Source organism: Solanum lycopersicum, chromosome 2 (assembly GCF_036512215.1).
Source record: "Solanum lycopersicum chromosome 2, SLM_r2.1".
Lineage (NCBI taxonomy): Eukaryota > Viridiplantae > Streptophyta > Magnoliopsida > Solanales > Solanaceae > Solanum > Solanum lycopersicum.
Window position 1 is genome coordinate 61,675,780 of NC_090801.1, and position 60,984 is coordinate 61,736,763.

Consider the following 60,984-nt stretch of genomic DNA (forward strand, 5'->3'; position numbering starts at 1 on the left):
GCTTATGGGTGAAAAACATGATGATACGACAGTAATCTTTACTCCTATTGGGATATTCTTTTTCTGTACACAGAAAAATTATTCCAAGATTCGATCTTTGAGTTGTTGTGCTACTGTGATGAGTAAACAGCCTGTTTCTGTTCAATTGAAGGCCAAAAACGATGAGGGTTTTGCGTTCATCGACTCCACGATACGTCAAGCCAGGGTAATTCGTAACAGCAAGGGGTTTACTGGTGTTTTTGATGATGATTGTAATTGGCCGTTTGTTGTGGGTTATATAGAAGGTGAGTACCCTAAGTCTAAGTTTTTTTGGAATTGTATGAATGATTTAGAACCCAAAAAGTATAAAGTAATTACTGTGGATTCTGGTATTAATAAGATGATTCATGCTGCTGATAAACCAATTTCTGGACGAGAATTAGAATTTTTGCAATCACTATTTACTACTTTCTGTCCTGAAGACGAGAAACAACTGTTTTTCCGGGGAAATCAACCTGGTTTGTTGGTGAAGGAAAAGAACGATCTTGAGTCTAAATTTGGACGTGTAGGCTTGAGTGAAAAGCGGAGGAGCAATTTGGGTTCTGAATTTGACAAAACTAGACTCTTCTGCGGTGATAAATCAGTGAGCGGGGTGGATGACCTCACTAAAAATGATTTAGATTTTCTTGAGATGCTGGGGAGTATTGAACGGTTCTCTTTGCCTAGGGAAGAACGGGATAAGTATAAGGTAGCAAACATGTCTCGTGATCACAAGGCAGGAAATAAAAATGGTGATCAGGTATTTAAGTCGGGGTCAAGTATTTTGGATGGTAGAAAGGACAAGTTAAAGGAAATAAGCAAACATGTTGATGATGTGTTCAAGTTTGGGTCATCTAAATTGGATGCTAAAGACTTCAAATCAAAGACCTTTGGAGAAAGAAAGAAAGACGTCGATCAGCTGTTTCAGTTTGGAGAGCAGTGTAAGATTGGAGAGAAGCGAGGCAGGAACAATCAGCCTCAATTGGTAATGGAGGAGAACAAAGGCACAAAAGATGTCGAGCAACTTACAGAAAAAATAACAGCCTTCTATTCCAGCTGGAGGAAATACAAAGAAGAGAAATGGGGAAAAGCCGATGTTTTGGTGATTACTTCTCCATCAGTGGCACCAGTTGAAGATTGGTCTCGTAGCTTCTTAGTGTGGTTGCTGGATGGTGAGTTTCTGGATACCACAGCTGTTTTTACGGACACAGGAATTGAATTTCTTTGCACCAAGGAAAGTTTCTTCAGGCTTCGTACAATTGGAATTTGTATGACAAAGATTGCAAAGCTAACTGTTTCTGTCCAACTGAAGAAACGAGGAGAACAATGTGTAGATTGGTTAAAAAAGACTTTGAGGCAGGTAAATACTGCGGCGAAGTCTAAACCTAACTGGTGCCCACTTGTTGTTGGCTGCATTTTCGGGGAGTCTGGGGAGATAGAGGTTCTTTCACGTTCCAGAATGTTTGAAGTTGCATATGTAAACAATGCTTTAACCGACCTGCTTGAACAGGGGAATTTTGTAAAAGCAGAAAGGTTTGCAGCTCAACAGTCAACTTTACCTAAGCAATTTCAGATGCTGTCTTTGGGAACACGTGGCAGTGCAAATACTGCAAATGCTGTATCATTTTCTGAGTTAGCCAAAATTAGGTCGATGGATGATAATTCTTATTTGTCAGAAGAATTACTCCGTGATGCAAAAACTCCTACTGACGGTAGAGTAGATAATGGAGGACCAGTTGAGCAAACCAAACCTGAAGAAAACAAGGAGGACAATTCATCAAGAAAACTTGCAGATAAGATGATGTTGCTTGATATAAAGGAGGGTGATGTGGAAACCTCTATCACAGAGGACAGTGCAGAAGAAAATCCATTGTGTATGTTATTTAATGATGAAAATAGTCCCTTGCTGCAAGTGAAGGAGCGTGGAGAGCAATCTGGACCAACTGCAGAAGGAGGAATTGATTACAGTGTCCAGCCAACTGGTGTTATAGATGCTGCATCAGAAAGTTCTTTACCCGATGATAACAATGGCATCTCGAGGAAGGACTCTGTTGGTTCTGATGATGATTGGACATTAGTTGAGATGGAGTGTCAAGGGAAAGAAACAGAAGTAGCCGAGAGAGTCAGCTGGGGAAGGTATCGATATCACACATTGTAATTTTCTTTAATCCTTTTCTCTTGGTTTGTTATAACAACTCTTTGTTCATGTTTTTATATAGGTGGTTCATGGGTAAAACTGGAAAATCATTTGGTTTTAAAGACGAGGTGACCGATGAAGCACCATCAAAGAGGACCAAGGCTGATCCATGAATACGTATCCGTTTGATTAGCTGCTAGCCAGCAGTAGGTGGTGCACAATAATGCTCTTTATTTTCTAGGTTAATAATTTCTGTTGCTTGTCTTAGAACTTGATAGCTCATCTTTAAATATGGTTCCGTCGTGTTGACTATATGTGCCTGCCTTCTTTAATCTCATGATGTTTATATTTTGCTCACAACAACTTCTGATACATTATTGTCCATCTAACATGTGTTTAAAAGACAATAACTGCCACTGCAAAAAACCTTCCTTTTGATTTTTATGTTACATCTGTGTGTCATATAACAGAGTGAGCTCATCTAAAAGCAGCATTAAGCTGAGAAGTTGCTTTAGTGCAGATAAAAAGTAAAGGTCTTCTTTGAGCAGAGGATCTATAGAGGGATAAGGGATTTAACAAGGTAGAGCCGTACGCTTATAATCCACCTTCTGGGATTATATTGGATATGTCGTTATATTAGAAATACGATAGTGCATTCTCAGAAGTCCAATCTTTTTTTTTTCATTGTCACAAATGTTAAGTAACTCTATTCATCAAGATTTAGACATTCAATAAAACATGGATCACCTTGGTATTGCATCTAGTGATACTCATCTTGATTTTTAGGTTCTTTACTCTTCTACCACTAAACACTATATCAGTTCGTGTTTGAAAAGTGTTTTTTTGTTGGTAATTTGTGTGATCCAGCGTTTTCAAAGTCATTTTAAGAGTTGAATTACATAAAATAAGATTTTTTTTTGGTAACCAATGTAATTACCATTAACAAACAAAAATCAAATACACCTAAAGAGCACTCAATCCCCTAATTACCCCTTCTAAGAGAGCTATTAAGTGAGTTAAGCCTCATATAGAACTCTAATTACACAAATCTCCAACAACCAACTATACGTATTCACCTTTCTATACCGTTTAACTACCTCAAATCTATCTACAAATTTCTTCTTAATTTGTGTTTAACTACCTCAAGTCTATCTACAAATTCCTTCTTAATTTGTGTCACAGACGTATTTATATTTATCGTGATGCCTTTAAACAATTTCCAATTCCTTGCTCTCTAGACCTGGTGTATCATTGTATTCCTTCTTAATTTGTGTTTAACTATCTCAAGTCTATCTACAAATTCCTTCTTAATTTGTGTCACAGATGTATCTGTATTTCCTTTAAACAAGACCTGATGCATCATATTTCGCACAATGCAGCAGTAAATTTCTTGTGAAACTGTTTCCACTTCTTTCTTCTGAGTCCATTTAGAATATGTTTGACAGTTCCAGTAGGAGTAGTGTTCCAGACCAATTTTGCATTTCAGTTTAGACTCTCACTATCATTCACAAGTAGAGAACAAAGTGAATATGGGTCTACTCTCCTGATTTCTTACACAAACAAAATGTGTCATCTTCCTCTAGAGTATTTAATCTCTTGAGTCTCTCTTTGGTTAGTAATCTATCTTGCACAGCCAACCACAATATGAATCTATGCTTAGGTTGAGCAAATCTAGTCCAGATTAAGTCAGTCACTCTACGTCTAGCATGTTTCCCCAATAGTGTATTATAACTCTGTATGAGTGAGTACTTTCCCTCGGAAGTGAGCAAATAAGCACCAGATGAATACCAAATCTGCATCTCTGCTTTCAAGACATTAACCTTCTTCCAGTACCAACTTGAGTCCAATGGTGGAGTATATATCCATATGTTATCATTGTTTTCATATATACTTCATGTACCCACTTGATCCATAACACATCTTCCTTCACAGCAAGTTGTCATAGAAGTCTACTAACAGAGGCCATATTCCACAACTTATTACCTTTGACGTTCAAGCCACCAAACTTCCTAGGAATACAGACTTGTTCCCAGGAAACTAGTGGCATTTTTCTTGATTCCTCAGTACTAGAGGCAATATGAATACGAAACTCCAAAAGCTATTTACTGAGAAAAGGAAAACATTAATTATTTGAAGGCGAATAAGCACATTACTGATCTTAGATGTTATTTTGTCTATCAATTGTTGACACTCCATCTTACTCCAACCCTTAGAAGACAAAGGTAAGCCTAGATATCTTTTAGGAAGAGTACCTAAGACAAACCCAGTCTTCTGCACTAGTTAATCTTTGGTCTGGTCGTCTACTCCTGCCAGGAATAAATTGGACTTATCCATGCTAGCTTGCAAGTCTGTGACATCACTAAAATGTGTTAGTGCCTCATTACTCTAGAAACAGAATTAATGTTGCCTTTACAAAAGATCATAAGGTCAGCCGCAAATATCAACTGTGTGAATTTGAGCTTCTTGCACATAGGATGATATTGAAAATCGGACAATTCTCCCATATGAATTATTATATTAGTGGTGTCTTGTCCTCGTGTCTTTATTAAAAAATTCAAAACAAGTTTATTGGGGGAATTTTTTCCTTTCTGTTGCTATTTCAGTATATTTTTTATTATCAGGAAAAGGGATCAAATATGTTATTCAGAAAATGCTTATTTATGTCATCGATTAAAAGTTTGGCACATTTATGACATTGTCGTTCAAGAAAAGACTCATTCATGCCATTATTTTTTAACATCGATTTTGCAAAACTATTTGTGATACGTGGCCAATTATAATTCAACCACATCATTCATTTTTTAATTAAAAAAAGTTAAATCAATTTTTGTTCAGAATTTTGATTTTTTTATTTAAAAATTTGATGATTTGGCCATGTCATCATTTTTTTAATAATAAAAGATAATTCAATTTTTGTTCAGAATTATGATTTTTTTAATTTAAAAAATTGGTGATGTAGCCGAATTATCATTGGTCACGTGTCAAAAATGATTTTGTAATACCACTGTTAAAAAATAATGGCATGAATAAATCTTTTCTTGAACGGTAATGGCATAGATGAGCCAAACTTTTAACGAATGACATAAATGAGCCTTTTCTGAAAGTTCAATAGCATATTGAGCATTTTCTCTTGTTGTTATTATTATTATCAAACACCTTCATTCTCTCATTTTATGAACGGAAAAGTGTCAAAATTGCCCCTGAACTATGCGAAGTAGATCATTTATACCCTCCTAGGAGACCACAAATACTCTCAAGAGTTGACACCAATTTTTTAGTGACATGGCATGTTACATGAGACTAATCCCTCCATCTAAGCGTTGTCAACTAAAATTCATTACAAAAGAACTTGACGTTTAGTGACGACTTTTATGAATGATTTTTAGTGATGACTAACCCTCCAACAACCATTCGCTAGTAAAATCTAGTTTTTCAACAAAAAAATATAATAATTAATTTTCGATTACAACATAATTTTTTAAAATAAATAACTTGCAATATCAATATTAAAAACACCTGATATTATAACGAAAAATCATGAAAATTACTTCTCGATTCACATCTCCTACGATATAATGCATCATATATTGTACACTTTATACATTTACATTTAACATAAAATAAAAATATACAGTGTCTTCAAACTTCTACTTAATCGATATTATTTTCATTTTTAAAAAAATAATAAAGAAAAAAACACAAAATTAGAATTTAATGTTAAAACTTTTAGTGACGATTTTTTTTGCTTTTGTGGCGACTATTTTCATATTAAAGGTCTAGTTCTTTTGTAGTGAATTCTGGTTGCCAATGCTTAGGTGAAAGGATTAGTTCCACGTGACTTGCCAAGTCAATCAAAATATGGAGTGTTAACTCTTGAGGGTGTATGCGGACTCTGAGAATAATAACAAAGACATTTTTTTGTCCCAAAATATAATAAAGATATAAGTGACCTATTTCACGTAGTTCACGAACAAATTCGATCATTTTCCTTTTTATGAATAACTAGCCTGTCAAAAACAATTTTTTTTTCTTCTACCATTTCTTTTTGGAATAACATAGTATAGCTAGAAACATTTTCTCAGTTTAAAAAATCCTAATTGTAAAACGTTGATATGGTACTTATTTTTTTTTTTTTTTTTTTTTTTTTTTGATATGGTACTTATTCATTTTCATAATCTAATCTTCGGAATCACATTTTCAAAAATTATTCAAAGACATTTTACCTATCCGTTAAAAAACACTTTGCAAACTATATCAAAATAAATAACTTCCAATAAATTGATCGAAGAAGTTCTTAATCTCCTTAAAACTTTATACATCTACAATATCTAAAATCTCACAATTCTCAAAATTCTATAAATCATCCACACAATATGTGCTTTTTCCACCGATACTTTACACTATCAAGTGCTTACGCTATCTAAATTGGTACATTATTGATTACACGAAAAATGGTCTGATATACTCCTTAACTTTGTCATTTGGAGTAGATATGTCTCTCGTTATGAAAGCGGCTCATATATACCCTTACCATTATATAAACGGTTCACATATACTTCTACCGTTACAAAATGAGCTCACATATACCCTTCATTTAACGGAAGTGAAAAAAATTTAAGAACATTAACGAAACTTAAATAAACTTGACCATCAAAATAATAAATCTAAATCAATCACTGAAACAAAAAAATATTTAAAAATAATATATGTTCGAGGAGGATTAAATATACCCATATAAAATTATATTTTTTAAAAAAGTAATTAAAAAAATTAATTATTTTTTTCACTTCCTTTAGAGGAAAATGATATATGTGAGTCATTTGTAGAATAATAAGAGACTAGGGGTATATATGAGTCACTTTAATAACGATAAATATATCAGCTTTAAATAACAAAATTAAGGGGTATATCAGACTCTTTTTCCCTCGATTATATATCACTATCAATTGCTTACGCCATCCAATATTAAACTATGTGACGTTGGTAATTATGACAAACAACAAGTTGGAAGCAAAATAGTTTATAGTCTTTTTCTCAAACAAAAACTATACTCTATGGACATGATCCATAATTATTTCATTGACTCTTTCTCATCGAATTAATTTTTCATAACATGCGTAGATGTTGATCTTAGCTATCTATGACAAAAGGACATTATATTCCCATCAAATAATTCAAGTCTATGGCATCCAGACATGTTGGAAATAACTTGTGGAGCATAAAAATGAAGAAAACTTAACTCACAAAACAAAAAGGGAAATAAAATGAAAATAGTTGTGTCAAGATTAGTACTCCAATTCATATAATTAATGACCTAAAAATAGTGACATTTGAAAAACATATAAAAATTAGTGAAATTGAACATGACGCTAGCACTTAAAAACTATTTTTATATTATCAAAACAAATATTTTTGTTACACATTTTATACGGTATAAAACATTAGTTTCACATATATTTCATACCACCAATCAAAGATTGCATCACTTTAAATAGAATCATTTTTTTTCTTATATAATCAACCAAACATCATATTATCATAATAATATCAACTAAAGGACATGTTGAATTATTTAAAGTACTTTTCTCGAATGGAGTTTACTATGTTAACAATGTTAAGGAGCATATAAATTTTGACAATATATACAACATAGAAGTAATCGTTGTTAGCCGTTTTCATTAGAGGATAATCCTTATTTTGAACATTAGTTTAGAGGAATATAATTTCACTAAACATATATCTTTGGAGCCAGCAATTTGTGAGTTCAGGGACTGGAATATATTAAAATAGTTGCGAAGTATAATTTCAAATGAAACATATCAATAAATCGAACAAATTGTGGTCAGAATTAAAACTTTAAATAAATTTTAAATTCTGAATTTGTTTCTAGACACTTTAATTACGATGAAAGAAAGCTTAAAATACAAGTATGATAACGCTTTAAAATTAATATTAATTTAGGACATGAAAATGTCCTGAAATCTGCATAGTTTTGGACCCAATTAATTCACTTACTGTTAGAATAAGTCGATACACTATTTGTAAACTATGCCCCTCAACTTTAACTTAGTCGGTAAATGGAAATTTGAGATTGATTTGGGGGAACCGTTAGTTGGGGGTACAATTGATAAGTATAGATAAGAATAACTTCATTTTAACGTAAGGATATAGTCAACTCCCTACATCAAAAATGATTATTAGCGGCAATTAATTCTTAATTGTCGCTAAATATGTATTTTTAGGAACAATTAGCACTATTTGAATATGTCCTTAAAGTCTTTAGCAACAATAATTTTAATGACATTTAACTAATGCTGATAAAAATTTCAGCATTCTTTATTAATATCAATATTTATTATCGCTAAAAGCTATTTTTTAATAGTGGATACTAAAATAAAATCTTCTCCTAAAATTCTATGTATATTAAGGACTATATAACAAAACAAACTTTGTGTTACTTTTAAAATATCCCATACAAATAAGTTTGAATCTTTCACAGGGGGGCAAATTACTATTTTTAGGTACTAAATGATGATCAATTCTTTCAAATTGTTAATAAACCTTTCGAATTAATAAATAGATCTACCTTTCAAATTATTCACCAAAAAGACAAATTCCAATTATCTATGTATCACACATCTTGAATATTGCAACTTGTCCAAAACTCCATATATTATAAATTAAAAGCTTCACCACTTATTCTTTCTCTCTCCATAAAAACATAACAAAAACTAAACAATAATAATGAGTCCTCAATTATTTCTACTCCTCAAAATCACAACCCTAATCTACTTGTCAATCCTTGTACAACCAACCCTAACCTTTGCAAATTGTACATGTGAACCTCAAGACAACAAATATAATCATCAAACTAAACACAAAGCCTTATCCTACAAACTTATAGCCATATCTTCAATCCTTTGTTCAAGTGCACTTGGAGTCATCCTCCCAATCCTCTTAAAAAACTTCAAATCATTGCAAAAAAATGACTATTCACCCCTTCAATTCATGATAAAGGCGTTCGCGGCGGGAGTGATCTTAGCCACAGGGTTTATACACATTCTACCAGATGCATTTGAGAGCTTGACTAGTCCTTGTCTTAGTGAAGATTTGTGGGGGAGTTTTCCATTTGCTGGGTTTGTTGCAATGATGTCTGCTATATTTACTTTGATGATGGAGTCATTTGCAAGTGGCTATCATAGAAGAGCTGAATTGAGAAAAGCTCAGCCAGTCAATATTGGAGATGAACAAGGACAAGATGAGCATATTGATCATGGTCCACAAATTTTGCTAGAAAGATCTGATTCTTCAAGTCTTATGAGACATAGATTAATATCGCAGGTAAATATCTTTTGAGTGATCTGATAACTATATTGCTTGGATTTGTTAATAATATTATCGCACTCGTTATTCGTGGCATTAAAGGTTTTTGCTATCACAAATTAACTAGGGTTGTTTTATACGATAAGAACGTAATACTCTGTGAAAAAATACACAGTAAAAAATAGATTCTTACTGAAATTGTACAATGCTTCGTGATTTTTCTATATAAAAAAACATTTTTCTTTTCTCTTTGATTTATCAAATTATCTAGTGAAATATCTACCGAACATTTTTCATTGTCAAATTTTAATTAAAAGTAGTATTGTTTTTTGTAGTGGATGACATCTGAGGAACTGTACTTTCTTATGTTGATTTATTATGCTGTTCAAACTCTTTGAATATATTGTTAAGTTTTTATTAAATCCTTAAAAATATATTATTTTAAAAATCGAACGCACATTTATTCAGATTAATAATAATTTTATTTTAATACCAAAAAGGAAAAAAAGTACGATATAATTTTATATTGTACTTTTTTTTTTTGGTAACTACACAATGAGATGAAAGAAAAAAATTAAAGTTTTTCCTTAATTTTCTTCGTCTAATTTTGCTTCTTTTTTTTTTATTATTGGTTTCTTTTCTAAAACAAAAATAGTTTGAGAGATTTCGAAAGAACAAAAATCATAGAATATGATTTGGGCATATTCTTGTGTCGGTATGTTTGTCTTCTTACATTATAAAAATGCCTAATCTTTTTGTGTTGTCAATTATTCTGTATTTCTTTTTTGTCATGTCATAGAGTTAATAATTCAACTTCATTTGTTCTGATTCAACAGATGTAAGGCTTATTACATAAACAACCTTACAAATTTATCCTAATTATAACTAGTTTTATGTTGCAAAAACCTTCAATTGAAAACTTATTAATAAAAAAACATATTTTACCACAAATATTCTCTAACCAAAGAAAACAATGCAAGATATTTGACATACTATATAATATTCTGAAATTAATAATTCTTCAAATTTTGCAGGTTTTGGAATTGGGAATTTTGGTTCATTCTGTGATTATTGGGATTTCCCTTGGAACTACAGAAAATCCCAAAACAATTAAACCTCTAATAATAGCTTTGAGTTTTCATCAATTTTTTGAAGGCATGGGACTTGGTGGATGTATTTCCCAGGTAAAATTAGTGAAATATTTTAATCCGTTCTAAATTAAGCACTTTTTGAGAGTTCTGACGAACGACTGTACTGTATCTGATATATGATATATGTGTGCATGTGCAGGCAAAGTATAAGGTTAGAACAATTATAATTATGGTATTGTTCTTTACTGTAACTACTCCAAGTGGAATAGCTATTGGAATGATGATATCAAAAGGTTACAATGAGCAAAGCTCAACAGCACTTATTGTACAGGGAGTTCTTAATTCAGCATCAGCTGGGATTCTTATTTACATGGCACTCGTGGATCTACTTGCAACTGATTTTATGAACCCTAAATTATACACTAGTTTCAAACTCCAAATTGTTGCCAATGTATCACTCATCTTGGGAGCTTGTTGTATGTCATTATTGGCAAAATGGGGTGGCACATAATTTCACTAGATAAATTATGTATATAGTTTTTATTGGGAGAAAATATATACTACCCGTTCTCATTGATTATGATATGAATTCATCAGCTTGTTGAATCTCGAAGGATATGCCGAACTTAGTATATAAGTATGTACACCTCAAGTTTGATTTATGTTTTCCGTATATAATTGTTTTTTTCCCCCAACTTCTTCTAGTCTCACAAGAATTTAACCATATATTATGATATCAACTTATGCCATCCCTTTGTAATATGATTCCATAATTTTAGATAATAAAATGTGTAAAATATTGTGCCTTTTGCACTTTAGCATCTGTCAACTTGCGACTTGCAATGATACACTTGATTAAAAATCAAGTTGCTCTCCTGTTAAACATGTCAAAAGTATAATATGTTCAGATGGTTAATTCTTAAATAATTACACGAATATACCTATAAAATCATATACTGCAGTAGTTATAATTATACTAGTCAGTGAATCTCACAAATAAGACTATATTATCACGGAAGGCTATAGCCTATAGCTATAGGACCGATAGAATTCCTGAATATATAAAAATCATGATACGAAATTTGAATTTGCACCAATAAATACATGTACTAAAGAGGTTATGCTTCTCGCTGAGCATCATTAATTTCAGAGGAAAGAAAAAAGTGCATAAAATTTTGGAAAGAGATTTTATAGCATAAAGTTAATGAGGATGATATTTAGTGATCTTAAGTTACAATACAACTATTATCTATTCACGTAAAGACCAAAAGAGAATAAGGACAACTTATTTGGTCCTTCAATTAGTTTGTGTAATTGAAGCAACTTTATTTTATAGTCAACAAAATAGTAATAGAAAAGGTATCTAGTGATAGTGTTTACTATCGTTGTGTCAAATCTTCTACAAGGAAAGAATAAATTCAATGGACAGAGTCAGAATTCAAAGTTCATGAGTTCTGAATTAGTTACCGAACCTCATTTTAATTACTTAGTTCACAATAAGTATATCTATACATGCGTAATGAATTTCCTAATATAGATACAGTCCCTCTTCTTCAGGAAGCAAATCAGTATTGCTTTAGCTGGGCATTAAGAATACAGAGAGCGGTAAAAATTGATTGTGTAACTCAAATATTGCTCTTCTTGAATCACATTTCATCCATCCACAAATCTATCAAACAAGCAATTCACATAGCATAGCTACATGACTAGTCAAATCAATAATTTAAAAGAGGCAAGAAGCTTTAACGAAAGGAGATGCTTAAGATATAACGTGCTCATTCAGTAATGTTAAAACAGAGCTTAGCCTCATCCCAAGGGCCATTAATCTCAAACTTGTACTCTTGAATCCTTATCAGCCAGTAGGGACAAACCAAATTAACAAAGACAAAGATGCCCAAAAGCACAATGAAAAGCAGCTTATGCAACTGGTAAGTGAAGACTAGTGTCAGAACCAATAACTGAAGAGAGAAACAAATATGTAACTTGAAAGAACGCTTCTTCACACAATATGTGACTAAAGGAGCAAAGAGGAAAACTTGCAAGGAGAATAGCACGATAGCAAAGACGTGAAGCCTCGATGGAAGGCGAGAAGAAATTAGAAGTGAAGCCACGATCGAAGCATTCAGAGAGATATTGCTTGTCAGGGTTGGATTATCTAAAGCTCCAGGAGCCTTTACAGTGGACCCGGAGTAATTGTGCAGGAAGAGATGGAGTATGAGAAGGGAAGCTGTTAGTGCCCATATAGAATTCGAGCTTATGGACCTAGTAAGTGTGTGGTAGATAGGAGACAACATATATAAGGCAGTTATGAAGAAGGTATTCTTTAGGAGATAATTGAGGAGGAGATTGAAGGGTATCATGTCTGCAGTTAAAAGCAGAATAAAGAATCCCGATCCAAGTAGGCTAACATTCAGTAGCAAAAGATATTTTTCTGTCAAGGTATTTGTGAGGGTGTAGGTCCAAACCAAAACCACAAGGGCGACAATGCAAAGATATTGTGAGATAGAAACTGCGTCAAGCACCACCTTCAATAAGTCTCTTTTGACAACATTAGCATTCATGATCATTTCCTCCAGGAAGGATTCATCTGTGTGATTGTCACCAAAGCCAGGTTGCATCCCACCATAAACAACTTTTCTCCATTTAGGATGGGCTGGAGAAGAGCTTCCACTGATGCTAGTTTCCATTTGTATCATACAATTTTACTCCATGGCATCTGTAAAAAAATTAAATGATAACATTTAGGGATCCTAAATCACTAATCTCTTTTAGAGTTCATAAGAAAAGTTTGAAATGGAAAAGGGGAAACACAACAAATAATGCAACCTTGCTTGGGGTCTGGAGCCATGTAATATTTTTAATCAGCACTTGGCAATTGTTTTACCTTAGGGATAAAGAACATAATAATTTAAGTAACAGGATGTTGTTGTATATTTCGTAATTTTAAAGCTAGATGAAGACATTTGCAGACATTAAAAAGCATCTAAGAAATAAAAAAGATCCCTGGCTGCAGAAACTCATTATCTTGCACTGTTTATCTTTATTGAGTCTGATACCATCCAATTTCATTTTGCATCACTTAATCCCTCTTAATTGGTGAAATATAATCTTGATATCTTCCGTTTTTAAACTAACTAAGAACTTAAGTTACCCTCAAAAAGTATGATATAACCGCCTTATACTCTAACTTTCTTTTTCAAAATGGCAAGTATAAATTTATTGATGTAAAGAAGCACTAAAATGGTGTTGTTATGTTACATTGAAAAAGAGAAAGTATGTCCACTTCTAGTTATATATGTATCCAAAAAGAGAAAGTATGTCCACTTTTAGTTATATACATAACACACTGGCAAACTTCAAAGCATAATTCATATCTTTGCAGCTACTATTTCAGCAAGCGCCTAAAACCAAAAGTAACAACTTAAACATCAAGGCCAGATATATCAAGAATGTCTCAGGCATTAATACTTGAAAAATCAACTAATTCAATACTCAAACTCGACTAATCCTCTGTTTTTCAGCCGCAAAAAAGTAGCATTCTATCTACACTAATAATAATTTCAAGGGTTCAACGAAGAGCTGGTTGTTTGGCTAAGAATAACTGAAATAGCATATTTTCATATGTGCTATAAAGCTTCCATCTAACACTGTATTCTCAAGGCTAAGAATACTGTTGGTTTATCATAGAAGGAAACGATAGACAAATCAATTCAGGCAAGACACAATTAGCGACGAATGCAATAGGCAATCTGTGCCAACACAATAGAAGTGAGAAAACTGTATCTGATTATTTTCAAAAAGAAAAAGAGGCAATTTGAAACTACAGATGAACAAAGTAAACGCAGAGAACAGAAAATGCATATCTAGAAGTAAGAATAAGGAAAATGGTGAAACGGGAAAAAGAAAATAGTGGAGCTAGCCGTCAAGCTTTTTTTTTTTGAGACAGTCAAGCTTATTAAAATACAGTTCATCCAGAGGAGTCAAATGAAGGGTCGTATCTGGGAGAAGTTACATTCATGGCTTTGGATGAATCAGTCTCCATAGATGATGCTTCGTTTTACACATTGAGATCAATATTCCAAGACGAAGGAAAGAGGATTAATCATAAAGACGTAAAATCGAAACAAAAACAGCTCATTCTGAAACTCGAAAAAAAAGGTTGCCTACAGTGTTATTAAAGCGCGCTTAAGCCCTAAAGCGAGGCTCAAAACGTGTTGAGCGCTTTGCCTCGCTTTATGTGAGCTTCAGTGTTGTCATCGAGGTTCTAAGACAAACATTTCCTTGCCAATGAGCCTCTTATGAAGAAGTGAAACTAAATAATTAATAATTCACTTTATCATTAAAAAAATACAATTTCTTTGGTCATATATTTGTCATTCATGTTTATAATTATTAGTTTTTGAAAAAACATATACATTTGTATTCTTTTCTCCCGTTGCGCCTTTTTTCATTAAAAGACACGCTTTATTTGCGCTTTGCGCTTTGCGCTTAAAGCTCCCACGGACCTTAGAGCTTTTTTTGCACTTTTCACCTTTGATAACACTGGTTGCCTATAGTAAGGCACTAATAACTTACCCACCAGCATCCATAAAAATGTCAAAGCAAGCATTGCATACCAAAATATTAAGAAAAATACTACTTTAAACAAATACAACCCTATAATTTTACCAAAGATAGTAGAGGGTAAGTGTAACAGGGGCAAGATCGCCCCATGTACGCTTTGTTACTTCTTACTACTCAAATCAAGACTTATCCATCGCCATTTACATGATGCAAGACATCATCTTCCCAGCCAACACCACTGAATAAATTAATATTCTTTCTTACCGTTGTCACTGTTGTTATTACATGAACTTCTCATGAAACTTATGCAGAATGACTAATCTATATATTTCTTCCAATCAGAAAAGTTGCAATATATGAACACCTAATCGTAAATGTTGAATTAAAACACCAATTTTTACAAAATATTTAACCCTTCAAGCACCAAGCTGTAAAAATAACTACATTATTCTAAAATATTCCAACTGTCCCGTCAGCTGGACCCACATTATCAGTGTGTCATTAGTATAATTTATGAAGAATTGAGACATCACTTCAGTTATTTTTCCTTCCTGCCCACCTAATAACCCCTAATCCAGCTCAATAGTACAGCTCTTTTCAGCATTTTGTTCTGATCCTCCATTCACCATTAAAAAAAAAAGACAATGGGTCTCTTTGCCCATCCTCTATGAGGAGAGAAAACTCCTCTGCTGAAATAAGCTACAATTGATAGTTTGATAGCATAGATGCACAATTCTGTTCCAACTTACTTACTTTTGCCTGAATCCCACGAGCATAAATATCCTTAAAGAAACTCCAATTCACACGATCATATTATTTTGATATTTAGATGTCCATATTTTGCATCAGCTGCTAATGATGCTTAGTAGCTCATTTAAGAACTTACTATTATGTACATTCTGGACTATTGACTTCCACTTAGAAGTTGTTCTCTTCGAATAAAATGTTTTTTTCTCTTAGAGAGGTGTTTTCTTCGCTTTGCTTAGAAAAGTTTTCATTCTGTTAAACTACACGTTCAGATTTATTCATATGATCACACGTACGTAATAATGCAACTTTATCAGCACCATGCAATATTGCATATGGCTCAAGAAATGTTGTTTGTTTACCAACTATAAGGATAACACAGCCTGTTATGTTCAAGTATCTACCTATAATTTTTCACATTTTAGGAGGCAATTACATCTTCTAGCACAAGAAGTACGTAATGATAGGACAGTCCACGCATGCCTAATATATCAATATTTGAAGACGAAAGAAGAGGATTAATCGTAAGGAAGTAAAATAAAAACAAAGACAGTTCATTCTGAAACTCGCAAAACAAAAGCATCAGATATTATATATCAAACTACAGTCAAAATAATCAGTGAAACTATCACTAACCCCGGGTAAAATGTGGGGTGGCAGCCGTACCACTCTCAACTCTGTATACACTGTTTGAGCAATTTAAAATACACATTTTTTATTTTTTTTTGTTGAATAAGTTTAAAATACACATATACTAAGTTCATCTCGACTATGACATAGTTGCAAGTGTAGTGATAATCACACCCATTGACTAAACAATCTTGCATCTAGCTCTATAGTAATCTCCCCATAGCCTAGATGGTGAAGAGAATTTTCGATGTTGACAAGTATAGTCCCCACAACTCAATTTGTCCGGTAAACTACTCGGGGCTCCCCATGGCTTAGTTGCGGGGACTCTTCACTTTTGATACCACACCTGTCTCAGATTCTTCAAAAATACACTATTTTTTGGCGAATCCAACACGCACCCGTTGACATTTTTTAAAGAGTCCGAGCAACATAGCCCATGGATAGTAAATGTGTTTGGGTATTACAGAATATATTTCGTGAGACCTCTTCATTCTCTGGAGGGCTCTAGTTTAGTAGTTCAGTCAGAGGTCACATAGATAGACAAAGTTAGCGAGTTAATTCAGTATTGAGTATTCATATGCTTTAAACAATTTATTATCATTGATGACTATTCCTTTTTTTTCTTCCAAACAAATTGTCGAACACATGGTGAGCATGGTAATTTTAACAAATCAAATGCTTAACTATATTATTTCTAAAATAATTGAATATACATTAATTTTATATCAATTATATCAACCAACTCAAGGCCACCAATTCTATCATACAACTTGTACTATCAAAAGGTGGAGTAAACATGAGGACCGGTAAGCGTAAATGCAAGTAATCGCCTACCTTTCCATAGTTTTAGCAAAATCAGTAATACTGTAGTTAGAACCATGAACCAATATCATAACTACTCAAGTTAAAGCTTCTGTTGTCAGCTAACTGAATTTGGCCAAGAAATCAAACTGACAGACATAGTATAAAAGTAATATTCTAGAAGCAGTCGAGAAAATTTTAGATCCACAGCGCAGAGCACGTGGCGTGCGGAAAAGGCGCATAGCAAAACAAATAATTCTAGCATGCTATAAGTATTACAAATTGGGAATAGTGAAATGAAGAAGCAAAGCGAGTAAACCAAAGCAAAATCAAAGTGCAAGAGATATTTCCGGATTCACCAAACCAGCCAAATTAACACTAAGTTTAAGCGGAAGGTAACAATTCATATTAGCAAATAGAACATTAAACAACACATAAATCAAGCAAATTTTTTGGTAGATCCGAGAGTGAAAACTTCCGATTGGAAGGAAAACCATCAATGAATGGGAACAAGGAACTAAACAAACAAAGGAGGCAGAGAGAGGAGTGTACCTTTTTGTTCACAGAGCAAATGTCTGATTCCGTCACTGAAATTGGGCAGAAGAATGAATCTACTTTTTTCCATGGAACACAAAGGAAAGAAAGTTTTTCAGAATAGCAAAGAGGAAGACAAAAGATCGCAGAGAAAGAAGGAAGGAAGATAGAAGAGAAAATTACCGATCTACCCTTTTGAATGTCAGAAGAAACCTCTAAAGAATGATGATGGTAGAAAAATTTAAGTGGTTCGAGTAAATATATTGGGTAAAACTTACTACATTGTATATATTTGTAGACGAGAGGGTAAAAATGACTCATTTATGATGTGATATAGTTGTCTAGTGGGGGTGATAGCACACTTTTAAAGTTTAGGTTCTTTATGAAAATATGAGACAATTTCGATGATATATTTATGTCTTTTCTCTATATTTTAAAGTTTAGGTTCTTTATGAAAATATGAGACAATTTCGATGATATATTTATGTCTTTTCTCTATATTTTATATCATAAAATTACATGGACTTGGTGTAAGGTAATCATTTTCAATAGGGGTGTGTATCAATCGATTTGATTGATTTTATGTACTATTAGTTTGACTTTTTGATTTTCGATTTTTAACTATAATAATTTCATAACAAATCAACAAGATGATTTTTATCGATCTTTGGTCATTATCGTACGATTTTTTATTTACCGAATAACAACATGTTCGTAAAATATTATACGACTTTTCACCTCTTTAAATACTTTGATAAATTGAAACAAAAACAGATAATGAGAAATTGCATCAATAAGATGAAATATAGTAAAAGGGCTATTATTATATGTTACCGTCGAAACATAGTATGAAATTTCTGATGTTAGTCAGATTGCAGTCTTTCATAAGCTTGCAAAAGCTACAATCTTATAAAATTACAAATTAAAACAAAAACTAAAATCAAATAGTCAAACAATATTAAAACTAAACTAAAATCAAATAGTTGCTATTGTGAACTCATACTTTAATCTTTAAATAAACGGTAATTAAGACTAGTAAATCGATCTAGTGTGAAGTTGATAGAGTACTAATATATTGACATGGTTATACTGTCTAGTTATATATTAAATTATTAATATTTAATATTTAAAAGGAATAAAGTAAATAAAATATTACCATCTTATTGGTTTATCGGTTTACCCAATAACTCAGTATTAAAAATTGAATCAATAACTCAATAATTTTTTTTATAAATCCATGAAAAATCTAATAACCTAATAACATTTTTTCGGTTCGATAATTTAATTTTTACACCACCCATAATTATCTCATGTATACATTTAATTAAATTTTGAGTCGAAAAAATAATTGTAGGATCAATTTTAAAATTTTATGTGGCATAAATTAGAGTTGAGTTTTCGATTTTTGAATTTTCTATTATAAAAAAAATCTATGCATCATTATTTTTCTGAAGAAATCATGATACATACACAATTTAATGATAGAATTTGAGCGACAACAAGCACTAAACATGAAAAAATATATAAATTTAACTTAATAATGCATTAAGAGAAGATAATTAATAAGAAATATCATACGATCATGTAAAATCCTTCCTACGTAGAACAATAACTTGAAAATGCTAAGAGCTAACAAGTTAATAAAAAAAAAAATTATTTCCAGCTCTTTGTGATTATTTTAGGAACCTTTGACGCAGCTAATTATTACATAATCAAATCAGTCCATCATACAACCTACAAAGATAGTTTCCTATTCCCCGCAACAATTGTAAAGTAGTTCAATCTTTTTGAGTTTCTTTAATTGAATACTGATTCATTTCATTTATTCATTAATTTCAGAGAGATTTAATTTAATGATGTTCTTTGTGATGTCTACTAAATGATTAAAAACATTCTTTTAAGTATACGACAAACTCAAATTACATCCTTATATTATTATTGTGAACAAGAATCATCTCGAAACTATTTTAAAAGTTACAAATTACATCCCTCCATAATTATTTGTCAAAAATCTAACAATCATCTCCTAATGAAAAGAGATTTTGTCCCCTCACAGTCTTCTTAAACATGAAGCAGACATTTTCTTAGCTAGAAGGATTTGTGAATGAATTTGAAATATTTTTTGTTATTTTTTTTTAGGTCTATTAAACAAGTCAATTTTTATATTTTAAGAACTTGTTTTTTTTAATAAAATATTTTTCAAAAAAATTTAACCAATTAAATATGAAAAATTTAAAATATAATTTTAAAAAATTATTATCCCCAACACCAAAATTGTTGGGAAAAATTAAAAATTTAACAATGACAATAATAATAATAATTTAACAAAATTGTTTGCATTTATCCAAAAGTTGTGCGCTTCTAGTTAAAAGTGGTTATTTTTTTGATAGAAAGTTAACAAAAGGATGTAACTTTGCCTTTTTTTAGATAGTTGAAGAATATTTCTTTGTTTAATGTAATAACATAAGGACGTAGTTCAAGTTTTGAGGTATAGTTAAGGAATATTTTAGCTATTTACTTTGAAAATTCTATATTAATAAATTATCAAAGTTTTAATTTTCAAAAGTTTGAATCCTTGTTACATTAAAGTTTCGAAACTCTTAAATCAAACATCAAATTGACGAATCACACTTTAAGAAGTAAAAAATTATATTCAAATTGCAAATTCTGAATTAAAGAATCGAATTAATTTAATTCAATTTGACTTTTTAATTTTTATATTCACCTCAAGAATTCAATTTAAATACTTATATAAAAAAATAATGAGTCTTTCCTACTAACTTGTTAAATATTTTATAATTTTATATTTTTTTACTTATCATTTTTAACAAATAAAAAAATGACAATTTTTTTTGTTATGACCTCAATTTATCGATATTGAATTGAAATATTTAAAAAATAGAATAAGTAAATATATTTGGTTCCCTCCCGATTAAAGGTATAAAATATTAAACCCGTTTCACCAGTTGCTTCAAAAATACTCTATATAAATAGCCATGCTCTTTTTCCAATTTTATTAAATAGCCATGCTCTTTTTCCAATTTTATTAAGCGAATAGAGAGAGAAAAACCCCAGTGTTCAATCCCAAATCGCTTTCGGAACCCTAGCGGATCAGCACGCATTGATTTCGTCCGATTTGATTCAATTGCTAAAGGAGGAGCACTTTGGGTTTTCTGGTGAGATAAATGGGGAAGAAGAAGAAGAGGTCAACCGATAAGGTATGGTGCTACTACTGTGACAGGGAGTTCGATGATGAGAAGATTTTGGTTCAGCATCAAAAGGCTAAACACTTCAAATGCCATGTTTGCCATAAGAAGCTTTCTACTGCTGGCGGCATGGCCATTCACGTTCTCCAGGTTCACAAAGAAACCGTCAGCCAGTAAGTAATTTCTTTTTTCTGATAAATCTCTAGGAACATTCTTAAAATTTCCCTTTTTAGCCATCTGTGTTGATATATATCCTGTCCTTTAGCATTGATAGTGGTTTTTGTATGTTTTGTTGGTGCTGGTATGAACATGTTTCCATCTTCCACAGAAGGGGACGAAATGTTGAAGCCATGAAAACTTTATGAGACATGGGTAACACGGAATTCATTGGGTGTGCGTGTGTCATAGTGAGTGGATGTACTACTTTTAGCAGATACCTTGAAGGCTCTTTAAGAACATAGTTTAGTTGATGTGAATATTTAGGGACACAAAAGAATTAAAAGTAGCTCGAGAATTTGGTCATACTAGAGAATGATATGGTTATTTTCAAGTTTTCATAATGTGACTGATGCAGAAAATTTAAAATTTGTTATGTAACCTGTAAGTAACATGTCTACTATCTTTGAAGCTAGAAAAAAAAGTGTTATTTTAGGTTCTCTTGTTATGAATCCCTTGATACATCTTTAGAAATAATGTTGTCCCTTGATCAATATATGTGCATTGGGAGTTCCCTGTCATTAAGAAAATTATTTCACCAAAAAAAGCATCATCTAAAATTGTTCAGTTTTTTGGTTTGTAATGTAGGGCAACATCTCCCTGAAACTATATCTATATAATATGCCCATGCCTGAAATATTTTCATTTCTATAGAATTTGCCTAATGTGAAGCTGCGGAAAGAGGTCATTTACTCTGTCTCAGAAGTTAAAATGTTATGGTAGAAGAGCATATTGTCTACCTGTTGATGCAACTAAAAGAATTGTGTATGTCATACTTATTTGGGTAGAATAGAATACAATGGAAGCAAATGATCTATATATATGATACCTAGTCAAATTATTGAGTATTACAATAAACAGGTCCTATGGAGCAGAATAGATGTTAGAGATTCATATAGCGGACCCTAAATATTTTGGGATGGAGACAGTTGCAGTGAATGTTCTAGATGGGTGCTTCTGATGTTTAAACTTTAAAGCAAGTTTGACCTTGTTTTTCTGACCCACTTACCACAGCAAAATTCCTAAAGCTTCTTGCCAAATTTCTTGCCTGCTCTAATTACCAAGGGATCATTTGCAGGATGGAATCCAATATGCTGATAATGTCTCACGCTACTTTTTTTGGTTGCATTTTTATCTGTTTTTTGGCAATAAATGCATTAAGCTATAGCATATTTGGATGTTACAGGGTACCGAATGCCAAACCCGGTAGAGAGTCTACTGATATTGAAGTATATGGAATGCAAGGAATCCCAAGTGATATCTTAGCAGCTCACTATGGAGAGGAAGGTAAGAATAGTACAGGATGTGCTTAAATTTTGCCTTTTTGAAGATATGGAGGAGCCATATGGGTTGCTGAATTGTAGCAAGAAAATTCGTAACCTTTGATTTTGCATCTTTCTTGTTATACCAGTGTACTGTTGAATTGCTATTCTTGTGGCAAATAATGTTTCCTCAACATAGAGGGGAGCCTTATTATACATCGAGTTTTGAACCATGCGTGACTGGTCCTTAGAGATTTCTTTGGCTATCATAGAAGAATGTTTTCCTAACTTGGTTTCATAAACTTAAATCAGGGTTTTGAAAATTTGAAATAATGCTACAGATGTTCAGGGCTTCTGCTTAAATTTAGCAAAGCCTACAGCTTGTATCATCCATCCCATTTTTGTAGGATTTCCTCATGCCTCCGAAGGGAAATCTGGAGCTTGTATCAACATCTCCATGCTATTGGGTTTAAGTCTTTGTTTCATTATGGGCTCCTGTGCATCTCCACCTCTGTAGAACCCTGTATCATTCTTAAATTGGAAGCTTGTTTTGAAGCTTTTCAACCTTGCATCTTGGTAAACTAATGGCAATTGATGTGTGAATTCCTTATTCCTTATTTTCTGTTCACTGGTTTTAGGTACGGGTGTGCATTTGATTTTCTGTTTGGTTTTGTGGATTTTTCAGTCTTTGGTTTTGAAAAAGTGTAACCTAATCCGAACCAAAATAAATTTGGTTTGGTTTTTCTCTTTTCGGGTTGGCTTTTTTGCTTCGGTTATATCAATAATTAATAACATAATCAAGGTTATATTTGCAATTTGTAAAAAAATACAATACAAGGAGAAGTAATAATATTGAATTTCTTAGTGTACTTTCTAATATAAATCACAAGTAAAACTTAAAACATAATGCTTAAAAGTATAATAGATGAACAAACATAAAATATAAACTAAATCATAATGAGAAGGCAATAACTAAAAAGGGATAAAAGTCGTAACTCCAACTTAATTCGAAACCTAAATATTTTTTTTAGATATATATTTCGGTTATTTTGTTCTTTCGGTTTTTATTTTTCTAAATGTGAAATCAAACGAAGTGTATTATTAATCCAAAATTAAACCAAATAAATTCGGTTTGATTTGGTTTTTCGGTTTCATCTTAGTCCACACCCCTACTTATAGGTATTTAAAGCTTTTTACCTTTTTGTTTGAGCTTTTTAGTGCATTTCTTTGTTTGAGTTAGTATGAGCTTATTGCCTTTTCAGCTTTCTGCAGATATTTTCCTCCGTCACTAATAGGTCTGTTCTGTCTGCTCACTTTCTTGACTAAATAAAGCTAAATATATTTCTCTGTTGGATTTTATTTTTCTGTAGAAGATGAGTCCCCAGTGAAAACTGCCAAAGTGGACATTCCATCATCCCAGTATCTTGGTGGTGCATTTCCAGGATATCCTCCCCGGGCAACTTTTGGCGCGGTGCCACCACTGTATGTTTCTAATAGAGATGCTTATTCTTTTCAGTTCCTTAGTGCTAGAATACTTTATGATACTTTCATTTTCATATGCTGTTGCATGAGTTACCTTATTTTTAAAAACCTTTCCTTTTTGAGTAGCAGCTGCGGGCTTCCCTTGTCATAAAAAAAACCCTTCCCTTTTTGTACGCTGCATGCTAAATCTTTGGATAGGGATGATTTTTTTCTATTAGCAAGATTAATGGGGTCTGTGAGAATGCATACCTGCATAAGATCCAGGGCAGTCTCTTCATTTTGTGCTTCATGTGTGAAGTCAGTTCATCTTGAAGTATGTTCTCCTTGAATAAGTTTTGTTTAAGATGGACTCTCATTCATGTCGATTTATCACTATATCAAAGAGTATATTCCTTGAATAAGTATCTGTGGTCAAGACAAAACAAAGGCAAAGAGTCATAGTGTTTCTTGAAAAGAAAAATATCTTCAATTCTGACTAGTCAATGACACAACAATCTATAGAGAAGGACAAAACATCTATTCTTTTAAGAGGGTAACTTAAAGAATTTTAAACATGAAACCCATCCTGAGTAAATGAATTAGCAAAAAATGAGCGGCAAGCTCTCTCTTTGAACTAAAATAGTTCTTTCTGCAGTTGACTTCTGATCTTCTTAAGAACTAGAACTTGCTTTTGCTTATCACTAGGGGAGGAAAGAGGGAGGTTTGGGAGGGGGGGTTACATCTTGCTTTATTTATCTATTCTAGGATTACCAACTGTTTCTTCTGAAAGATTTAGCAGTAGTATTACATGATCAAACAAGCAAAGTAATGAATATACGAGATAAGGATTAAAGCTCATTAAGGTCAAACAAGCAAAATAATGAAGATATTTTTGATGTTTTAGATTACTTGTAAAAGAATAGTGCTGCTAGGGGTTCAAGGTGTAAGTTTGTAACACTTATGAGGGGAACTACATATTTGGATGTAGTATACCTATTGTGAATATGTAGATTATTTGTTACCATCCTCAAAAAAAGGGTCGAAGCTCATTATTATAGTAATGATCAGAATATCCCAGTTCCGACTTCGTTATAGTAATGGTGTGGCATAGTGTTCTGGCCTATAGGTAACACAAAAAATTGTATCCATAGGATAGTTGGGTTGTTGAGGAACAGGAGCAACAGTCTGGAGATTCCATGTTCGAATAGCTGTTACAACGCTTAGTATGAATCCATATTTTGTAACTCTTGTTGATAGTAAGGGACTAAGGTTACTGACTTCCTGGTATGGTAACACCTTACACTTGTGGATGTTAATTAGCTACCTGGTGGTTTAGTCAAGTAGCACGCAACTTGGAAAAGATACTGCCATCATCATTAAAATAAGAGGATGTTGGGAAACTTTAGCCTTTGGCATTTATATCTTGTCAACCTTCTCATCTATATTTTGTTGTTTTTTGGGCATGTGTTGAATTTTGTTAGCTGTTTTAGACTTGTAATCACTAGCTCTAATAGGTGTATAAATTCTTACATGGATCCCGCCTGTTTGGTGTAGCTATAATCCTGCGCTGCCTATGCCTCCTGCTGGTTGGTCAGCCCCCCCTCGCCATCTTCCTTGGTATTCACAGTATCCTGCTGTCTCGGTTCCACCTCCTGCACTGATGGGTCTTCCACAACAACCATTATTTCCTGTGCAACATATGAGGCCTCCAATGCCAGCCACTGCACCACCAACACTTGTTGCTCCTCCAGGGATCCCGACCCCACCTGTTCCCGTATCTCAACCCTTGTTTCCTGTTGTTCCTAATAACAATAACCTTGCCCAAAGTTCGCCATTCTCAGGCCCAATGCTGTCAGCGAGTGTGCCATTCAGCTCTGCAGTTGAAACAAAGAGCTTATTTGACCCAAACATGGGCAACAATGCTCCTGCCGCCATTGGTTATCAGATTTCAGGTATTTAAGTTCTAGAATTGTAATGTCTTTATCTATTTTGTTGAAGGTCTGACACTTTCGACATGGTTCTTGTTGGGAATTTACTAATCGCCATTTACTGTTGTGCCTTAGGATAGGATAAGTAGCTCTGTTCTGATCCTTTAGTAAGATGTAGTATTCATTTCTTGTTTTTTGAAAGTGCTTCGAAGGGATTGGGAAGTGGCTGCAGTTCATAGATACCTAGAGCTAAAAACATATGTATCAAGAATTTGTTTTTTTGGTGTTATAGTAGTACTCTTGATAGGGGGAATAAGGATTGGTTTTTTTACTTGTCAGGGGAAAAGATGTAGTATGTTTGGAGTGCGGGATGCAATTTAGGCCCTGTATCTATTCTGAACCATTTTGGTACATTTTATAAATATTTTACTTACGAAAAAAATAAAAATGCAAAGTGTGTTTTAGTTGGCCTTGATTATTTTCAAACTATGGGAAGTAGTTTTGACATCTTTCAGAGGGAAAATTGTCAGTCGCTTAGATGAGGTGATGGTACAAACTTCATTTGATGTACATACTAGTATATTTTGGTGAGAAATCAGGGAAAAAATGGGCAGCCCATGGTATCAGATTATTTTGTTGGTTTTAACCTTGTACAATATTTAGAGGTGATAGTACTAATCTCGCTGTCATCAAACTTCGCTATGAAGCCATGGGTTGGAAAATGAGATAAGAGGGTTCTTAGTTTAATTCTTGTGTATACTGATGAAATTTGACGTTGAAGCTGTTGGCTGTGGGCTACAGGCTTCGTGCACATACCATTTTTCTTATCTTCCTCACCTGATTCCTTGTGGAAGCAAAGGAAAAGGGCATCCTATTTTTTCCTCATATAGCATTTTCTGTTAAATACTATACTATGCAAGCTATCTTACCTGATTTTCTGGATGAGCTTTGCTGTAGTAGAGTTCGATTCATGCTTTTATATGTCAATCTTGGCTATGTGGCTAATGCTTATAAGAATCAAGGCTCATTTAGAATGTGGAGACGGTCTTCATTTCTTTGTTTCTCATTTCATTCACTTTTTCTGCAGTCTCAGCACCGGTAAATTCACATTCTTATGCCTCTGGCCCAAATACTGCTGGGCCCTCAATTGGTCCACCACCTGTTATTACCAACAAAGCTCCAGCTAACCAACCAGCAACAAATGAGGTCTACTTAGTTTGGGATGATGAGGCCATGTCCATGGTTAGTAGTGTTTGTGTTTTCATGTCATTAATGTCTTACAGTTAATTTGTGATACTGAGTGCCAATGTGAAATATTTTCAGGAGGAAAGAAGAATGTCCTTACCAAAGTATCAGGTGCATGATGAGACTAGCCAGGTAAGTTATAATTACCTAATACTAGTATTTGTTCCTATGAATATGGGACTTGTGTTGTAGGTTGGTGTTAGTTTCATGTCTCGGATTCAGTTGTTTACTATTCTTTCGTATTCGTAAAGCAAATTTGTAAGTCTTCCCATTCTCCTTCATCTTCTTGGAAATAGCATACTCTTGGATGAGTACACCTGGTAATCAATCAATTTAGTGTATGTTTCAACCCCATTAATTAATGGGCTTCTTTTATCTTCTTTTGGCCATTCTCCGGTTGGCAAGCAATCCCTACAGTTTTGTGGTCATCAATGATTCAAGTATGTATCTTCATTATCTTTTGCTGGTAATTAAGTAATGCCATTTCTAATTACTGTGCTGCCATCCACTCAAGGGGTATCTCAGCAGAGTGCATGTAATTAGTTCTTGGATATTTCCATGTTCACTTTGAGCTTTACTTGTCCTTGAAAGAGTTGGGCTGTGTGAGCAAAGCATGCATAGACCCAACAGATGTTTGCAAATTACTATGATTGTTAATATATTTATGGTCGAAAAGTGGTTCAAATTTGGCCCAGGTCAGATTCTTTTGCCAAGTTCAGAATCTATTGTCATTGAAGCAGGCTATGATTTTGATTCAATACATTTGTGCTGATCACCTAACTTGTTTGCGCTTCTATTCTAAAATTATCTGTCTGTGTTTTCTTTTTTCAGATGACGTCAATAGATGCGGCAATAGACAGAAGAATATCAGAAAGCAGACTTGCAGGGCGCATGCCTTTCTAGACCTGACTGTTTTTGCTCTGGTTGGCAGGGTGCTCTCTGAATTGTAGGAAATTGTTTAACTGACCAAAGTTCTGCTTCAAAAAAAAGATTTGCTGGTTGTTCTGGATTCAGAGGATGGTTTTAGATGTTGTAATTTTTTAGGAAAAAAGTATTTTATGAGAGGCATTCATTTTACATAGATAGGAATGTGAAAGATGAGAAGCAAATTTGTTTTCCTACAGAATCATTGCAACAATGTGGGTTAGCTGGGATATATATATATATTTATGTAACTTGTGGTGCAATTCGCTTTCAAGTCAATACTGATTACCTCAATTCATTTGAGTAAATTTTTTATGGATAATCATATTTGAATATTATGACTTGGGCAAATTTCTCATATATGGTCTTGTTTTTTCAAGTTTTAGTGCCCAAGCGCTAGTGGTTCGTTCCAGAAATAGATTTTGTTCACAGCCAGTTAGTCCAAACATGCTCAAGCTCTGAAATTAGTATCTATTATCCTTGGAAACACTAATTTTCTCTCAGAAGTGGGGTAAAAAATACCAGTTGGTTTGGAGGGTTGTTGTTTGTACGGATGACCTGAAATTGAAACCCCTTCAATGCTTTTTGAGTCGAGTTTGTCATATAGGGCTTCCTTAGTGCGGTGTATATCTCTTGTGTGGTTTGAAGATTGTTATACAATGTTTATCCAGTGCGCACATAGTGCTCGCCACAAATTGCTCGTCCAAAGGGAAGAGGCTGCGACAGAGTTTGTAGCGGTTGCGAGTTATTGTGGGTTTCAAAAACATATGTTTTTAACATTTCAAAACACACCCAATATATCATTTTTGTGAATAATTGAATTATCACGCTTCTATACGGTAATACTATTATCAATTACTTGTCAAAATACGGAGAGTGCTCAAGATGACGTGGATGAAATTTTTTCTTTTGACAAAACTATGAAGTTTGGACTTGTTTGGATTGACTTTTGTCTTGTAACTTATAAGCCAAAAGTTATAAATTAGGATTCTGAGTTATGACTTTTAATTTATTTTTGTTATTTTGACTTTAAAATAAATGTTTATTAGCACTTTTAAACATCAAACATTTCAAAACTATTTTGACTTAAAAATACAAAATATCAGTCAATCTAAATAGATACTTAGACTTTCATTTCTTCGAACAATCAGATGAATTACAACTAATATTTTTCATCAATTGGAACATATTTTGCAAGTTCAATGATAAAATGATTAGGACATCTTTTGAGATTAAAACTATGCATACATAAAAATTAAATAAAATGAAACTGTCGTATTGTGATTTATTTTAGGAACTTAGGATAAAGATCTTTACAAAATTAATGAAAACAAAGTAATTTAGTAAAGGCAAATAAATCAAATTGTTAATTTCTTAACAAATCAGATGATATTTTTTTGTTAATTTCTTAAGTAACAAATAGTTAATTCTTAGTAATAAAAAAAAGGTAATCCGTGTTTTGTGTCCAAGTGTTTACAACTGCCCAAAATTCACTAGTTAGCCCTAATTTTAGATGATTTTCCCTCTGTTTTTACTTTCCCATATTCCCTCTCATCGGCCGGCGATTTCTGCCGGTGCATCATCTCAACACACTCAGACAAAACCAAACGGCTGACGGGCTGACACCGTCGCCGCTGTTCCACTTCCCCCGCCATATCTCGCGCCACCAGTAACTGTAAGTTCATCGAGTTCTGATTGGTTTTTACACTCATGGTATTTTCATGGAAAAAGAAAAGGAAAAGGACTGGTGAAAGTTATTAGGCTTTCCTTGCAAACAATCTAGCTTTGTCTTCTAAACTTCCAGGACATTTTGATTTTGAGTTTTTCAGAGTAAGATTTTGTAGAAATTTGTAGATTCTGCTTATGGAGCTGTTTGACATTGACATTGAAATCTGGATTATAATAAATTGATGAATTACAGAGTGAAGATAGAAAAAACCCAGACCCTCGACTTTACCTTTATCCTAATTCGATGTGCACTCCCACTAAAGATCGTATATATTTTGCCTTGAAAATCTTCTATAATCACATACTCTTTGGAACTGATTTTAGTGGTTATAAGTTGTCTTATCAGTTATTGTTCTTTTCAGTATTGAAAGTGTGCCCATGGACCTTTTAGATGATATTTTTGCTGGAGGTGCTTCAAAGACTGGTAAGGAGGGAGAAACTGTTTTTTCTTTTAAATTTGCAATAAAAGTTATCTTCATTCTTACAAGGTTAAGCTTAATATTATTATTTCATGCAGTCAAGGCTGGTGGCAAGTTTCAACCCAAGGCCAAGCCCCGCCCGGTGAAGAAAGGTCCAGCTGTTGCATCCTCTTCTTTGACGTCAAAACCCACTGGTGATACTGTGGCAACTGATTACTCTGAAGGTTTTAAGAGTGCAAAGAATTCTCAAAATTGTTAGCTTCTTGCCTTTATGTTATTGTTATCTTCTTTTCCAGAATATTTGCTGCAAAACTTGATCGCATATTAACTGTTGAGGCCCTGAGGGTCATCAAAACTGTTGAGTGCATAGTTTATGAAGAGGCAAGTAAGTGCTGTTTCATAATAAAAGGGAGTTAAATTAGTAACAAAAAATAAAATAACAATACCCGCCTATTTATACAAAAGATCCTAGGATTGTAACAGATTTTCACTCTCATCTGTCCATTCCAATCGACACCTAGATTAAATCAGCGAAAAAATCAGATTTAATCTTCTGTATTGAGTTCCTTTGTGACTTTGTCCTTCAGAACACCTTTTGTTTCTTGTTTGTAATAAGAATTTGCATCATAGACAAAGGTTCTATATTTTTTTAGCTTTTGAAATGTCATATAACATATGCATAGATAGTCTAATGTTGTTCTTTATTGATGCCGTAAGACTTCTTCAAGAATGATTTTCTGTTGTTAAATGTAAGCAGGCGATGAACAAAGCCCCGTGTTGGCAGAACCTTCCTTGGGGCGTCCTCTTGCTGCAGAAACTTTGGTTCCATCCGTTGGTTCAAGTCTAGATGCAAGTATGGTAATAACTGATAACAATGAAGATTGGAAATCTTGCTTTGAGAAATCTGAGGGAGAGGTGATATTTTCTTATCCATATCTTGACCAGGTTAAAAAACCTTTTGTATCCTTGTTAAATCTCTTCAGTTTTCAGAATGCAGACATATATATAGGTTTGGATTCATTTGATGATTTACTTCCTCACTCAAGTGGCATAGGTAACAACTAATCTTCTTTTGTTCTCTCATTGCTGAATTTTCCTTCATAATTGCTATTAATTAGAACTTGATTTTGGATGCTGCGAAAGGGTTCCCTTCTTTTGAATAATTGGCCAATTATAGATTAAGTTATTAAAATTCTGCGCTGCATATAATTCTGAGAGTTCTAGTCCTGCTACAGATCCATCTGCTGCTCATGCTGCTGGTGCAGAGAAGCGACAAGAACAGCTTTTAGTTCCAGTTTCTTCAGTTGATGGTTCAGCTCATAGTGCTTCCAATCTTCAATCTGATGAGGTTGCAGCAGGCCAAGATCCATTAACATTCCAAGCAAGCGTTCTTTCTGTTAGTGGAAGTTGTCAGATGGTCAAATTCATGTCCTTCCTTTATACTCTGAATAGAGAAACATTGCCACTTAAATTCCTTGGCACCACTTACGAAAACTCCAGCTTTGTTGGTTGCAGGAAACGGACACCTACTCTTTCTTGGAAGCTGATATCCTTGGGGTAACTACTATATCTGGTATGACTGAATCTTTAGGTTCTGCACTAGTACCAGGTTATATACTGTGCTCCTTCTAAATTTCTTATTGTTATTCAGGGCAGAGTAGAAGATTCCAACCCAAGCCCAAGTTACAAGTATACAGAGAGAGATATGATACAATCATTCCTGATTTAGATGTAGGAGAGTCTGTGCCATGTCTGCCAGATTCACAATCCGTTCATTCTGAAATGGATTTTGTGAATTCTGAGAAGGGACATGGATTACCTGCTGCTGATGTCCTTGATTTCTCAGTCAGAGGATTTGATATTATTACAGAATCTGCACATGATTTCCCAGTTCATGAAGACTATGTTGTGGAGGCTTCTCTTCCAGATGCTGACATCCCAGAAAATCACTCTGAGGCTACTTCTCAAATGCCTGAGGAATCTGTAAATCCTTAACTTGTTTTTTGTATTCTTTAGTTATTTCTCTAATTTATGCAATGGTTTGCCTCGTTGGAGTCCTTTGTTCCTCTTCTTCACCCACTTGCAACTGTCTTTTTAGGTACCACAGAGGCCCAAGAATAAAAAACAAAAATTCCCTGCATCTGAACTTTCTGCAATTAGTGAAGAGAACGGAGAGAGTAGATTATTAAGGAGTAGAAGAAAGTCCGTGAATGCATCTAGACTAGTAGATGAGTCTGATGAAGACGTAATTGGTGATGGGGAATATGTGCCTGAACATCCTAATGATTCTGTTACAATTGGGAATGATGAGGAGTTTTTGGTGGAAAATGACTCACAAGGGAAAAAGGTACAGAAGAAGTCCAAGAAAACAGTTACTAAGGAAGGAAAACGAGTTAGGAAGAGTAAAAAGACTGCTGAAGCTTCTGATCAGGCAGCCAACAAGAAGCCTAAGAAGTTTTCTCATTCCACTCGTCAAAAGAGGAGAACAGGTAATCCTAGTGGGTATTGCTTCCGTTTGGGTTAGCTATAGCTATGATTGTTTGTTGACCAGGAACGTCCTTGTTTACAGTGGATAAGGCTTTGCTTGAGGCTCCCATGGATGAGATTGACTATTCAAAGGTGCCTATTAAGGATCTAATTTTATTAGCTGAGCACAGAGAGCGGTTGGCGGTACGTTTCTTCTTTATTTTTCTCTTGTTTGCCATCAACCTTTTATAACAAGGAAAAATTAAAATGATAAGTTTTGTTATTTGATAGTCTTCCTTGATTCTCTTGTTTCATTGCTTGCCATCCTTACTTGCAGAAAAAAGATGCAGCAGTGTCACAGATGCCTCCTACTACTACAGATCAGAGGTATCAGAAGCTTATGTTCAATTAATAAAATATACTAATCTACATTTATCTTTTGCTTTGTTTGTGAAAAAAATACTAATCCTTGTTTAACCATTTGCTTAGTGTTTCTCGTTTACTGCATAGTTTAATATAGCTGTTCTTGTTGATAGTGAAAATGTAGATGATGCGTATAGGTTATTGTTGGCTTAACACATTCTATTTTTTATTCGCAACGTCTGCTTCTAACTATTTAAGAGCATCACTGGTCTTTCTTATATTGTCTACAGCTTCATTATTTTCTTTACTTTTAGAACTGTTCTAATTACCACTCCAACAACTCTCGTATCAATTCTTCTTTAATGTTTCTCTTGACCAATTTATAATGGTCCTATGGGGTCTATTATGAGAAATTATTTTCGTTAGTTATAGGTAAATGATAAGAGAGATGCCACTAGTAAATACTTCATGCTTAAATATGTTATATATGTGTGCTCCTTCAAGCCGATATATATATATTAGGAGGTCATACTTAGGTGATCTTTGACATGGTTTGAGCTGTATAATTTTCATATCTAATATGAGAAATAATTGTAAAGTACTCTAATTCAATATTGGACACTTAAATTGTATTTCCGGAAGGTAAAATTATCATGACAAGAGATCTTAGAAGTTCGATACATGCTGGAATAGCTTTGTTATCAGTTATTGTTTTTTTGTGTCGAAGTGCACATTTTTACTTGTGCTGGATGGTGTTGCATGTATTTTTGCCTTTGGGACGAAACCCTTCCCTTTTCAAGTCACAGTTTCTTCATGACTTGTGTTTGTGCAGTGCTGGTGCATCTGTTTCTAATTATGATGAGGATGAGACCTATGCTTCAGATGAAGATGGGGAAGCTGATGATCATAATAAAAGTACTATGGGTGAAGATACTTCTTCCTACTTCAATTATCAGACTTACATGGACAAGACCCCCAGCACAAGGTGGTCAAAACAGGACACAGAACTTTTCTATGAGGTACACCCCTTTCATTTGTAGCCTACTGAATGATGCATAAGTAAAATTGGGAGATAGTTGAAATTCGATCAAGAAAAATAAGTTTTATATAGGGGATCTTACAAGTGCAACTTATAAAGTGCACAAGTTATTAGATTCACCTATGCATTCCACATCAAAGTTTGTGGAGTTCTTTCATAGATCCGTCAATTCTGTTCAAAATCAAATTTGCTTCAATGGTTGAGACCTTCCTATGAGATAGCAGTGAAAGACTCCTGTTGGACATGCTTGTTGGTATTTATTTATTGATAACTGTTGCTTTGTTTTCTCTATTTGAGATAAGGTCCTTTTCAAATATTACATGAATATACTTATTCAAGTGAATTGTGGGATTCAAAGGCACCCATAACAACGACATACTCACTGAGGTCCCACAAGTGGGATGTGGGAGGGTAGAGTGTCCCAGACCTTATCCCACTACCTTAGGCATCCATACCAAAGCATATGGGATGAATTCCCTTTTATATTGTAATTGTTAAGTTTTATGTGAAGAGTAGGGGAGCAGACCCCAGATGCAACGAGTATTCAGGTATTTGAAAGATTATACAACTGTTGGCTTGAAGGTGTCATGACACCAAATAGAGCTAATGGATAAAGATGCTTTATGTGATTGGCATAAATGGTACTGTGATGCACTCCATACACTTCTGTTCTTTTTCCTTGGTATTCTCTTAAACAATTAAACAAACTTGTCTTCAGGCTGTGCAGCAGTTTGGGACAGATTTATCCCTTATACAACAACTTTTTCCTGGCCGGACACGTAGACAGCTAAAGCTAAAATACAAGAAAGAAGAGCGGCAAAATCCATTTAGGCTTCATGATGTTCTAACAAATCGTTCGAAAGGTAAATGTTGTTCAACTTTCTCTGCTGCACTCACAGCTATATATTTTGCCAAAGACTCGTTGTTGTGATAACATTTCGTTTTTAATGGGTGTAAAATAGAGTTTGGGGATGCATTGTATGAATGCAACTTTTCTTTTTCATCCAATAAAGAGTAATGTTTCATCAACATGACAAGTATGCACCACTTAAATTTTCCTTCTATGTCATCAGACCATCAAAGAGGGAAAAAGGATCGTTGACCTGAAGAAGAGCCTTCTTTAGTAAAATGTGTCACATTTTTTTGAAGTTCTCTATAGAGGTTTTACATGATACTATACTTGTTGCAGATCATTCCCACTTCGAACGAGTAATCGAGCATTTAAAGCAAATTGAAGCTGAGGAATTGCAGTACGCTGATAAAGACGAGTCAATTGACTTGACTGGGGAGGAGGAAATGGTGGGGAATCAGGAGATCTGTGTATGAATCTTCTCTTGCTTCTCATCATCTTTCTTGTATATCTTTCTCTATGTGGGGGGTGGGGGGTGCAGGCTCTTATCTATTATGTTTCTTTTCTATAATGTTATATCTGCACAATGCATCACTATACTAATGCACATGTCATTATGATGTTTTTTTGTGCTATTACCTGGCTGGAGAAATTAAGGAGGAATGTGGCTACGTGGTTTGAGTAGACTATTATCAGGGTTGTTTTCGAGAAATTATCTTTTTATCCCTCTTTTTTCTTTCCGATGCCTGATTCTTGATAATGATTGAGCACAGCAGGAAGAAGCGAAGTCTGAACATGTTGAGGAAAAAGAAGTTGAAACAGTGGAGCAAGATGTTCCGAATCCAGTTAAGGAGTATGATGATGATGAAGATGATTTCATGAAATGGAGTCAGTATACGAGTGAAGTGTGAATGATGTTAAGTTTCAGTTAATCTATATTCTCCTGCCACAAGGGATCTTTACATCTCTTTTGTTAAATTCCTTTTTGAACTCGGGCCAACAATATGGTGTACTTGAGATAATCATTTCAACGGAATATAGCAAAAGGGCCAAGTGTTATTAATATGTAGTGACAATGTAAAGAAAATTTGTTCTGATACGTCAGTTTAATAGTGTAAAAAATTCTTCGTACTATTAAAGTTGAAATATTCAACAGTATACTCGCATATTTAGGAGCGAATGTGAACTAGTTTATTCTTTCTAGTCTAGACTAATATAATAGACAAATAGATTAATAAATATACCATGTCATTTATGCAAACTCTAATTTCGTCTTTATGTTGTTAAAGTTATACAAAAATGGTATCTGTAATATTGTGAAGTAATGTTTTATAAAGCGGCGGAAGTGCCACAACGAAGAAATTATTAAAATGAGAATATACTAATATATAAATGATGTTCAAAATTGAACCAAAAACACATATTTTAATGGATTGTATATCAAATATACATGATCAATTTCTTTTTGTATATAGTGATACAAACAGTCTAATTATGTTGGAATTGTTATTGGTTGAATCCTAATATGATAAATGTCTATACGGATGCCCATAACCCATTTAAATTGCCTAGCCTTTGGATTAACTAACTCTCCATTTTTTACGATGATTATAGGTATAAAATCCTCATGAACTAAAATGAATTACTTTGTTTTAATGTTTATTTGTTTAAGTTAGATAAGCTCGAAGAAATTTAAAAGAATAGAGATTTAAAGTCAAAATTTTAAAAAGAAAGTTTATTTTAAAGGACATATAATTCTCATAAATTATAAAAATATATATTGTAATTGAATATAATTTAATAATTATTTTTCCTTTTTTCAATTGGCATGACATTTTTTGTAATATTTGTAAGACAAGAATAGGTTTACATAAAATATTGTACATTACACATAGACATAAATGTTTAATTTTTTTAAAAAAAATTATAATTCTGAAAACTTTTTCAATAAAATTATTTGTTATATAAACTATTAGAATTATTCTAAAAGTGTGTAAAATCTAGATTAACAACTTTATTTATTTGAATATGTCAATTAGAGTAACATTTCCTTTTACCTATATAATATATTCGTAAAATTTTTAATTACATAAAATACTATTATAGTGATTAGAAGACATATAAAGGCAAGACAATATTTTTTAAAATTTAATTATTTGATAATTTAATTAATTTAAACATAAAATGTTTAACAAAATATCTCAAAAAGTTGAAGATAATTTTATAAAATCAATATTAAAGTACGATTGATTCAAATCGAAGTGAATTAAAAAAAAAAAAAGAAATAGTAAAAAAGTAACTGTTAAGTTTTTGAATTATAAGTATGTGAATAACAAAATTACAAAAATATGTGCATAAAATTAGTAAAGATGAGCAACAAAGTTTTAATTAATGGTAACAATAAACATACGGTGCTTCTCACTATTTACATCATCAGATCTGGTTGTTTATTTTATGTATGTATCTTCTTCATCTGGTTTTGGTTCTTCCTTTTAGTCTCGAATTTGTTTCCTTTTTGTGTATTTTCGGTATTTGAGCGAACTGAATTTGGGGGGGTTTTGGTTATTTTTTGGGGCCTAAAGCCACTGCTTTAGTGGCTTTAGGGTTGAGCCGCCGGAGTAGAACAGAGTAAATTTTGTGTGGGTAATGAGCTCAATTAATAATGAGTAGACTCTCATTTAGACCGCGTCCTCTTGACATTCACAAGAAGTTGCCAATTTTAAAATCTATCAAGGATTTTGAGGATGATGATTCCCAGACTAATACACGGAACCTTATCCTTCGTCTCGCTGCTGAAGCTACAGAAAATGAGGTTTTTGAGCTCAATCCTTGTAGTTTTATGCTATATTGCATTGCATGGACTATCTGTGATATAAATTTGCATGCATAAATTCTTCATTCACTTAAACTAACTCTTCTATGTTTTATAAGTTAACTTTCCTAAGTTAAAATTTTCGTAACGTACTTGGTCTTAATCATGACACACATTACTGCTGTGCTGGTGAATTGTGCCTGTACTTAAGCTTATTATATTGGACAATAATTTATTCTCCAGGTGCCACAAACTTCTAGCAAGAAGTTGGCTCCTGAAATACCTACTCCTGAGTATGTGATTGTGGATACATATGAAAGAGATTATTCGCCCACCTTTGGGCAGCCAACATCATATATACATGCTAGAGGAGGTACGTCTAGTGTACTGTACTGGGGGCGAATGTTGTTAGTATCATCTGAGTAGTAACTTCTGAAACTTTGTTAAAATTTAATGTAGCTCGGGCTGAGATTGGAGAATTTGTTGAGTATGATCTTGACAATGAGGATGAAGATTGGCTTCAAGAGTTCAACAGAGAAAGAAAAGTTCTTGCAGCTGAAAAGTAAAAAAAATCTTAAACCATGCTTCTGTATGCCTACTGTGTTACATTAATACACACATCCACATACACAACTTTCCTTGAGACATTTGCTCTTTGTTTCTTCCCTATGGTTGGTTCATCCTTTATTTTGTTTCCTCTCGTCGCTGCTAGTTGGATGTGTTTGCATTCACACGGAGAGTATGTTTGCATTCACATGGAGAGTAATTAAATCTGGTACTTGTGGGAATTATTTTAAAGAATAGAAGTAAGAGACGCTAAAATCTACCTGAGGGTAATTGATATATATCATAGCTGTATTGCATAAGTTCTTATCACACTATGGCACAATGCACCAGAGACTAGAGAGCTTAGCTAACCAAATACTCCAGGTATAAGGAAGAGAGGAAGGTGGACAGAAGCCATTCTGTAGTCATAGCACAACTCCTTTAAACTATACACTTAGCTAATTAGCCAAACCGTAAAGTACCTAGGACAATCCATGCTTATACTGAACGAAAACCACCTAGTGAAGGATAAGCTCAAATAATGGTGCTTTCCTGAAGAGGTCTCAAGAAAATCATTTCCATTATTATATCATGCTAGCGTGCTTGGATGAAGCAAACTGACATTACCTCTGAGGTAACCCAAGCAAATCTTGTGCTGTCTTAACATGGAGAGACAGGTCACTTGTGACATTGTAACATTGATGGATTTGATGTTAAAGACTTAAAAGCTTACAAACTTGGGTCTCTTCTTAGACCTTACTTGACCTTCCACTGATATCTTAGTTGGATTTCAGTTTTTTTGTCTGTTAGTCCTTTTGTGACATGTTGGTTTCCACATGGAAGACACTATTTCCTTTATGCTGAAGTTGCAAAAGTTGTGACATTACCTTTTATCCTAGAAGCATACAAACTTAGGGGTCGTTTGGTTGGTAAACAAGTTAGACATGGATTATAATGTGGGGATTGAATAATGATGGAATCATTTAGTGGATATGCTTTTATTGGTAGATGTTTGTTTCTTTTAACTAAAATTGGATATTGGGGTATAATAAAATACATATGTTTGGTTTTAAACTAGGTAAATTGGGATATACTTTTTTTCCGATTTTAAACTTGACTTTTCTAAAGGACTACAGGAGAAGAGTTTTGGAGAAGGGCATCTAAATCATTTTGGTGTTTTGTCCTGGTATTGTTATCCCACATTGAATGTGGTAGAAAAATAATGCCAGAATTGCGGTATAATCCCAGAATCAAAAGTTCAACCATAAGCGAGATAAGATGATCCTTTTTTTTCCCTGGACTGTTATCCTTATTAATAAAGCAGACAACCCCTTAAGTTTTATTCTAGTATATCCTTCCGACACCATAAGCTAAGTACTGGACCTGAGTTTTGCTTCTTAGAGCTGTCATGTTTGTTACTCTCCTACTTTCTTGCACTCCTTTCTCCATTTTCCTCGAGCTACTTTTAGTCCCTTTAATTATTTTATCTTCAATCTGTATTTGGCTTCAGGTTTCTGATGCTGAGTGTAATTTGTCTATGCTCTATGTATTTCATCCTGTTCTTTTCCTCTCAATATGATGTGCTCTTTTTTCTATAAGGAATACAATATGCCTAATTGAAGACTTGAATTTTGATTATTGATCATAGGCAAAAAAATCACTTTTGTCTCCTGATACAGGTTGGAGGCAATTTTGTATAAACTAGAAGTTTTAGATCACAAGGCCCGAGAAAGAGCAGGAGTTATAGCAAATACGCTTGGATCGCCAGTTCCTGTGCTTCTAAGTTTTGATGCTGCTGTTGAGGTAAAAGCTAGCTCTTCATGTTAGTCTGTTGATTTTGCAAGTTTAACTTTGTCCTTCATGTTGCATTGTTATTTAGAGAATCCACTTTGCAATTTTTGATATTGTTTACTCTAATAAGAACTCCATATGCTGTAGTTGTAACTTATATGTGGACCTACTGGAGAATTCATGTTCATTATTGCAAGACTGTTGCAAGCTACTTAAAAACTAGAAAATCTTCCATCATTATACGAAAACTAGAGCCATTTCCTGCTCTTTGCAATCCTTTTCGCTTTTGCATTATCTAGCCTCTATTCACGAAAAACTAGCCTCTATTCTCTGAAAATGCTCAAGTTCTGCTATTATAAGATACATGGATTCTTTATGTTTGTTGCTGACATTGGATGTGTTCGTTTCTTCAGTTTGAATAACATAACTTGTACATGATCTTTGTACATCTTTCTTCTTTTTGGATATTCCTATTCTTAGCTGTTTTGATTTTTTTACTTTCTGAGATTTTTTGCTTCTCTGAATGTAGTGAGGTTCAGTTTTCCTACTTATTCATCATTTGTTTCCCTTTTTATGGTTTTAAATCCAGGCCTTGCAATCTTTATCCATTAAATATGGAGTATTCCAGTCTATTTATAATTACTGGAAGGATAAGGTATGTACTTCTCACCACTTTCGGTTGTAAAATTGGTTAATACACATGTTCATCAGAAGAAAAAATATGACAAACACGCTGTTAATGGGGTTCCATGTCGAGACATTCAACAAGTTATGTTGGGAGATTCTTGTTTGTTTGCCTCCACCAAAATCTGAAAATTTGCTTTCACACTACTGATATATTCACAAAGCTTATATTCTACTTAATAAGCCTGTTTCCCTGTTATTCTCTTACTCATAACCTTTCTTGTAAGTTTTTGAGGTCATCTCTTAATATAAGCGCTTCCATCTAAAGGCGCTAAAGCATAAATGTATTTTCTTCTTATTTTGTAACCTTTTATGGGGCAAAGTTCGGAGAGTGGGTGGGATGTCTGTAACTATTTAATTTGACATTTGTTAGCAGATGTTACTTCTGATATGGAACTTGTTGAAGGTTGTGGAATTGCTGATTTTGATCGAAGACTACGTTGCTGGATTTGTCGTCATTAAGAATCTGACCTTTTCATTTACATCTTGAGACCTCGTTCTTTTGCCCTGTATTCTGAATAAGTTTGTATTTTTTAAAATTGGAAAATAGTTTGAGGATGGGTTATGAGCAACCCATCATGTGTGTTCCATAGGTTTGTATAGATTTGTTTTTTTCCAGAGATGATGAGATTAATCGTAAATCAATTTGAGAATGTGTCCCCATTGCATATCAGCAAATGTTTATGCGGAGTAAACAATGAAAAATTATCCTCCATCTTGTATGTTACAGATTTTAATTGGAAATTCGGGATCACATTGATTGTTCTTTATGTATAATATTCAATATGAAAGCTCCAAATGCTTGATTACTAGAGCCTTGATGTTGCTTCTTATCAGAATTAATAGAGTCGATACATGTGTGGTCCTTAAAGATGAATCCTCATGCAACCTTATGTTTTTTTTAAATTAGCGGGAGCGGTTGCAGAAGCCTTCTCTTCGGCGTTTGCAGGTCAGTTCAACAACCCTAATTTGTAAATTCAGCTGAGTGATTTGAATTATTATTCTAACACTAATAGTTATTTGATTTTTTCAACATGCCCTCTCGCATACGATCCTTTTTCTTTTTTCATGGGCCAAGTACATAGAAATTCTTTATGATATTGGATGGTGGTGAAACTCGAATCCGGGCTCTGCAACTATGTTGAACTGCGTGACTATCTCATTTAAAAGGTTTAGATGAGATAGTCAGACACTTCAACATTGTATCAAGCCAGGCCCGCCCAATTGTTGTTTCACTGATGTTGGGCCCCCATATTATCTTGTCCACTCTCCAGTTGGCAGACCTGGGTGCGTGGGTGGTTTTGAATTGTCCTACATTCATGGGTAGGAGGCAATTTGTCTCCTTATATAGTCTTTGGGCAATCCTTATCTCTTGAGCTAGCTTTTTAGGTTGCATTAGGCCCAATTTCCATTTTTTCAGTTACTACTATATAGTTGTTGATTTAATCTTATTCTGTAGTTGTCTTGTCTGCTTCTTTATTCTGTTTTCTGAACCACTTTTGGATTTGGATCTGCAGTCATGTTTGACTGGTACTTTCAGCAATAACTCTTACATTCTACCTAGACCATTGGGTGATCAATGATTACTATGTTTTCTCCATACTAATGAAAAAATGTGCAAATCGTGTCATTATTATAGCATGATGAAGATTTGATGTTCTTTGGTTTTATATGACTGCATTTTCTGCTGTTGATTATCTACTGACTACTGGTCATTGCTGTCATTTTGAAGCCGCCTCCACCAGTTAACGACACGAATCCTTATAATGTATTTAGGCCAAGGGAGAAGGCCCACAGACTTCATACAAGAAGGGTATTCAATTCTATGACTGTCCTAATCTTGTTGTGTAAAATTTCTAATTGACAGTTTAATTCTTGTGGAATTTTGTTTGTGTTAACGGAGAACCTGTGGCTTCCTTTTTTCTTTAACAGATGCAAAGGAGGGAAAACAATGCACAGTCATTTGAAAAGCTTCGCCAGGTGAATCCAAGGACGAATTTTGCTCTTATTTCTTGATCTATCCTCTAAAATGAAATACCCATCTACCTATGATTGTCTATCTTGACAGTTCCCTGTGTATTGGTCAAGGTGATCCTTTCATGTCATAGTTGCTTATCATCATCCCAGTCCAGCTGCACCAGAAGCATAAGCTTCTTTGCCACCAGATGTGTATACTATCCATCATTTCCTTTCATTCAGATATAACAGCTTTGCATTAGGTTCGGCATGAATTGCTGAAACAATGCCAAATTATTGCAAATGTTGCACATCAATTTCTCTTTTCCCTTTAGTGGATCTAGACATCCATTTTAAGATGATGATGACTATTCAATCACATATTGCCTTCTTGCCAACTGCAAGTTGTCACATCATTTCTTATTTGAAGATTGTGTTGTATCAGTCTCTCTTGTTTGCTTAATGAACTTCTTGTATGTAGGAATACGGTGATGTGACAGTGATGTGTGGTAGTTAAATACCTAATAATAATGATCTTAGAATCTAACAGCTGTTCCCTACATGATTTTTCTGTGGGACATAGCCTCTATACTTGGCGAGCGTGATAAACTGCATTAGTAAAGCTTCTCTGGCTATAAATGAGTTGATGCTACATCTGATTTGGTCCTTTTCTCATAGGAAATTTACTTGTATCATTTCACATTGTCCAGGTTAGGCGCAACCTTGACCAAGCAAAGATCATTCTTGAGGCTCTCATCAAGGTTTGTATTTCTTAACAGTTACTAATATATATATTGGTGCATTGGATAAATTGTGGGTATGAATGGGATACTGGACTTCACGAGCAAGGTTCAGTCCCAATACCAATTGATTCCTTATGATCTGCACAGTCGACAGTCATTTTCCCTGATCTTATTGTGTGCAGAGAGAGGAGAAGAAGCGAGAGGTTATTGATAGTGAGATTAGCCTCCAGAGACTTCAAATGAAACACAAGGTATGCGAGGAGGGTTACTATCTAGTCTATCCTCTTCGTTTTTTCACCATTTTTACTATATGATACTTATCAGCAGTAATAGTAGTATCATTAGATAATATTCTCTCTTATTCTGTCTCGACTGGGAAATAGATTATCTACTTTCTGTTTTATTGTGATTGCATTTAAGATTGACAAATTGAGGTTTTACTAGAATCTTAAATGCAGCTCCGGAGCAATTTCTAATTGCTGTGCTGAAAAGAAATTCAGCTGCCGACTAAAAGTTGGTTTACGGAATAGAGTGATAGTAGTTTTTTTCTTTAAAAAAATAAATGGAAAAACTAGTAGGTTGGAGAGGGAATAGCTCTTTATTGCAATAGATAACTTAAATGTGGGTGCAGATTTTCCTTGTCAAAAATGTCCTGCTTAGTCATATTACAATATCATTAGGCCTTTTCAAGTACCAAATGTAACTGGTTATTCTCCTCAGGGTCAGGGCTGTGTTTTCGGGTTATTCATTTTGAATGTTACATGAATTAATTAATCTACTTTTCTTGGATTCCAGAATGAAACTGAGCTTTTTGTGGATGCCTTTACTCTGCCTGAATTTCCTTCCTTCCCAAGTAAGGTTGGTTCAAGTGAGGACGAATTTGTCGACTCTGATGATCCTTCTACTAGTCGTCGGCATATAGCACAAAACATTACCTTCCCGGACCCGAAGCTGGTGACTGCTTCTCCTAGAATCATGAAGCGAGAGTTCAAGCGAAGAAATGTGTCCCATGGATGGCTCTATAAATTGGTGCTTTCCTACTCTCTAAAGTTGCTTTCCTATACTGTCTCACTTTATCACACATGTTTTCAAATGTAGTGTTCGAATTACTTTGCATGTGAGTTGAAAGCTACTTGAACTTAATCCATTTGTTAATATTAAACTGAAGACGAGACTGCATAAATTGGGTTATACAGGATCCAAATGAGCCAACTCTGCTGTTTACGAAACCTCTGGATCCAGCCAAATTGTCAGCTGCAGGCATTATACCTCCAGGTTCTCCAACACCAAATGGCCTACCTGCTCACACATTTAGCTTTCGTGGAAGGATGGGGCGAGGTGGTCGTATCGTGTTTGATAGATGGAATCCACTCAGCCATACACCCATGGATTGCGGTGATACTTTATATGTTCCACCGAAGGCTCGACATTCTGCACATCAATGACATGATCAGCACTTCATGAGCTTGTTTCTCAATCCCCTTGAAAGTTGTATATGTTGTATGATATTTGCATGGATGATGCTAAAGATGGAAGGGGAAATTTTGAACCAGTGATAATTGAAGAACCAAGTCCTGGAGATGCACGTACCGATTGTTGAAGGCAAATGTCATAAAATGAATGCTTAGAGCATCGTTTTGCCTCCTGTTTATGTTTTTGGGCAAGTGCAGGGTGTACCATTTTCATTGTTTCTTACATGGTTGAGAAATGAAAATATCCCTCTGCCCAAATGTACAATATTTGCAAGTTCGGACAAGGGAAGAAAAAAGTAGCTTCCTCCCTGTATTTGTAGAATGTTAATTTAATAGATCAGGTCTTATTTTAAGTACATGCCCACGTAGATAATGTATGTATGTGTTTGTTGTAAATGAAGGATGAAGTTACAAGGTTTAGCCATTCATTGTTAATTTGACCTGTTTATTTTCTTATCTTGCTATTTTCCGACTTTACTTCATTATGGGATGACGAACTTTTCAATCTTTTCTGAATAATTATAATTTAGACATGTTCTATATATTATGTTTGTTTGATAAAAATTTAACACATTGCATTATAAGTGTATTAAAATGTGTGATAAATGATTTGTATTATATGTGAATAATAAATTGTTCTTTATTATGATGTGAATTAAACTTGTATTATAAACGAATTAAAAGTGATCAACTATAAATATATATTTATGTAAGTGAATCCACCAAATATAATCCACTATCGGGCTTTTACATTAGACCATATATAACATTGGCCCATCTACAAGTCCAAGCACATAAGCCCAAATTCAAACAACTTCAAAATGACAAACAAATCCTCATTTATCCCTTCTCTTTCATCACTAAAACCCTCAAAACCCCTTTGTCCATTTTACAGTTCTTACAGCATCTCCTTCTCAATAGCAGTATAAAGCAAGTGCAAAAGCTGATTCTGGGTTCTTAAAATCTGCATGTTTTTCTTGCATTTGGATTTTGCATAAGCTCAGAGTTGAAAGATTTGTGAAATCTTGATATGAAAGCTTTAAGAGTTTTGAGGACATTGAACTCATCACTATCTTCAAATCCAAGCAAAACCCATTTCAATTCAACCATTTTCCTTCGATTTTACTCAGCCCAACCTCAAGAAGACCACCCCACAAGCACTGGTGTTTCTTCCTCTGAAGAAGAGGACACGTCTTCCTCAGTCTTCGACAGTTCGCAATACGATGTGGGTGTGGGATTAAACAATGATGTTAATTCAGAAAGAAGTGTAAGCTCCACTTGGGACGAGAAATATAGGGAAAGAGTGAAAACTAAAGTCTTTGGTGAAGACCCTTCCGAGATTAAGAGTTCAAGAATCTTGATTAAAGAAGAGGAGAAGAGAAGAAGAGCTGCTTTATTGGCTAGGACTCTTCTAGAAGCTGCACTGGACCGGCCTGATGAGGAAGGGGACGAAGATAAAGAGGATGAGTTGGTGAAGGAAGAAGATCAAATGTCATTGAGTGTGGGAATTATTGGAGCTCCTAATGCTGGGAAATCTTCATTGACTAATTACATGGTTGGTGGATCTCTTCTTGATAGATTTCTATGCTTATTGTTATTGCTGGTTACTTGAGTTTATAATGACCTCTTTTCACAAAAAATAAGAAAGAAAAGTATACTAATGACTAGTTGCCAGTATTAGCTAAAATGGATTACATGCCAGATTGATAACGACTAGAAATTGCTAAATCTACTGCTCCTCTAGAAATGCTTGTGGACCAGTTCCCTTCAAATAGTTAGGACCCACTTAACCATCGAATAGAAAATGAAGATGCAAAGTTAGAGCTCTCATCCCACCAAGGTAATTCAAAGAAGAAAGACACCCAACTAAAGCTAGAAAATGAATGAAGCTTGCCTGTTAAAATACTTTTTGTTTTGTTGCTAAGTATAAAATTTTGAACAAGCATTAAGTTTTCAAGTACACAGTTCAACTACTCTGGATAAATTTTCATGTTTTATTGTTGTTGTTGCTATTCTATGAGTATAATGATGACTAATTTGTCAATAGTGGTGGTTAGTGATCAAAAGAGCAATGATATGCTTAAGTGGTTTAGCTCATATCTGGCTAAATAAATTTTTTTAAAAGAACAATTAGTGCCTCCTCTCCAGGGTTTTGGAGGATTCATATGGACAACCTCAGCTAGTATGAGATTGAGATGTAGTTGCTGCTGTTGTATTGTCTATAGAGTATACCTCATGAACTGTAACAACTCTTGTTTTACCCTAAACAAAATGATATTATATTATTATGGCATCTAATTCCTGCACTAGTCTTTAACTATGCGGTTGTTGTCTGATTTTTTCCCTTTCTGTAGGTTGGGACCAAAGTTTCTGCTGTATCACGGAAGACAAATACCACTACTCATGAAGTCTTAGGTGTGATGACTAAAGGGAAAACACAAATTGTGAGTGTACTTTGAATTACTAGGTTTCAGTTCCATTTTCCCTGATTGTTGATCTCCATTTCATTTTATCAGCTTTTTGTTGCTTGAGCTGCATCTATTTGCAAAAATGAATTCTAATCTCCAATATACAATAAATACATATATTTTTCATGGACTTTAGTTTCATGTATGATCACTGAACTTTACTCGCTGTATTGGTAAAGAGTTATGTAAAATAATTGGATTTTGTCCACTACAATAGTGAAGTCCCAAACTATCTTTTCTCACATCAAAGTGATTAAACTATGTTTGAATAGCTCAGAAAATCATTAAATATCCTGCTCAAATTAGACAACATGATAAAACAACAACCAATAACATACTCCTTGTAATCGCACAAGTGGGGTGTTGGAGGGTAGAGTGTAAGCAGAACAACCCTTGTAGAGATAGAGAAGTTGTTTCTGATAGACCCTCAGCTTAGAGCCTGCCAAACAAAAAATACAAATGACAGAAAATGAAAAATTCATCGTGTAAAGGCTTTGACTACTCATGTTTTACAATTAAACAAAAAAGTAAAAAAGATTACTTGGCACTGGGAATTTTGACCATCCAGTCAATTCTATTTTTTGAGCAATTCAGACATAGTTCAGTCAAAAAAAGAAAATGAAGAAAACAGCTTTGTGATTTTACTATTCTTTTGGATAAAGTGCCGTTACATTGATGTGACAAAAATATTGTTTTGCAACTTAACTGGTATACAGGGTACCCATACGTAAAACTGACCCACTAAATGGTCAAAAATTAGTTTTCTTGGACTTAGAGTAAGATTACCCAAGCTTGATGTCAGCCATCGTTCTTTTTGAAAAGGGGGTATGTACTCTTACCTGCAGCATCTTATCAACTGATTTTTTTTTTTCCTTTTTGAAGAACTTTTTTTTATTTTAAGGGAAAATTTTCACAAAAGAGAAAATAAGCAAATATATGACTACTAGCAAAAATGCCAAATCTTATGAGCTTATCTTGCAGGTTGAAGTATACTTTTTGGGTCTAAAATATATGGAGAGCAAAAGTTCTATATGTCTAATGAGTTCTTTCTGCAGTGTTTCTTTGACACTCCCGGGCTTATGCTAAAGAAAAGTGGATTTCCTTACAAAGACATAAAAGCACGTATTGAAAGTGCATGGAGGTCTATTGATCTATATGATGTACTCATTGTCATATTTGATGCTCATAGGCATCTTACCAAGTTAGTTTTTCTTCTTGCTTCAACTCCAAAAGTTCATATTTATGCAATAACTATATGCTCATCTCATGATATTATGTATGCAACATTGTTATCTGTAATTACTAGTAATATATGATTTAATAATAGAAGAAAAAATATCATAGGCTAAGATGTGTTTTGCTTGTTTAATCTGGATATGTTTGTCTAATTTTCAGATTTTCATCGTTAGGCGAGTTCACAGAAGAACGTAGATAGTGTTTTCCATAGTAGTTCTCTTACCCCAAGCCTGCATGCACTTACTTCCTATATTTTTGGACTAGATAGCTCTCTAATTGGTATACTAGCCCATGTCATATGGTAAGATGTGCTTTGCTTGTTTAATCTGGATATGTTTTGTCTATTTCATAGTTAGGCGAGTTCACAGAAGAAGGTAGATAGTGTTTCCACAGTACTACCCTTACCCCCAAGCCTGCATGTACTTATTTGCCTGTATTTTTGGACTAGATACCTCTCTGATTCATACACTAGTCAATGTCAATTTTATATCAGTGTTTTTATTAAGCATAAATCAAACAGTCCTATGCATACTTTTGCATTCACCATCATTAACAAGGTGCAAATCATATTAACATTTTAAAGGGGAATCTTAGTAGCTTAGTTGGTTGGTTACTCCCACCTTGTTGGTGAGGGTTCGATTCCCCACATTGAGATCCCCTCCCCTATTTCCCCTTCCCCTACCTCCAATTTTTCAAAAATAATTGAGAAAATATTAACATCTTAAATGTGCATAGCTCAAAATTTGCACATAATATAGGTGGAGGGAATAGAATTTCTGAATGATGATACACATCCTCTATGACTTACTCAAATAGATGGGCTTTGGCCTGTCCAATTTTCTTGCTCTGTAAATAAGATATTTATTGCAACCACAACAAACTCAGTGTAGAAGGCTGTATAAATGCTTTATAGAGGTAAGATTATAGGTCCAGAAGAGAAGTTCAGCTTGAAATATATCAATGATGTAACACCTGTGTTTTGCACGTCGAGGAAAGAAAACTACTTACTCCATCACAATCTTGTCATTATAGGCTTTTTGGCGGTTAGTGGACCATTTCTAAGTGAATTTTGTCCCTTTGAGCTTTTTGACAGTCAACTGATCAACCTTGAACTGAAATTTGACTTGGATAAAGCTCTTATATGCCGGTTGGGGTTTATTTTTTTGAAGATTCATCTTCAGTATCAAGATAATATGTGAAGTAATCTCATGGTCCAATTAATTTCCTGTCAAATTCGACTTCTGGGCCAATTTTTACCAACGGTTTTTGGTTTTTGTTCAAGGGTAAGCTTCTTTCCCTACACAAAAACATGATTCAGATTGTGTGTTAAGCCTTGATAAAAATTTTCTCGCTTTGATAGAGTAGGCTTCCACTTGGAATAGAAATGTGAGGACCTTCCAAGATCATTGTTGAGATTGGTTTGTCATTTGTGAGGACTTCCTGAGATGATTATTTACTTGTAGAATGTAGAATATGTAGCAGCTAGAGTAGGTTTCCTTTCTTCTTTGTAGTCATGTGATGTGCTATCTCCAAATGTCTGTCACTAGTTTCTCAAGGTGGGATGCTATTTATGTCTATCTAATCCTTCCTTTTCTTTTATATTAGAAACTTTTTTTTTAATTTGCAAATTCCAATCTAGGGTTATGATTTCCGAACTTCGTATATGTATATATGCTAGCAAAGCTCCAAATATTGAGTTTTTGGTGTGAACAGTTAAGTTCTGTGTCCTTTGAGCCAAATGAGAGGCTTTGGAATTTATTCTCCCCCCGGCATCACCTTAAGTAGCTCTGTTCAGTGAAGATAGGTATCGGTTTCCATGTTTAAAATGAAGTAAACTTATCGAGAAAAAAGTATTGTAGAGAGGACTGGAGGATGCACATATAACTGCATCTTATAGCAACTAAGTAGATTCATCTGAATTTTGCTGGCATTATTTCTTCTGTCTAATTTTTTGATATATAGGCCTGATTCTCGAGTGGTGAGGTTGATTGAGAGAATGGGCTCTGAGGCTAATCCAAATCAGAAACGCTTACTGTGCATCAATAAAGTTGACCTAATCGAGAAAAAGAAAGACTTGTTGAAAGTTGTTGAGGAATTCAAAGACCTTCCTGGATATGAAAGGTAATCTTTTACTTTTTCCTGTTATGGTATGTTATTTGGTACGAATGCTCATTATGGTGTTTGCTTTGTTGATTTATCCTTTATAGGTGCTTTACGGTATCCGGACTAAAGGGCGCTGGAGTGAAAGATCTAACTAAATACTTGATGGAGCAGGTATGTTCATGTCTGAGGCTCTGTGTTTGAGTGTGGTATTTTTACCCTTCTACATGTTATGTTTAAGTTGCACCTATAATTGATACACATACCACCTGCTCTTCTTTTTTTGGGGGGGGGGGGGCAACTGCTAACTCAGTGATTCTGTCTACCTTTGGAATTTTTTGCTCCTTAAAGTTGCTTCTGCCTTATTCCTCCAAGTAATGGGGAGTGTAGTTTGAGCAAAAAACTGTAAGTGTTAGAGTGTAGTTAAAAGGTTCTTTCACGTTATATTATTTCTTGCTGGCACTTCTTTTAGTTATTAACTGCAGGCACTACTTTTTAAAGAGAGTGCATAGGGATGGGTTGCTTTGTTGTCTTGCATATATCATATTATACTTGTGTGAAGTTAAAAGGTTCTTTTAGTTATTTTATTTCTTGCTTTGATCTCTTTGTTAGTGCACTCAACCTCTCTTGTAATCTATCCACTAACTTAAGTGCTTAACTCGTATACCATGTTGTTTGTTATGCTTAGTCAGTGAAAAGACCGTGGGATGAAGATCCATTTGTCATGAGTGAAGAAGTTATGAAGAATATTTCAATGGAGGTAGTCAGGGAAAAGTTGCTACATTACATACATCAGGTACCCGTTGTCTTGTTTGTGCACTTTGAGGATGTGCTTTCTTTAACCAGCAGGCGACCAGCTTACTAAGCATGACAATGACCTGATAATTTGTTTATTTAGGAAATCCCATATGGCATTGACCATCGCCTGATGGACTGGAAGGAGTTACGTGATGGTTCCCTGAGAATTGAACACCATTTGATCACACACAAGATAAGCCAACGCAAGATTCTCGTAGGAAAGAATGGTTCCAAAATAGGGTAAGTATCTTCCCGTTGAGCCTTACTCATCTCTCTCATTAATACTAGAAGAACTTCAAGTATCTGTCAATGACTTCTCTGCTTAATACCTGAACCATGAAACTCTGAAATTGGGATTAAGCGTAATGCATGATTCTATACAGAAGGACTGGACTTAGCTGATGTCACTTGAACCATCGCCCTAGATAAAATCTTTTCTTTCTCTATGTAATTTACTGATTTATGAACATTGAACACAGATGTTCAGATCTATAGTTCTGTTTTCTAATTCCTTGTCTTCAAAACTATGACTCTACGAAATGTTACAGAGAAAAAACATTTATAATTTAGGATTCAGTATTTGTTTAAGCAAATTGTCGTTTGACATAATTATCTCAGCTTGGGCAAAGTTGCTTTATTATAACGTTATGTATCTGTCGTTTTCATGCAGGAGAATAGGTATCGAGGCAAATGAAGAGTTGAGAACGATATTCAAGAGAAATGTCCATCTAATGCTTATGGTTAGAGTGAAATCATGAAGATGAAAGACAATATCCTTGTTTTGCATGTGTGTATATATAGATGTGCTCCAGTTTTTGTCCCTTACCAAAGCAGTTCTCAGTTGACACAATAATTTACCAAAGCATTAATCCAAAATTATATTGTTATGATACAAAATATGGAAGAGAAGCTTGATTTCCCTTTACATGTGAATACACTCATATTCTTTTCCATAGATTTAAGGTCAAAATTCTAGACATTGTTTGTATTCATGTTGGGATCAATTGTTTGTAATGTTGGTTCATTTGCATTGATATATTTGAACCTTCAGTTGCTCCATTTCCTCATCTAAACAATGTACTTTTTGATTGTTCCATTGCCACATTTTCCCATCTAACCTATGTGCTTCTGTTCTTAATTCAGTATTTTCCTTATTTTGATTTGTGCTAATTGAATTAATTACCACCCGGACACGGCCACTTTAAAAGGTAATCGGATGCACTAAGCACTTATTATGATCTAATTGATAAATGGTTTCGAAAATTTTTTATGAGAGACTTTAACTAAGTTTATGTTTAACTTCATTTCAAAGCATAAAATATAGGGGGAGTATGTTTTTGAGACTTCGTATAATATTACTTTATCTCATATGAAATAACTAATTTTGATTATTTCAATATGAATAGTGATATAAAATCAAATATATAATAAAATAATTATTATTATCCCACTGACTCAAAAAGTGCAGTGGAAGCTGAATTTCTTATTCCAATTTCAATTGATTTGCAACGACAACTAGTTTAACTCATTTGGCAGCAATCAAGTACGAAGTACATTAATGAATTATGAACTAAAATCAAAATTGAACTATGATAGATAAAATAAAGATGAAAATTCAAAAGTGGTACACCTCCTTAGGAAAAAAGACGAAAAATGCATGGTACTATTTTCTCAAACCACTATTCATTATATTAACCTTTATCGAGAAATCAAAGAAGCTATACTGGAAAAAATAATAATCCAAGACCTATTTATATGGTACCTAATGTAGACTTTTTGGTTCAATTTGGTCCACTATATTTAAGTAAAAGTTTAATTGATTCGTGTGAATCATAACTAATATTGTAACTTCAATAAATTAGAGACAACAGGCAATTTGAGCTTTGAGAAGCAAATGTAACTTAGTCATCAAATAATCGTGTTATTAAGTAGTCAAATTAAAACTATAAGAAATTAATAACATGGTCGATCTAGTGATAGTAATACATTGACAGTCATCGATAAATTTCATTTAGAGGATCGAATTATGAATTATTCTAACGGAATATTTGAATAAATGATAAAGTGTTCGTACTAAATATTTCAAACTCAATTTTTGGAAAAGTTTTTTGTGTGTATTCTTAAGAGTCCAACACTAAGATAAATTAACCACTTAAAATTTGTCACTTCGTTTTAATTATATGTAGATAAGCATGATATTTTATATATAACTTATTTAGGCTAATGTGTCTAATAAAAGACGGTAACACATAAGTGATTAAATTATTTATGTAATATGCACTTGAGAAAATCCATAATAGTCAAAAGTATTATCTATTTATAACGCTTCATTCGTGTGTTCGAATACTTAATCAAAATAGGATATAGTTAAAAATGTCTAAATAAAATTTATTGATACGTTAAAAAAAGTATCAAAGGTGGTAAGATTGATTGGGCAGTTGCAACTGAAGTAATTTAAGCAAAACCTTATAAAACCCTAGTGACTCCCATGAATCTAAGAGTAAACATGAGGGATTCCATTATTTTAACCAAGAGACAATTGGAGGCAAATTTAAAAAGTCAAAACTTTGAAACAGTAGCTTTTTTCAATCAATCTAGCACTAAATCAGGAACAAGGTCAAACTTCTGATGTAACTAGCCAATGGTTTTTTTTTTCTCCGTTTTCTATTTATATGTTACTATTTTAAATTTTACGTTTTAAAATTATCATTGTATCGTTATTTAGTGATTTTTTATGTCAAATTTATAACTAATGAACATAAATTTAATTTATTATGATTAATTAAATTGCAATGCAAATTGGAAAAGTATTACTAAGAAACATCTCTTTTTAATAAGGACATATAAGTAGAAACGGAAGGAATATTAAACCTAAATACATGTTCAATTAGACTTATTTCTTAACAAGAAACTACTTGAAACGTCGTAAAAAGACGAAAAAATGCATGTCCAACGTAGATAAATGATAGTAGAAGTATAAGTTTGATTTTTAAAATAAAGCAAAACATTTCCTATTAATTTTCTTTAAACTCAAGAACTCACTGAAATCAGTTTTACGAAATATTCAAAACAGAATGATGGGCAAAAAAGAAAGATCTTGTTGGGTCAGGATAATATTATAGTTAAAAGACTGTCTTCACTAATCATGATTACCCCTAAAAACACAAACTATAGAAACAAAGATACACATGTAGGTGTCATGATTATTTCTAAGTACTGAATCTCTTCGTTTACTTTTATTTGTCGATTTTAAATTTTACATGTTTAGCATTAGAATTTGAATTAAAAAAACAAGTCATTGATGCTGAGGTAAAACATGCAAAGGCAAATATATGTATTTTATTAATATGTTAAAAGTAATATTCCCTCCGTTTAAAAAAGAATGATCCTATTTCCTTTTTAGTATGTCTCAAAAAAGAGTGACCCTTTTCTTTTTTTTTTGACAATACTTTAATTTTAACTTTCCACGTAACATGTTTAAGACCACAAGATTAAAGGACATTTTGGTACATTTGACATAGAACCACAAGATTAAAAAATCTCCGTTCCAAGTCAAACTATGTCATTCTTTTTGAAACGGAGAAAGTAATACTTTTAAAATATTGGACAAATAAAAGTGAACGAAAAGTAGAAGTTGGAAACATAGGTTTCTTGATGGAATGCACAATTTCCAAATGTGGTGAGAAAAGCTTTATCCTTAAAAAGGAGGTTTCTTCAATGGGAACACAATTTCCAAATGTGATGAGTACTACTTTTTCCATTTTTGGGTTCTTGATAAAACTGTGTCTTGTAGGGTAATCATAATAAGTAGATTGATAGAAACAAGACAATGTATGACTGACTTAGATTTTGCAAACCCCACTTAACATAACCAAAGAAAAGCCAAGACAGTTGAAAAAAAGAGAATATTATTACTCATTCAAAAGGGAAAGTTAATGGTCCTTTATCTTTTTCAAAATCCATCAAAGATCTCACTACTCATACATTTCATTGCTTTTGGTACAATTAGACTGGATTGGACTAAAATTAGGTCTCTAACAAGAAAAGATAAACATAGTTTTTTATACATTGATAATACTTGTTGGATACTCCCTCCGTCCCTTTTTAATTGTCCACTTTTGAATTGACACACTTATTAAGAAAATAATTAATAACATAGTCAGTTTATAATTTTATCCCTATTAATTATGAAGTGGATAAAAAGTCCTAGATTTTTCAAAGTAATTAGTCATTTAATTGAGGTATAATAGATAAAAAAAAATTGTCCTTTCTTAATTTGTCAAAATAGACAAGTAATTATGGACAACTATTAAAAGAAAATTGGACAAGTAAAAAGAAATGAAGGAAGTATTTTATAATATATAGAGATTTAAATTGAACAGATATATCTGCTCATGAAAGAGCATGATTGTTATACAATCTCGTTTATTCATGAAATAACATGATTTTTATGAAAAGTCATTTGATCATGAAAGAATATGACTCTTATGAAGTTATCTCTTAAGTTTAGTAAATATAAAAACTCTTGTAAATAGCCTAAGAAAAATCTATATGTATAAACAAAAGGGTTTATTATAGCCCGGAGGTGTTCTTTTTTGTATTTTTTTCAACATATCTCTTTAAAAAAAATAATTTTATACGCCTTATAGTCATCTTCTTCTTCAATCATATTTCCTATTACTTTTCTAATAATACTAGTTCCAATGATCCAATCCTAAGTCAGTCTTTACTCGTTAATATTCGACTCAATACATATCACCTTAACAATTAGACATCATGAAAATGTTGATAAATGAATAGTAGTTAATAACAAAGAATAAAGACATAAAATGATAATTAGTTGTCTCTTATTTTTTTAAAATTAATAGAAATAAAATATATTTAACATACTTGGCAAGTAAAAATGAATGGAGAGTATAAATTATTTTCACACAATCTGGTTATTAAATTGAAAGATAGTTATAAATATTTTTTCTTTTTTTAAATTCATATAAAATCAAACTAATTCATATGAATCAAACGGAAAGAGTATACTATTGGATCGAAAATGAAAACTTGACATTGGGATGTGAAATAAAACCCTAGATCGAACAATTTGTTACTGATACGACTAGCTATACATACCACTTGTTAGAACTATAATTAATAGGATTAAAAATATGCTTTATTATTTGTGTGATGTTAATTATTGTGATGTTTAAACAAGTAGAAAAGACCAGGTGACACTTGAAATTTTAGACAAATCGGGTAAAAATGTTAAGTAACAACACAAAAAAATAGTTGCTGCCAACTTTCAATCTTGACTATAGTCTTTTGCACTCAGCCTTTTCTTTTCTTCTATTTTGACGATGTTGATTAATGAAATAAATAAAATTAATACATTTTCTTATTATTAATAGGAAATTAGCATTTCTTTTCTAAGATTGGTGGAAACAATTCATGTATTAAGGATAATAATAATAATAATTCTTTAAATTTTGTTTTCTCTACTCCAAAGTGATAATCTTGTAAAGCTTTTTGTATATTTTATTTTATAGCATGGAGAACTTTCTTCGTTAAATTTTACTTGCCCATTATAATAAAAATATATTTTGTTGTGTTTTGTTTTATAGTATGGAGAACTTTCTTCGTTAAATTTTTATATTTTATGTGTATTTATTTTATTCTATATGTAAATCGCCTTCTTCAGATTAAAAATCAATTAATATTGATATCGTAAAAAACACTCGTAGCAATTGTCATTTGTTAAGAAAAAATACCAAGTAAAGTTCAAACTTAGCACAAGTAAAAATAAATAAATTAAGTACTTATTTAGCAAAGGTCACGGTCAAAGACTATAACTTAAGTAGCAGCTCTTCTTGTAGTTTAGCTTTTCTTCTTTTATTGGTATCTACCTCAAAATATTTAATATCTTCGTCGTGAGTCATACCTAATCTTTCGTTTTGTTCGCTTTTATTTGTTCATTGTATAAAAAATAAATATTTTACCTTTACTTTTTACTCGTCTAGAGAAGAAAATAAAATTCCTTAATAAGGAAGATAAATTCACAAATAAATAGAAACAGTTTTCCTCTATGCAGCCTCCCAAAATTATTTGAAAATACTAACTTTTGAAAGTTGGTAAATTTAAAAAAAAAAAAATTAATTATGGTAAGTTTTAACTGATCATGATTTCATCAAACTTCAATTTAAGGTTGATTTTTAATCGATATTTTTCAAAAAATTAACCTTTTGGATTTAGTTTTTGACATTCTTTTAGCGTCATTTGATAGAATATATTGGAAAATCTAACACTTATATTAGTCCTGGTATTACTTAAATCTTTTATTTAGCAGGGTGTATAAATAAATGCATAACAAACCATGATATTATCCAATATCCATATATGGGCTATTAATACATGGGATAACTACCCTTAATATACCAAACCAAACGGAGGATAAGAAATAATTCCTCGTTTCTTTTGACATGTTATTTATTTTTAAAATATTTTTAGTTATTACTTTTGACATATTAATAAAAAATAATTATTTTTTTTTATGTTTTATCTTTAACGTTAAATACTTATTCTCCAAATCATTTTCCAAACCCTAATACTCCCTCTAAACAACTATAACAATATTTATCCACTTTATGAAATCAATAGATAATTTTACACTTACTACTTAATTTTACCCTTATCATTTACTATTTTAGTCATTTTCCCATTATATCAACACAAAGTATTTATTATATTCAAGAGGTGATATAAGAAAATTACATTTTTTAATATAGTTTCTAAAGAAATATACAAAGGTCAATAGCGGATGAGTATTAAACATAATTTTTTTCTCAATAGGCATGTCAAATGAAACCATAACGAGTGAAATGAATAAAGAAAATAGCTAACCTTACTAATAAATCGTATTCTTATACACTCTACTCACTAAAAGCAAACCTAGAACTCCATAGTTAATCAATCATAATAACTTGTCTCTTTATTTGTGTGTGTGTTGTCTGTTGAACTACAGTCTGTAGATTGTCCTTCCTTCCTCGGCCTTGACAAGAAAACACTGAAATGATACATGTATCCATCACTCCACCAACCAAAAAATATATGAAGAAACAAATGCTGCCAAAATTCCTATATAAACTCCTAAAACAAACCAAGAATCCAAAAGACAAACAGAGAAGCCAAAAAAGAGACTTTCCCTTCTAGTTTTCTGCCAAACATTCATATCTCTTTCCTCATTAGTGAAAAACTCCACCTCCTTAACTCACATGTCCACTGAATTTGAGAAACATAAAAGAGTAAAAATAACCTTAACTTTCCTTTTTACAACTCTCCTAGCTTCAAACTCAAAATCCCTTTTAGTATTATCTCCAATTATACTCTAAAAATGGAAGCTTTTCATCATCCCCCTATTAGCTTTCACTTTCCCTATGCTTTTCCTATCCCAACACCAACAACCAATTTTCTTGGAACTCCAAATTCATCATCAGTTAATGGAATGATCATCAACACTTGGATGGATAGTAGAATTTGGAGTAGACTTCCACATAGGCTTATTGATAGAATCATTGCTTTTCTACCACCACCTGCTTTCTTTAGAGCTAGAGTTGTGTGTAAGAGATTCTATGGACTTATTTACTCTACACATTTTCTTGAATTGTACTTGCAAGTTTCACCTAAGAGGAACTGGTTCATTTTCTTTAAACAAAAAGTACCAAGAAACAACATTTACAAGAACGTGATGAATAGTAGTAACTCAGGAGTTTGTTCTGTTGAAGGTTACTTGTTTGATCCTGATAATCTTTGTTGGTATAGGCTTTCTTTTGCTTTAATCCCACAAGGGTTTTCTCCTGTTTCATCTTCTGGTGGATTAATTTGCTTTGTTTCTGATGAATCTGGATCAAAAAACATTCTTTTATGTAATCCACTTGTAGGATCCATAATTCCCCTGCCTCCAACTTTAAGGCCTAGGCTTTTTCCTTCTATTGGTTTAACTATAACCAACACATCTATTGATATAGCTGTAGCTGGAGATGACTTGATATCACCTTATGCTGTTAAAAACTTAACTACAGAGTCATTTCATATTGATGGTAATGGATTTTACTCAATATGGGGTACAACTTCTACACTTCCAAGATTATGCAGTTTTGAATCAGGCAAAATGGTGCATGTACAGGGGAGATTTTATTGCATGAATTTTAGTCCTTTTAGTGTGCTTTCTTATGATATAGGGACTAATAACTGGTGCAAGATTCAAGCCCCGATGCGACGATTCCTACGTTCACCGAGCCTTGTTGAAGGGAATGGTAAGGTTGTTTTAGTTGCAGCAGTTGAAAAGAGTAAACTGAATGTGCCAAGAAGTTTGAGGCTTTGGGCATTGCAAGATTGTGGTACAATGTGGTTGGAAATAGAAAGAATGCCACAACAATTGTATGTGCAGTTTGCTGAAGTGGAGAATGGACAAGGGTTTAGTTGTGTTGGACATGGTGAATATGTGGTGATAATGATTAAGAATAATTCAGATAAGGCATTGTTGTTTGATTTCTGTAAGAAGAGATGGATTTGGATACCTCCTTGTCCATTTTTGGGAAATAATTTAGACTATGGTGGTGTTGGTAGTAGTAATAATTATTGTGGAGAATTTGGAGTTGGAGGGGGAGAGTTGCATGGATTTGGTTATGACCCTAGACTTGCTGCACCTATTGGTGCACTTCTTGATCAGTTGACATTGCCCTTTCAGTCATTCAACTGATAGTTAAACTGTTTACAAGTGGGGTATCAGTAGTACTAGTACTATGAATAGTGTTTCATTTGGACCTTAATTAATTGTATTTTTAGTGTTTAATTATCTAGTGTTTTTATATTACCAAGTCTTTAGTAAGAAGAAAGTTTGTACTCTACTATTGTTGGTTGACTTATTAATATGAGTTTTACATTGATTTGTGCTTATATATAGTTTAGTTAGGTATCTTTTTTTACTTCCTTTTGAAAATACCAAAGTAGAAAACCCTAATCATTAAAACAACAAGAATATCGTTATGTTGTCAATTTTACCGATGATTTTATTAGCATATCATAGAGTATTCGACATATTTACAGTACACAACCATCTTACAAATCTAATTTTCTAACTTTTTTTTGTAAATTTTAACCAAAGTTTACGATGGATAATCGATATATAATTAGTTTATTATACAAGCTAAAATTGTTAGGATCCCTCGTTTTGATTTGATTCTAAGTCATTTTTTTGCCACGTGGAATATAATAACCTCATTTGCTATAAGAAAGTTAATTTCAAAGTTATAAATGAAAATTAGCTTCTGGTTGATTAGTTGGTTTTTCTCTTGAAATAAGTGAAAAGTATGAAAAAAGAAAAAGTAAAACTTGTTCATCTCATAATTTTTAAGAGTGAGAACAAAATCAACTACATGCA

The 60,984-nt window shown here is 33.3% G+C and overlaps 8 protein-coding genes across 27 annotated transcripts in view; 7 read left to right on the forward strand and 1 right to left on the reverse strand.

Moving 5' to 3' along the window:
• LOC101260294 (uncharacterized) overlaps positions 1-2,518 on the forward strand; it is a 2,957-nt gene extending 439 nt beyond the window's left edge. The window contains exons 1-2 of the mRNA XM_004232602.5: positions 1-2,154; positions 2,238-2,518. The exon at positions 1-2,154 is cut by the window's left edge and continues 439 nt beyond it. Of these exons, the coding sequence (XP_004232650.1) occupies positions 1-2,154; positions 2,238-2,328 (2,245 nt within the window). The 3' untranslated portion in view covers positions 2,329-2,518. The remainder of the gene's footprint in view (positions 2,155-2,237) is intronic.
• Positions 2,519-8,615: 6,097 nt separating this feature from the next.
• On the forward strand, positions 8,616-11,175 carry LOC101260003 (zinc transporter 3). The gene is made up of 3 exons (XM_004232601.5): positions 8,616-9,496; positions 10,513-10,662; positions 10,769-11,175. The coding sequence occupies exons 1-3, from the start codon at positions 8,900-8,902 to the stop codon at positions 11,078-11,080; spliced, it is 1,059 nt and encodes a 352-aa protein (XP_004232649.1). The 5' UTR covers positions 8,616-8,899; the 3' UTR covers positions 11,081-11,175.
• A 1,006-nt stretch (positions 11,176-12,181) lies between these two features.
• Positions 12,182-18,129, reverse strand: LOC101259501 (phosphatidylinositol N-acetylglucosaminyltransferase subunit C). Of its 2 annotated transcripts, XM_004232600.5 has the most exons (3): positions 18,028-18,129; positions 17,863-17,921; positions 12,182-13,285 (listed from the first exon to the last, which is right to left on the reverse strand). In XM_004232600.5, the coding sequence occupies exon 3, from the start codon at positions 13,263-13,265 to the stop codon at positions 12,345-12,347; it is 921 nt and encodes a 306-aa protein (XP_004232648.1). In that variant the 5' UTR covers positions 13,266-13,285; positions 17,863-17,921; positions 18,028-18,129; the 3' UTR covers positions 12,182-12,344. The 2 variants fall into 2 exon arrangements, with proteins under 2 accessions (XP_004232648.1, XP_069149858.1); XM_069293757.1 differs by lacking the exon at positions 18,028-18,129 and having other exon boundaries at positions 17,863-18,001.
• Positions 18,130-20,823: 2,694 nt separating this feature from the next.
• LOC101259016 (protein SUPPRESSOR OF FRI 4) lies at positions 20,824-28,424 on the forward strand. The gene is made up of 7 exons (XM_004232597.5): positions 20,824-21,223; positions 22,453-22,553; positions 23,899-24,010; positions 25,544-25,941; positions 27,005-27,159; positions 27,241-27,294; positions 27,994-28,424. The coding sequence occupies exons 1-7, from the start codon at positions 21,030-21,032 to the stop codon at positions 28,063-28,065; spliced, it is 1,086 nt and encodes a 361-aa protein (XP_004232645.1). The 5' UTR covers positions 20,824-21,029; the 3' UTR covers positions 28,066-28,424.
• Positions 28,425-29,380: 956 nt separating this feature from the next.
• On the forward strand, positions 29,381-36,109 carry LOC101258718 (transcription factor TFIIIB component B''). 19 transcript variants are annotated; one of them, XR_011214769.1, is made up of 16 exons: positions 29,381-29,761; positions 30,177-30,238; positions 30,332-30,487; positions 30,991-31,148; positions 31,224-31,287; positions 31,469-31,650; positions 31,734-31,806; positions 31,885-32,216; positions 32,332-32,722; positions 32,803-32,903; positions 33,037-33,086; positions 33,895-34,081; positions 34,618-34,742; positions 34,820-34,964; positions 35,291-35,421; positions 35,725-36,109. XR_011214769.1 is itself a non-coding variant. In XM_026029448.2 (15 exons), the coding sequence occupies exons 2-15, from the start codon at positions 30,193-30,195 to the stop codon at positions 35,860-35,862; spliced, it is 2,154 nt and encodes a 717-aa protein (XP_025885233.1). In that variant the 5' UTR covers positions 29,381-29,761; positions 30,177-30,192; the 3' UTR covers positions 35,863-36,109. The 19 variants fall into 19 exon arrangements, 16 of the variants coding, with proteins under 16 accessions (XP_025885233.1, XP_025885235.1, XP_010316529.1 ...); XR_011214770.1 differs by having other exon boundaries at positions 35,728-36,109; XR_011214771.1 differs by having other exon boundaries at positions 31,749-31,806.
• A 1,192-nt stretch (positions 36,110-37,301) lies between these two features.
• Positions 37,302-45,411, forward strand: LOC101258428 (uncharacterized). The gene is made up of 12 exons (XM_004232595.5): positions 37,302-37,763; positions 38,007-38,136; positions 38,223-38,325; positions 39,989-40,112; positions 40,690-40,755; positions 41,695-41,733; positions 42,517-42,597; positions 42,717-42,764; positions 43,451-43,501; positions 43,666-43,734; positions 44,279-44,512; positions 44,680-45,411. The coding sequence occupies exons 1-12, from the start codon at positions 37,614-37,616 to the stop codon at positions 44,926-44,928; spliced, it is 1,344 nt and encodes a 447-aa protein (XP_004232643.1). The 5' UTR covers positions 37,302-37,613; the 3' UTR covers positions 44,929-45,411.
• Positions 45,412-45,747: 336 nt separating this feature from the next.
• LOC101257826 (GTP-binding protein ERG) lies at positions 45,748-52,674 on the forward strand. The gene is made up of 8 exons (XM_004232593.5): positions 45,748-46,510; positions 47,310-47,399; positions 48,479-48,624; positions 50,622-50,780; positions 50,867-50,933; positions 51,448-51,555; positions 51,658-51,797; positions 52,228-52,674. The coding sequence occupies exons 1-8, from the start codon at positions 45,986-45,988 to the stop codon at positions 52,313-52,315; spliced, it is 1,323 nt and encodes a 440-aa protein (XP_004232641.1). The 5' UTR covers positions 45,748-45,985; the 3' UTR covers positions 52,316-52,674.
• A 6,063-nt stretch (positions 52,675-58,737) lies between these two features.
• Positions 58,738-60,500, forward strand: DOT (DOUBLE TOP). The gene has a single exon (NM_001247286.2). It carries the CDS (start codon positions 58,936-58,938, stop codon positions 60,301-60,303), a length of 1,368 nt encoding a protein of 455 aa, NP_001234215.2. The 5' UTR covers positions 58,738-58,935; the 3' UTR covers positions 60,304-60,500.
• Positions 60,501-60,984: the final 484 nt, after the last annotated feature.

Bases quoted from the DNA above. Each gene is read 5' to 3' on its own strand.
- LOC101258718 (XM_026029448.2), top strand. From the start codon at position 30,193: ATGGACCTTTTAGATGATATTTTTGCTGGAGGTGCTTCAAAGACTG. The intron at 32,217-32,331 runs GTAAATCCTTAA...CTGTCTTTTTAG, and splicing joins CTCAAATGCCTGAGGAATCT to GTACCACAGAGGCCCAAGAA. The intron at 32,723-32,802 runs GTAATCCTAGTG...CCTTGTTTACAG, and splicing joins TCGTCAAAAGAGGAGAACAG to TGGATAAGGCTTTGCTTGAG.
- LOC101259501 (XM_004232600.5), bottom strand. From the start codon at position 13,265: ATGATACAAATGGAAACTAGCATCAGTGGAAGCTCTTCTCCAGCCCAT.
- DOT (NM_001247286.2), top strand. From the start codon at position 58,936: ATGGAAGCTTTTCATCATCCCCCTATTAGCTTTCACTTTCCCTATGCT.
- LOC101258428 (XM_004232595.5), top strand. From the start codon at position 37,614: ATGAGTAGACTCTCATTTAGACCGCGTCCTCTTGACATTCACAAGAAG. The intron at 41,734-42,516 runs GTCAGTTCAACA...GTCATTTTGAAG, and splicing joins CTTCTCTTCGGCGTTTGCAG to CCGCCTCCACCAGTTAACGA. The intron at 42,598-42,716 runs GTATTCAATTCT...TTTCTTTAACAG, and splicing joins ACAGACTTCATACAAGAAGG to ATGCAAAGGAGGGAAAACAA.
- LOC101259016 (XM_004232597.5), top strand. From the start codon at position 21,030: ATGGGGAAGAAGAAGAAGAGGTCAACCGATAAGGTATGGTGCTACTAC. The intron at 21,224-22,452 runs GTAAGTAATTTC...TGGATGTTACAG, and splicing joins CACAAAGAAACCGTCAGCCA to GGTACCGAATGCCAAACCCG. The intron at 27,295-27,993 runs GTAAGTTATAAT...TTCTTTTTTCAG, and splicing joins TGCATGATGAGACTAGCCAG to ATGACGTCAATAGATGCGGC.
- LOC101257826 (XM_004232593.5), top strand. From the start codon at position 45,986: ATGAAAGCTTTAAGAGTTTTGAGGACATTGAACTCATCACTATCTTCA. The intron at 46,511-47,309 runs GTTGGTGGATCT...CCCTTTCTGTAG, and splicing joins CTTCATTGACTAATTACATG to GTTGGGACCAAAGTTTCTGC. The intron at 50,934-51,447 runs GTATGTTCATGT...TGTTATGCTTAG, and splicing joins CTAAATACTTGATGGAGCAG to TCAGTGAAAAGACCGTGGGA.
- LOC101260003 (XM_004232601.5), top strand. From the start codon at position 8,900: ATGAGTCCTCAATTATTTCTACTCCTCAAAATCACAACCCTAATCTAC. The intron at 9,497-10,512 runs GTAAATATCTTT...CAAATTTTGCAG, and splicing joins GACATAGATTAATATCGCAG to GTTTTGGAATTGGGAATTTT. The intron at 10,663-10,768 runs GTAAAATTAGTG...GTGCATGTGCAG, and splicing joins TTGGTGGATGTATTTCCCAG to GCAAAGTATAAGGTTAGAAC.